Genomic DNA, 72,089 nt, shown 5'->3' on the forward strand with positions numbered 1-72,089 from the left:
GAGATTGTAAAAAGAGCTTCTAAATATATTATTCCCTCTTCCTTGCGTAGAAGAGTACCAAATAATAAATTATATGAGAATTAAAAATGTTTTTGAAAAAAAGGCCACTGGCCATTGTATGCATTAGCATAATTATGTTAATTTAGTAGGGCAGTGACTTATCTCTTCAACAGGACCTCTTGTAGGCTGACCTTGGTAAAGATGTTAAACAAGCAATAGAGTTTTTAAAAGCAATCACCCTTCAAATCACACAAACCAAAAGACTGAATTTTATCCTCTTTGAAGATTAATTTTTTATGCAACACAAAATCAGCAACACAGTAGTCAGCTTTCTATTTTAAAATGTCATGGTAGGAGGATGCTTTCAGGTGTTTTTTTTCCAAAGAGTACATATTATTTAGTACAGAGACTGCCTCATTAGGAAGCTGGGTTGACAAAAACTTCAAAGAATCTATGCAAATCTATACATTAATGCACCTGATGATTAATAGCATGTGAATTTCTCACAACTCAGATCCACTTATAACTAATAAGAGGCCAGAACTCTGGTAAAACTTCTAGTCAGAAAGAGACCTAGAATCTCTTTCTAGATAAAGTTTGTTTTATCTCATTTGCACTAGTCTGTCCGATGGAGAAATAGAGAAAGATATAATTTCCCTACTCTTGTTTCTCATATAGATGCTGACAGAACTTCTAACTTGCTTTTGAAATTTTCACTCTTCTCAGAGTTAAAGGAAGTGTAAGAGGATGATAAAATCTGGCAGATGAGATCTGGCACAAAATAATTCAAAATCAAAAGCATATATGACTGATGAAGACATGGCACCCTTAGATGCATCAGAAATGTGAAGAGAAGACGAACTGCATACAACAATTCACAGTCCTGTAGTTTTTTCCCATGATTTAGAAACCAGTCATCAGAGCTGAAAAATATCCCAGGCACCAGAAATCCAGGACAAATCCAGATTGGATTTTAATGATTGGAATTCATTAATAATGGTTGGCTGTTTGGTAGAAAATTATCTGTGATCCAGCTGCAAGTCCCTGTGAGTTTATTCTTGCATGGAAAAGCCAGCACAATGTTTGACCATGTAGTAAACGCTGTGAGGTGGTGGCTCTTCAGAAGCTAAGGACCACACAGCTACAAAGCTGAAACATTTTCTTACTCAAAATATTACTAGAATATTGCTAGGGCACCTGTCATGGTGACACATGGTAACTTGCAATTTTGAAACTTTCATTGTATTTGTTCTGGCAATCATCACAGGATTTCACTCTTCAACTTTCTTATGCTGGCACCTTTAACTAGCATCTAAATGACTAAACTATGTACATGATCATTTTATAAATGAGAAGAAATAAGCCTAGGGAGAACAAATGTAACTCAGGATTTGGGGATTTACATTTCATTTATTTTAAAACTGCTAGAATTCTATTTAAGTCTAAACATACATGTTAAAAAAAAAATAGGATATACTTATTTTTAACAACATAATTTTTGTGGGACCTACAAATTTGTACTTCATGCTTATAATTTCTTTCACATTACTAACCCTTTCTTCAAACTGACTTGACCTGGCTGGGGTTAGGAGCTGTCTCAGGGAGATTTCAGCCTGTAAGGTGGCACTGGAGCTCCCCTTCTTCCTCCTGTCCCCCTTCACCTGAGTACTGGAGACACTATCCCTGTGCACTTCTCTCCAGAGCCTCACTGAGGGAGGAGAAGGCAAGGGTAGGCTGAGAACCCCAGATAGACAGGCAGACAGATACTGCAATACTCCTAGCAGGCCTTGAGGACAGGAGGAAGGACTAAGTAGAGCAGTGCAGAGCTGGTCAAAACACCAGGAGTGAGGATACTGTATGGGTACTGGCATCTAATGGTCCTGATGCTGTTGCTTACTGGATAAATTCAGAATCACTCATACCACTGTACATTGTTTTGTTGCCTATCACAACCGAAACGCTTGTGTCAATTTAGTTACGCTAACAGAAGCCTCTAGTGGGAGGGCAGCAAATGCCAAACACCTTCTGAAAGGATAGTTATAACGGCTCCACACATACTCTCCTTCAGAGTTGTGACAGCTCAGTGGACCCAGGTGGCTAGTGGTCTGGCTTTTTTTATCGCCCATCCCTAGCTGGTACAGGACATCATACACAGAAATGCTATGTACTAGCCAAGCTTGGGATCTGGAGGTTCATGAAGCTGAAGTTCATCACAGAGAATGACTGCACTTGGCTATCAGCATCAGAGAGCTGAGATCAAGGTCATTTGTTCCAAAGAAGAGACAGGGTAGAGCTAGTAGTGTGAAATCTGCACAGCACTAGTGCAAGCACAGACTATTATGACAAGAGACGGGCGAGCGTTGCTGAGCTTTCAGCAGCAGAGTGAGTTGTCACGTGAAGATACTGGGTGGATGAAGACAATCTCACCAGGATGCTGTACAGCCACCCACTGACCAAAAAAAGTTTTAAAAACAACCTTGTCCTAGTATGCAAAGATTTAGAGCATAAACTCTGACATTAATCTCTAACATTATCATAATCTTCAACATTAAATAGTTGCTATTTTAATTCAACTCTACAAGGATCCCCTAGAACATCTTTCATAAGGAATAGCTAAAACATTCCTGAGACCCCTGGCACCAGTCTGGCATATGTAATTTATACTGGGCCTGCTTCTTTACTCCACTGCATCAGCTTTATTCCAGTGTAAAATTGATCTAATAGAGAACCAAGCCTCCAGCCTCTGTGTTTGAATTGCCAGACGTTAGCTTTAGTAAAGAAGAAAATAAATCAGTGTATCTGTTACATATTTCTTGTCTTTCTTACCTCCAGAGGCAAAATCATTTTGGATAGGTGCCCTAGAGAGAAGAAAAGACCATGTGTTTTCAGTTTTTGTGATATTTGTTGCTTCTTTGATCAGAAGATTACACAGTAATAATCTCAACAATAAAATAGGCTCCAAACAATAATAATCCTCCGATGTTTTAGCTGTGTGAAGAAAAGCCTCCTCTGTGAAGACTTTGAAAGAAAATAGGAGGTGATGGAGAGGTTAATTTGGATGCAATTTTATTCTTAAAGTGATTTGACTCGTGACTGGGAGCAGCACTACTGAAGAAAATGCATTGACTCTCTGACGGGATTTGAACTCAATCACTCACAAAGGTCCTGTCAACAAGCCAACAGCAGTGGCCCACGATTCCCAGGAATCATGGCCAGTGAGCAGGTGATATGAGCATTGCACACATGCAGTCTTCATGGTCCAGAAGGGTACTAAATGTTGCTCTGTCCTCTTCTCTCCCATCATCACTTCTCTTTCCCCAAAAGAGGCCTTTAAAACTGCCTTCATGACTCCCTCCAGCCCCAGACTTCACAGTTTTCTCCTGGTTTCTCAAAGAATATGCAAATATAGCCTTAGATATGAACCTGTTTCCCAAACGTAAGTTCTATGAAAAACAGGTAGATGTTTAGTGAAAACATTATTTCTCTTCATTCTTGTTCATGCTGCAAAATAATAGCCTATTTTATACACACACCCCTATAAGGGCCTCTCTCTCTACCTCTGAACAAACAAATGCTGATATTTGAATGGTTGTGGTTAAACTGATGAGTGAGCTGGAAGTACAAACATGAAGAGGATTTTGGAGCCAGGTATGCATTTCTCGCAGCTACTATCCATAGCAGGCATGAAATTTACTCTTTGAAAAGACATTTCCTTTTTTGAAATTGCTACTGGCTTTGAGAAAAATAACATATTTCAAGCTTTCTTTGCACATTGTAAAGAAACACAAACAGGTTACAAACAACATTTTAAAAATTCTCTACTAGTCATTTTTAAAAACCTGCGATTTTCTGTAAAAGGACTCTGCTGCATTTTCTTCCATTAAATCCCTTATGTCTTCTCAGTGCTTTATTTCTGCTATATGTGAAAAGGTATCTTAGCAATATAATGTCATGTCAGGGGCAAAATTCTTCTATGATGTGACATACTAACACAGTACAGTTTTAGGAATCTAAGCTCGAGTCAGATATTAGTTTATTTTCAATTATGAACTTAAAAGGTGTGCTACACTGTTCTAGGAAGATGAGGAAAGAAAAGCTTAAGATACAAAAAAATGCCACAGGAAACAAACTGTAGAGATATACTTTTTCATAAAGGTACACTTAAAAAATATGTTAGAGCACCCAAAATAATGAAGTTCTCTTCTGTACTCACATGTCTTTTCTGGTAGATGTTCAAATCAGGATCTAGCTGAAGAAAATAAAGCTGCTATAAGAAAAGACCCTTTCTGTCTTGGACTAACTTCCTCAGCTACAACATTTTGACTGCCTGCCAAGCAGATCTCTTCCTAAAATGTAAGTCTGCACCCAGTGATATCAGTGGTAATGTCTCCCTAAATATTCCAAAGGGACCTTTAGGTGGTCCATGGTGCATTTATCTTTGCATTTGTTATCTAAAAGTTGGCCATCTAGTTCAAAACAGTTGTCCAGGGAACCTCTCCAGTCAGTGGAGGGAGACAAGCATCTTCACCAGGCAAAGATACACATCTCAAGATGTATGTTTGGCACCAACAAGAGGAACTGCCCTCTGGATGTACCTGTGTCATCCCACTAAACATGAAGACAGCTTAGACAAACTCAACCTTTACATAACTGAACATTGGCGAGGTAAAGCTCACCATAAATGTACTGTTGCACTGGGGCTGCTGCAAGGCTCAGATTCACGCCACCTCTGTTTAGGTCACACTTCCAAGGTACCTATTGGAGGAGTCATTTGCCTGAGGGACCTTCTGTAGAGACTGGAGAATGATGGACACAACCTGAGAGTGAGCCATACCACCATGGGGCTGCAGAGATGAACATGAGAAAGGCACTCTCAAAGTCTCTTCAGGCCACCTAAGGGCTGCTGAGAGATTGCAGCAGGAGCCAAGCAGGTGACCTGGACAAGCGGTTAACATTATGTGGGATGAAACAATACTCAGTGATAAGGCAAATCCATAGTTGTCTGAAACTGTAGCTCTCAGAGAGTTTTTTATAGCAGAGCAAACCAGATGTTAACTTTATGGATGTGATAAATTGTTTTAAAAACCGTAATACAATAGGATTTCAGCTGTTAGCACAGATTCTGCTAAGTCATCTGTATATGTCCAGGGAGAGAATTTGTCCTTAATGACTACACTTCTGCTTATTTGTAAGTGGCAGCTTAAAAACATCAGTCAGCATGAAGTATTGGAGCCAAGTTGTCTCCTGCTATGTTTATTAATTTCAGTGCAGAGACATTTTAGCTTTGTTTTTTTTTTTTTTTTTCCATTCAGATGTCTGTGCACCGTATTTCCCAGTATTTCTGCCTGCAGTAGTGTGGTGCATGGAGACATGTGCAGAGCTTGTGTGTCAGAAAAAAGTTGCTGAAGTGTTTCTGGCCCCAGGCTTGTCCTGGGAAGTATCAAAGTCAAGTATCCAAATGAAGTATCCAAACAAGCACACCAGGAGCCTGGACAACCCCATAACTTCAAGATGTTATGGTTTAGCATTCTTGTCCACCCCACAAGCTCTGCTTACCTGTAACACCACTCTCAGGGGTAAGCAAACTCAGATGAATGCAGAAATACTTTTCTTTCACCAATCCCCCCTAGTCCAAGTCCTATTAGAAGTGCAGCTCCTTAGCTATTTCTGTTATTGCTAGTTTAACTGCTGTTATCTCAGTCCTGTTGGATCATGGCACAGTACAATGCTATTGCTAAAACTAGGCTGGCCTCCACCGTGCAAAGACCCAAGGCAAGATTAGTCCAGTCCTTAAACTTAACTCTACAAATCTCATTAGTTAAAATCAGATATCCCTGCTCCTTCTCCTTCTCCTCCCTTAAGTGCATCTCCTTATCAAACTGTCTATACAGTCATACAGGAGGTGCCCACAGCAAGGCATCTCCTGTTCATTTGTTCCCTTTCATCACTACAGTAAAAACAGGATTCTACTGACATCTAAGGAAACTATAAGCAAATAATACATAAAATTATGAAATAACGTAATTCATACAAATGAATCAGACTAAATGATACTTTTCTCTTTATACACAGAACAGAGATATCTATGCTCCTAAATAATACTCTTGCAATGTTTACATTTCATATAAATTGACTTCAGGGCTCTCCCTGGGTCACTATGGACATTTTCCCATCATCAGTGATTTTCAAGCGCTTTCTTACAGTTTAATATTTTTCTGTGCTAAGGTAACAATATCAAGGTAAACTCACCTTACTTTGATGGAACGTTAAACCCAAGTTTATAACAGCATGTGGTGTTTAACTGCTGGGAGTTGAGGATATTTACATACAGAAAGTTTACTGGAAAGCTCAAAGCTAAGGGATTTCTACATATTAGTTATGATACCTCTGGGAATATTTAGATTTTGAATCAGAACTCAGGCGAGTTTCAGTGGCATCAATTTTATCCCAAAAGGAGTATTATCACACTACAGGCAAACAGTACTAGTTTGTTCCTATATAAGAAAAACTTATTTTTTATAAAAAATGATGTGCTGACTAGGTGAACTTCTCTGCTGTGCTGAAAGATTGTATAAGGTTTATGCAAAACCTTATTCTGAGGATACAAAAAGACCTCAGAATAGGAAGTGAGGGGGTGTGTATACATATATGGCTTTCATCCTCAAACCACTATACTGATAAAGGCAAGAAAAAACCCTGGGATTGTTGTGTCCTGGTTAGCCTGTTAAATGTTCACACTAATATGTACAGTTACTAACTGAAAAAACAGCTCTTGCTGATGAGATTGCTATATATTGGAGTTAGAGATAAGCAGGGTTTGTTAGAGTGAAACTAGAACATAAGTAGGTAAGTAGATAGCTGATTATATACTAGTATTGTTTCCAAATTTCAACCAAAGGTAATTAATCTCTTTATTGGAATAGAGGGAGCCACAAGATAAGAAAACCAGTTATTTATTCCATGTTAAACCATTTAGATGGATTTAGCAGCTTTAGTTTTCCAATGTCTTGAAGCAGGAATTTGGACCCTGGCATAAGAGAAGCATGGTCATACTGATCTGTGTTTGGCTTTCTCTGTGAAATGCTGCCTACAGCAGAGCAAGCTGTTAGCCTGAATTTGAAAGGAAATGAGGCTTATTCAATTAAGGTATCTGTCATTCCTTCCCTAATAACTTTTGAACCAGATGGCCAGTTTTAAAAAAAAAAAAAAAACACAAGGGGATTGAAGTCTCTGCAATCAGAAGTTCCTAAAAGCTTTCAGAAAATAAGCAAATACAAAAAGAAGGAAGAATTAAGTATTGCATACCCAGTGGAGAAGACAAGTGAGCTCAAGTTACCTATTGTGTTTGGCCTGCCAGGCAGCCTCTCAGCAGCGGTACCTCCAGGGAATTAGCATCCTGGTACATCCAGCAAATTAGCATCCCTGCAGCTCAGGATCTGCCACAGTACACCTTACCCTTGCCTTGCCCATGGGAGGAAACTGAGGCCAAAGTGAGGAAAAAAAAAATAAAAAAAAGGATTAAGGGAAATGCAGAGTGACTATTTTAAGAAAAGGCAAAGCGCTAGGGGCTGTGAGGGAGGCCAGTGCTCTCCCAGGTGAGGGCAGAGGGAATATGTAGTAACAGAGACACAAATTGATAGGAAATGAGATTTAAGTAGTTCTGCAGCTCATGTGGCTTCCTGCTTATTAAACATAATCGTTGTGGTATCTATCATACATAAGCGTTTTCACTGAACTGAGCTTTTGCAAAAAGATCACAAAAAAATCATGATAAGTATATACATATACATATATACATATACGTATTTAGATCTGATTAATTCCGCTTTATCTGAATGTCAGGTACAAAAGATATTTCTAGTGGCAACAAGAAAGGCACTTTAGGCAAAGGGAAGAACAACAGTAAAAAGTGAAAATTCTCTTTTTCTTTCCCAACTGTAAGATGAAATTTGGGCTCACAGTATTTAGATTCGAAATTACTACTTGCAGCTTTTTTGTTATAACTATTACAGTGAGCATGAAAGCTCTTCCAGCAAATTCAGACTGATTCTAAAGTACCTACAGTATCACCAATCTTCTGTATCACCTCAACAGAAGGTGAGCTTGAAAAATGTTCTGCAACATAACAGATGAGGTTGCAGACCTACAAAGGGAGATCGGTACAGCAATACCAATTTATTTTACAGCATCCTTTATTATTGTGCACTAGATCTTAATTCTTCTACTGCTTTCATGCTGCTGCTATTTCTATTAGACAATGTATATTCTATATTAAAATGTGTTATCACAGTATCACAGAATAAAACACTGACTAGTAATAGATGTCAAAAGAAAATGCTGGAAGCCCTGTAATGAAGAATTACTGGGCAGACAATTTGGACACAACCTGCATATAGCAGAAAATGTTCCCTTGTTTTCATAACATGGTAGTAGTGGCTTTATGCAATGACATACAGGGTTTGTATTACTGAAGAAAATTCTGTCCAAATGCGGAGGTATTATCTACATAAATATCAAGTTTTTTACATACCTTACTTAGCCCTTTACCTGAGTCTGATCATGAGTGTCATGGTTCAGTCTTGTATTAGATGCTTCATGTTTTCTTGTATTAATTTTATAAATATTGCCTTCTAATCGTATTGGAGGTTCCACTGTAAGCCTTTGTTAGTAGCTAAACTTCACAGCCTGTTACAAACTAGGGGCAGGCTATGTTCTCATCTCCTTCTCAGTCTTGCCCATTTATTGACCTTCTTTAAGGCTAGAAGGCCTAATCTACTAACTTAGACTAGGACAACTTAAGTAAGATAAACTCCACTGGAAACTTCAAATCCCAAAGATGTAAATAAGACTTTTTCCATTGATATTTCTGGATAGTGGCTGGAGGCATTAAAACCTTACTGTTTCCTAGCACCATGGGTCTCTGGTAAGCTAATGGTGTGTATTTTCTTCTTTTATCACTTGTCGTACAGTATGCCTTGCCTAACTCCCACTCACACCCAGCCCCTCCTGTCTTTTGATCTCAGTTTGATTGCTTTGCTCCTTTGCTGACTAGATTCTCACAGCTTACAGGGAGCTGTGACTGAGAAAGCAGTTCAGAACTAGGTCCATCATAGTATAATTTAGGAACAAATACAATCATCCCCACCACAGTATATGAGTTTAGAAAAGGTTACAACTCAGAAAAATTACTAATGCTTTTTTTGTACCGAGAAGATAACAAAATAGCTTAAACACATTTCAGCTATCTGTATTTGAAATAGAAATGCTCTTGAATAGAGATTATCTGTAAAGATTTAGGAAACAAAATCACAGGTTTTAGGAATGTGGAATAGGAAACAAACTGCCAATCATGTGGTATTACTCCCTTCACAAACTAACCAAGCTTTATACTAAAAACAGTTGGGGAGTTCTTTTGCCTCTTGCAAGTTCCTATCCTAGAGTCATAGTTTTCCGATGTTTGGAAATTTTAATTTCTAGCCTCAATTTTCCCGTGGAAAGGTTATATATATTGTCCTTGAGCCATTACTGCCAGCCAGATCAACTGAATCTTCACCTTCTCTGGCATTTAACTCTCTTGCCAAAAAAACCCCATCATATCTCTCTCTGCTTTTGTTTTGTTAACTTAAATACAACAATCTCTTTTATTCTCTTGACATAAACAGGTTCATTGTTCTCCCGTTCCCAGGACTCCCACTTCCCAGTACTGCAAGTTAAGTTGTTTCTAGGAATGGAAAACTGTAAAGATGATATTTATACCAATAAAAAAAAATTGTAGTACCAGGGTATGAGGGCACAAGTACAGGATCACCCACGCTATCAATACACTAGCCTGTTCCCTGACACAACTTTAGTCCACCATCCCTCCAGACAACTCACTGTTTGGGGGACAGAGCAAGTCATGGCCATTCCCAGTAGATGCTTTGAGATGAATCCTGGACTTCTCTTTTAGGTGTGGCAGTTGGGAAAGGGGAAAGCAATTTAAGCTTATGAGCCACTTATTTACTAATATATATAGCCACAGAATTTCAGACATCAATAAGACTTTATTTACATGCTGTCAGTACCTCCACTGGAGATACTTTGATAGAGTTGATGATTGCATTTTCTGTTTTCATGGGCACATTACATGGATGACATCACATCAACACACCTTTTGCAGCTAAGGCCCTTAGAATCTGCTTTTGTTTACACTGCCATTTAATTATAGCTGAACTAATTTCTTATCGCTCATTTCAAAGCATTTTTCAACGACCACCTTTTCCATAACTGTATCACAAAGCAAGTCTAATATGGTACCATTTCCGATTGGTTCTGTGGCTGTTTGGTACATGTTATTGTCACATACCAGGCTCAGAAATATCTAAATCTTATCATTTATTCTCTAGTTTATACCAGAATGACAGACTAATGCTTAGGTGAATTGCATCTATGTCTAAATTGAAACCTGAGGGGAGATCTCTGGCAAACTTTGTTCACTCCCTTCAGGAAATTTTCCTTCTTTTAACAATCAATCATCAAAAGGGATAGTAAACCTATTTTTTTTCTCTTTGTATTCCCTTTTATAAGCAATACCCATTTATAGGCTCTAGCATTTAGCAATCTGTTCCACTCCAAGCTGCCTTTAACATTTTTTTCTGAAGATGTGAATTCTAGTTGCTTATTTCTGAACATTTTATGTTTTATAAAGATGATTGCTATTCACTGTGTCCCTGTTGTTCCTATAACATCTAGTTTCATATTCTGCGTTGGTTGTTCTAATTTCTTTCCTTTCTTTTGTGTAAACCCCTCATAATTACTGTATAGATACTTAAACTGTTTTTTACTGTTTCTATCCAATTTCACAGACAGATGAGACACAGTCCTTTTTATAACTTTTTTTCATTAATATAAGTAATTTCTTCTAGCTAGCAATGTTTTCCTACTCTTTAACCTATTCCTTTTTTCTTTGTGTACTTTTTAGTCAAATTTTGTTTTCTTTGTGCTAAAACCAGATGTCTTTTCCACTCATCACTTCTTCACTTGCAAAACAGACTTCCAAGAGGCCAGTATCCCTGGTGCTCAGAACTGTTATCATAAACATTTCCTAGGAGGTGGATATCCTAAAATCTCTTTTTCACAGAGACAAACCTCGGCTGCACTACATTATTGTGTCTTCATCACAGAATTATGAAAAAGGGAAACTGCAGAAGCCACTGCAGATCATCAAGTCCAACCTTGCTGCTCAAGGCAGGGCTAGCTTCAGGGATAGATCATGGGGTGTGGAAGCAGCAGCAGGAAGGATCAAAGTCAGAAGAGCAATAGAAATGACCTTGTACTGAAAGCACATAGAGATTAGCAGTTCATCACGATCCTAGCACACAGATATCAGCTTCTCAGGACACCCAGATCAGAGACAAAGAACAGTGAGTAAATGCTGACAACTCATGGAGGTAAGAGATGGGATAGGATGGAGAAACTCATGAGGTGCCCTAAAGGGTACAAAAAGGCACACGCAAAAATCTGTACATAGCCCCAAACCTAGGAAGACACCAGGAGACAAGATGAGGCCTCAATAGCCGGTGTCCTTGTCCTTCAACAGGAACCCTGGACAGACAACCTGGATTCAAGCATCCTGATGCCTGCAGGCAGGACAGACTACCTGGGTATACATGTCCTGGTGCTTGCCTTCAGGACTGTGAGAGAACATGAGTGAAATCAGTATTATTTTAAAGTAAATCACCTTCCAGTCCCATTTTCAAGGGGCAGAGAGAACATGGCTGCTCCATGAGGGGAGACGAGCCAGGAGCTGAGGGCAACCATGCAGAGGCAGCGCCCTCACCGACCAGGCACCCTCCCACCACCTCTGAGCAAAGTGAGCAGGGATAAGTTCACAGGAACAAAGTCCAGTGACAGCCCGGTGACCAGATGAATGCAAAACGGTGGGTCAAGTCCAAGAACAGCCCAGAAGTCCCATTAGCAAGTCAACAAGGACTAGGGCTGAGCAAAGACTTACCCACAGCACAGCTCAGGCAGGACTGAGCAGAAATGGGACTCCGGGCCCCTCAGAAGAGGGTGGGGTCCCAAGCAAGGGTTATCAGGGCAATTAAGTCTTATTGGCCACTCAGGGCCCTGACATCCACAGGATCTTTCACATGGATTTGTTCAATGGTGCAACATTATTTCTTACTCATCCAGTTGATTTGTAAAAATTTTCAAAGCGAAGGATTCACAGACCCTTGGGCAACTCATTCCAGAGTTAAACCATGATCACGGTAATGTTTTTTTTCTTATGTTTAAATCAAAAGTTCCCTCACTGCAGCCTGCAATTGCTGCTTCTTGCTCTTTCACTAGGACAGCTCTGTCTTTTCTAAAGCCACCTTTAAATAGTGGAAGACTGCTCTTGGAGCCTTCTCTTCTCTATTCTGGAGCCCACTTTGCTTTGCCTATCCTTATACTCCAACTCCCCCAAGAATCCTCTACAGTCTGCTGACAACACCCTCATACGGGGCAGGGCTCAGCCTTTATAAAGTGTTTGAGATGTGACCTCACCTGGGTTAAGCAGGTGGTAAATGGAAAAGGTAAATGAAGGTTGTCATGGTTTAACACCAGCTGGCAATTAAGCACCACACAGCTGCTCGCTCACTCTCCCCATCCCAGTGGGATGGGGGCAAGAATCAGAGAAAAAAAAAAAAAAACAAAAAACAAAACAACTCGTAGGTTGAGATAAAGACAGTTTAATAGGACAGAAAAGGAAGGGAAAATACTACTACTACCAGAATACACTAAACAAATGATGCACAATACAGTTGTTCACCACCCACTGACTGATCCCCAGCCAATCCCTGAGCCATGGTGCCACCCCGCTAATTTCCCCCCATTCATATGCTGGACACGATGTCACAGGGTATGGAATATCCCTTTGGTCAGCTGGGATCAGCTGTCCCAGCTGTGTCCTCTGCCAGCTCCTTGTGCACCCCCAGCCTCCACTGGCAGGGCAGCGTGAGAAGCTGAAAAGTCCTTGACATAGCATAAACACTGCTTAGCAACAACTGAAACATCAGTGTGTTATCAACATTATTCTCATCCTAAATCCAAAACACAGCACTATACCAGCTGCTAGGAAGAAAATTAAATTTATTCCAGCTGAAACCAGGACAGAAGACTAAATGAGTAGAGGGCAAATGAGGGGAAAAGATGTTCTATTTCCTGAGCATCTCTCCCTAGCGTGCCATACTCATCCCTGATCTGTTCTAGGTCACAGAAGAGTGACAACCAGAGGTGACTCTTCTGGTTCATCAGTCTACAAATGTACATCAAACTCCATCAAGACCACCGTAACAGCCAACATACCCATCGCTTGCTTATGACCTTGGTATATGAAAATCTCTACCATCTTCCACTTACATGTTTCCAGGCACTTTCAGCTTATTCTATATGTAGCTGTAACCTACTTACAACATTTATTGATCATCTATTAATTTCATGTGAAGTATTTATAAATGTACCCTTCATATAAAGTATGGTTCATTCATCTACAGAAATTTATTGTTTGGGGATTTATACTATATAAAACAGATCTTTATTATTAGCAGAATTAAATTACAGTATCTTGTAAAAATCATTCATGATAATAAAGACAGAGAAACTATGCTGACATGTTTAATAGTACTAGAAATTGGATAGTATAGCTTTTATACTCCATATATAATGTATAGGTTTTTTATGGCTGAACAGTATTTGGCTTCATTCTTTACTGAATAGCTATTTTGATCCATCATGTTGCCCTAACTTCTACCATAATTCTCTATAAATCATGTAGCACACTTAAATGGTTTAATTAATTGTTCTACTTGATCAAAGAAACAAATACAGCCATACCTATATATAACAATAAAATACCCAGGAGAAAATTTCAATGGATAGATAGCCCCAATCTGTAGTAAAAAATATTTAAATGACTATTTTGAAGTGTAAAGCAACCGCAAACAGGAATTGTAAAATGTAAGAGCTCACAAATGAAAAGTGCATAGCTAAAGAAAAAGATCATTCAGTGAGAAAACTGCCTTTTCATTCCTAAAAGATTTTAAGACCTGATACTTATCTGATATGAAATACTGTATTTCTACTAACTTCCAGGACTTGATTTAATGGCAGGCTGATTTATGCCACTGGGCAACCTTGCTCAACATCCATTAATGTTATGTATTTTGACTCAGAATCTCTATTCCACATTTTTTTGCCACAACTTCAGCCTTGCCTGCAAGAAGGTTACCTTGCAGTAAGAATATTCATTATAGAAATGTCACACTAATGAGGTTGCTTCATCCATGTTAGGTGAGCTGACTTTTACTTTACCATGACACATTGTTTCTATACACAGAATGGAATTTATTTTGAATGACATGCTCAACTTGGGAAGAGGTATGCTGCTCTCTTCGTCCTCTTTTCAAACACCATGCTCGGTGGATAGCTTCTATGAAGGCTTGGAAGACACTTAGCAGAAGCCAGTTAGGTTGGAAGTAAGTCAATATAATTCTGAGTATGGAATCAAATTTTTAAAGTGTCAGGATTTGTTTCCAGATATCACTTATAATTGTATCAAAGTATAATCCTGGTATAATTTTCCATATTCTTTAAAAAGAGTCTTCTGTGCTGCAACAACAGTGTTTGGGAACAAGGTACAACTTGTACCTTCTGTCTTTGATATGTCACCACTGGATGACTGCACCTTTGGGGGCCAGACACAGCTGCTGATTGCGGTTTTCAAAACATCAGCTACATATTGCCACTGTAGTGTCAGAGACGGACAACAACACAGGGAACGGCTGTCGGAGCAGCTTCATTCTGTGCAAAGCTGCTTCCAGACTTGTGAAAAACATTGATAGGTACATTCGGTACAGTTAGCCCCGCAGCTGCAATGTAGCCAGAAGGAAGATGGGTACTTTCCTGGTGATCTGTGCAGAGCCTGCCTCAGAAGCCCAGCGGCGTAAAAGCTTCTTTGTCTCTGCTGAAACATGCAGTTATTTTCCTCTGAAAGCTCAGCACTCCGCATTGCTACTGGGAAGTTATGAGGTAGAGACAGCAAGAAATCTTGCGATGAAGACAGGTGCCATTATTTAATAGATATCCACATGTTTTAGGGCTTACCAAGAGACTATTAATAGTTCTGCTGTATGGCAAAACTTGTAGGAAAGCCTACAAGTATATGCTTGCCAAAGAATCAGATTTGTTTTCTTTGACAACTTTAACTCAAAAGAGTTATGCCTACCAACATAACTATGCTATGAGTAGATAAGTAAAACAATAGTTTTGATGTAAATACACCTTTTATGTCAACACATGGAAAATAATGATGATATTAATTGACATCACAGGAGTCTGAGAAGTTGGATGAAAGGGAGGGAGGTAAAATCAAATTGTCTAGTGAACAACTGGACCAACAATATATACTTACCACTCTCATGAATTCTACAATTTTTTAATCCATCTAATTACTACAGTGTGCCAAAATCTAGTTAAATTGTATATTATCTTCCAGAGATGTACTAACTTCAGAGCCACAGTTAAAGGTTTAATGATTCCTTGATGATTTTAATTATGTACTCTTTTTAAAAAGTTCTCTATTTAGAGAAATGCTTGGTGGGTTATGATGGGTAAGAAATGGTAAAACTCCTTGTGCACTGTATTTTGGGGACACTTTCAGACATTATCAATAACAGATAATTTTCATATACATCAGCATTGCATACTTTTCTGGTTCTATGAATCAAATAAAACTATCCTAACAGCATTTTAGTACTGAACTACTCCCAGGGCAAGTATTACATGAGTATCACCATACTGATACAGATCTGATGTATACTTTCATTTTTACAAAGTTTACATTAATGTAAGACTGTTCTCAATTAAAATGCTGTAGAGCATCAGCACTCAAGGTTTGTATAAAGTTGCTGGATTTGACTGAAAATCCATTCAAAAATCCACATTTCTTTTGTATTTCTGATGCTTGTCTTCAGACTCTCCCTTCCCTGCAGAGCTTCCCCTGTGCCCTGGACCATCTACTACCAGCCAGTTTCACCATTCTGATCAACCTTAGAAGTTAAAAATGACCACAAATTGTGGCTAGCAGGTTGGGAGGAGACAGGCAGAAATGTGTGGGAAGAGAGTAACTGAATACAGGAGAGAAGGAAAACTGCAATTGAGAAACAAGATGAAACTTTGAGGTCCCAAAAAGCATTACTGGTGTTTACTGGTTAAATCTAAAACTTATTAAGCTCCAGTATGCAATAAAAACTTCATCTGATAAGCTGCAATTAAAAAAAAATAAATTTAAAAGCCTTTCCAGAAATTAATATTACAAATGGTTAAACACGTATTTCAGTTTACTGGAAATAAAATGTGTTAGGAAGAGAAAGGGATGATGCTTTCTAAGTTTTCTTCTCAAATAACAACAATCTTAAATCTTTTAAAAACTGTTCAGTGGAAATGGGCTGATATGTAATTGAGTCAAAAAGGCCAGTACAAGAATGCTGCCTATAGATAATTTAAAATTCCTATACCATTTCTCCTGAGCTGTGAGAAAATCCTTTTCATTCTAAGAAACAAAATTACAGAGACCTTGAAAACCCCAATACAAACAAGTTTATTTGTACCGATTATGTGGTGCGTGATTTGCTGTGTCAGATCCTAACAACATTCCATCTATCCAGTATTAGTAAACATCAAAAGCTGAATTTCCATTGCAATTTCAGAAATCTAAACTTTTTTTTTGCCTCAGTTATATCTCTTTGTGTTCGTCAAATGAAATAGAGTGGTAGGAAACATCTTTGACTTGCCATATAAAGAATTCCCAGCAAATATAAAACCTTTCTGCCTGAAGCTGCTGGCAAAAGGATGTATTGTGAACAAAAAAGCTGAAGTAGCAAGCATGAAATGTTTTTAGTTATTCTCATCTTTCATGTACCTCACACAGGATCCGTGCCAGGTGGCCCATACTGAAAATAGGACATCTAAAGTACCAGCTAGAGTGCAAACATTTGTCCTCTGATGTTCAGAACTGAGTACCATGCTGATTTTGCAGTGGTAGCTGAATGCCAGTTTCAGAAACCTATGGATCACCTAAAGGCAGTCACGGATTACATTTGAAAACTTCTGTCCATGTGCACTTGCAGTAGAAGATCCCTTTCTAGGACTCTCGCTCTTCCATATAGCAGAGCTGCCTAGCTGTAGAGGCTTGCTGTAAATTGTTCCTCAGAGAAGGTCCAACATATTGGACAAACTGGATTATCTGCCCTGAAATGTTGAAGTTCTTAGAGTACAGAAGTTCTAATCAAATTCCAAATGATAGTATTTTTTCTTCTATTTCACATGACTATGACTGACCTGAATTCCTTCTTTTCTGGCTCAGAAAAGCAATTTATCTGGCAACCATGTTGCTAGTACTTTGAGGTAATTGGGCAAAATAGCTTAGGTTGGAAGGAACTTGAAGATGGGTGTGAGACTTAAGACAGGGTTTGGATCTCAAATTTCAAGGGAAAATGTTTATCAGGGAAAAAAAAATACTTCAGTTATTCAAAAGAAAATACAACATGTTGTCCCTTCTCCTAAGACAAAGTTATTTATATAGGAACTAAGCTGTTCTGCACTTGAAAATCATGGTTATGTTGCCTGATAGATACACTTGACCGATGCTGGAAATGAAAATAGGCTTTTTGCCTCAGTTTCTTTCTAAATGTCACTGCATAATGTGATCTGCTACATGCTAGCAAGAGTATACATAACAGTCACAAACTTGCTTTTTAAAGTACCATCTGGAATGCATGTGTCTGAGCAGAGCCAGAGGAGAAATTCAGAAAAGTACCAAGTGCCGCATACAAATCAAACAGTGTGCTTCTTTTCTTGTAGTTCTGTAGAGAAAAAAAAAAAAAAAATGGGGCAGAAAGATGAGTTACACTGTTTGCCTCAGTCCAGGACATTCAGGGTACTTTCCAATCTGAGGGAAAAGAAAACTGTAAACAAACATTAGTAATGAAGAATTATTTTTTTTTAAAAATTGATCTTCACAGGAACCAAAGCACAAAAGGCTACTATTGAAAAATACTAGACTTAATTATAAACATTAGAAGGAGTCATGCAATAATTTAATATATGATTAATAATAAAGAGAGCTCATTTATGCTTTTTAAAACTGATAGGTCAGTGGATGGAATTCAATGGACATGAGTTCCAATACACTGTATTTTGGTCTTCCTTGTTTACTGTACTATAACTGTTTTCATTTTTTAGTGGTGTCTGAAAAGTATGCTGAAGTGTAAGTATCAACTTGCTCATGAAGTGCATTCATCTCCACAGTAAAAATGAAACATTTTTATATCTGGGAATTAACCTTAGTTTTGGACCATGAAAACAAACTGTCTTGATTTCAGTTTTGACTAAAGGAAGCATTCTTGTTAGATGAAGCAGGAGAGTATAAAACTAAAAGGCCTTGGTAAAAATAAACCATATTAAATTAGACTGGCATCATGTTAGAATACATTCAAGAATAAATTAGAGGACAAGATTACAGACTGATCTTCACAGTAGTTACATACTGCCATGAGAAACAGATGTGATAACAATTCAAATCCTTTAGACTTAAACTGAGCCAAATTTAATCTATAAACTCTTTGGGATTTGCATATACTTGCTTCTTTGAAGTATGTACTTATATAGCTCTATAATAACCAAGTATGGAAAGACTGGAAACTAAACTTTGGAAGACTCACAAAATCTGACTACAGAGTGTCATTTGGAAAAGACTGGACCTATGTTTTATGCTTTTAATTAGATGGTAGGTATTACCAAAAACTTAACTTCAAGCATTCTAGTTTTTGTTTCAAAAAGGGTGCCTTTTATAGACAGAATTGCTTGCTCAAATGGTATAAAACATGAGAAAAAAAAAAAAAAGAAGACACATTTTTTATAATTTTATTTTTAAAATGGGCAATGATTAAGCAAATGGTAGTGACAATTAAAAGAAATTGATCATAATTCTCTCCCATCGTTAATTTAAGCTATCAAAAGCAAGTTGATGCAGGGCTTCTAGAGTGGCACCCAGCACACTCTGGCCAATACTAGCTAGAAAAGCAATTTTGGCCAAAAGCCACTAATACTCAGTGCCTGCTGAGATTAAGAGAGAGGGATTTATTAAAATGCATGCAACTGAGATAAGTACTCAGAAGGGCAAGAGTCAAAGCAAGGCTATGCTACAAACTTCCCAGTGATAATGTGGGTCGAGGTACGAAAGGTTTAGATTTCTCACTGACAGATACGCTATTACTTTACTAGTGCGGCTTTTTTTTGTCCCCTGTGACTGGTTGTTTTCCTGTAGCAGCAAGCAAGGTATCTTTGCTGGTCAACACTTCTTGTGGATTTGATACAATCCAGTATATCAGTACTGTTAAAATTAACTTAAGTTTCTAATCAGTGGTCCAACAGCCTATAGCCTAGACACTGCCTGGACCACTAACTCATTTCATATGGGGATAGAGGAAGGCATAAATAGTGGTGATAGAGAAGATGCTTTCTTTCAGAAAAAAAAAAAAAAAAAAAAAAAGCACCTTGAAACATTATTATACCTAGCAGAACTCCATGTGGGGCATACAGAGAATCAGTGTTTGTTCTGAATACAGGTTCCAGTGAGACGTTATAAACAAAAATGAATGCTGAAATCTGCAAAACTGAATCAGATGAAAGAGAAGCAGGAGACTGAGCCTGCATGCTTTTACATATTATCTGGTGATGTTATCATCCACTAAGATATATTAATCGAGTGTCACAAATAGCAGCAATATTTCTTAAACCCTTGTTAGGCAGATTTTCTTGGTATACTAACATTATTTTTGTAAACTGATGCCCCATTACACACACAAAAATAGTATTTCTGAGAGATTATTTTAATAAAATTTTTCTATTTTAGACCTATTTCGGCTAAAGACTGTTTGTCATTTATCCAGTGTTATTTTACATACTCATAGCTTCAGACTTCCTCGTGCCTCAGAGAGAACACCAGAAAAATCCTAATCCCAAAACCAGCCTCCTTCATTGCCATTTCCATTTTTACCTAGTCACTGACCCCTGATTAAATCCAGTTGTAGCCACAGTTCCCTGTTAGATCACAGGTGGCATTCATGGATTAGCAAATTAGACCCGAAAAAACCTTTCTATGTCCTGTTCAAATCAGGTCAGCCCAAAGATGTGTGTTGCGTACACCTGCAGTGTCCCACGGGTGAGCTGCAAAGCTCAGAAAGACGAGCTGGTGTGTCAACCCTCTAGAGGAAGCAGGCTGTAAAAAAGTTTGTTTTAAATGAGGGTCGCTTGTCTTGTCTTAAAACAACTAAAAACTCAAGTCACCTCCCAGGCAGTGCTGTTTGTCTAAGGGGTAAGGGGAGCACTGAGCACCACGGACAGACCAAGCTGGTCCCCAGCTGCGACCAGGCGGGACTCGCAGGTTATGCCACGCACCCCTGACCGAGAGGCGTCCCCTGTGGGGCTGACCACGGAGCACCCGTGGGCACACAGCTGCCCGGCCCCAGCCAAAAGGCGCCATGACAGACAGTACCGACCCACCTGACGCCTCATCCGCCGCCACAGGCGCCGCGGCACGGCTGCGGCAGCTGCGCATGCGCACTTACCCGCCCGCGGCCTTAGCCCCACCCCTCCAAGGGACATGCGGCCCGCTGTCACTCATCCCACCTCTCGTCCCGCCCTTCTGCCGGGCGGCCGGCCGGGGCCGGGCGCATGCGCAGCTGGCCGCGCCCATTGCGCACCGCCTCCTCGCTGCCCGTGGCGCAGGCGCAGTGGCGGCTTCGGGGGGGTGGGGGCGGAGGGGAGCAGTTTAACCGTAAACATCCTGCCGATTTGAACGGCGGGTTTGGGCGGCAGGAAGGGCGGCGGCCGCCATCTTGTTTGTTTGAGTGAGCGGCTCGGCTCGGCTCGGTGCGGGGAGGAGGAGCGGAGCGGTTACCGGGCCCGGCCTCGCCAGCCGCTGCACCAGCCTCCCCCAGCACCGGACCAGGGTAAGGAGCAGCTCTGGCCGTGCTTGCTGCCGCCGTCCGCAGGGGCATGGCGGGGCCCGGCCGCAGCCTGGCTGCCGGCCTGCTCGGGCTCGGCTGCGGTGGGGCACGGCCGCGCCGGCTCCTGGGCCGAGCCCTCCCGGCGGCGGCGGGAGGGGACGGCCCGCCTGGGGGCTCCTCGGGAAGGGCAGGGTGGCGGGGCCGTGCCCGGTGTCCCGGAGCGCGGGGCCGTGTGTTTGGGGTGACCCCTCTGCGGGCCCCAGCGAGGGGGCAGAGCGGGGGGGTGCGCTCCGGCGTGGGGCCGGTCTGTAAGCCTGGAGCAGCCCCACGCGTGGAGGCGCGGTGACCGTCCGGCTTTCACGGGAGAGCCCGGCGAGCAAGGTATTGGGGGCTGGTGGCCGGAATAATGTAACAGATCCCCAGTTGTGGGTTGGCGGAAGGGACGGCGGAGCTGTGGGGCTGCTGCAGCCTGGGGAGGGGGAGAGGAGTAAAGTTTCGCCTGCCTGTCTCTTTATTTTCTAATGTGATTTAGCTTGTCGCTTGGATAAAGCAGACTATTGAATGTTCTCACAATCCTCACTAGTAATATAAGAGCTACCTTCTGGGCTCTGTGACTGTTGATCTGCAAATAAAAGGCCCCTTTAAAAAGGCCTTCCTCTTGAAGAATTAAGACCTTACTCTAGCAGCTCCTATGGACACTCTGATATCAATTTTACTATAGTTTTTAAGATTTCTCTCTGATCCTAAATGAAAGGCTTCTTTTAAATATCAAATAAGGTGTTGTAGCTTTGTCAATAACAAAGGAAGTCTAGTGCCACTGCGACTTACTGGCATGGCACTGTTTCAGTGAAAATGGCTCTTTAAATTCAGACACATGGAGGAAAATGGCGTAAATCTGGAGAAGTTATTACTTTGGCCCACGATGTGCGAATATGTGCAATAAGCATGTGCTTTCATTAATCTCTTCCTCATTAAAACATCAAAAATGGAGACATGTCAAAGCGTTAGTAGGGCCAGGCTTGCATTTTATTTTGTGAAGGCTTATTTGTAAATATTTTACATTTTGTGGAACTTTGAAACACAAAGCCCACTGATGTAAAGTTTTAACTAGAGAGGGAGTGGTGGTGGGGAATAAAAGGAGGAGCAAAAAGTTAGTAAGACCTACAATAAACTTAAATTACCACCCGATTAAATTAGTCTTGTCTTGTCACTAGGGTTGCTGATACAGGATTTCCCACAGAAATGAGAATAGTTGCCTTAGTTAATATGTGAGTTTAACTCCTTTGAGGCAGAATGTTAGAAAGTGAGTGTTTTACATTTGGGCCCTTTGGAGGAGCAGTGTAGAGGAATAACTGCTGCAGAAGACAGAGTAATATAAGGAATTCTATTCTTTTACTCAACTTATGTACATTTAAGGAGTGTGTTAATACATGGTTTCTGCAAGTACGTTAGTTTGACTTAGAACTGAAATTGCGCAGAACAGCTTGAGATAATTGAGATATGGCCTAAAATTAAAAATACTATTTTCCACTGTATGAGTGAACATACTGAATGTAGGGGCAAGGGCAGGATACCTGCTGAGGTTTAGATATGAGAATGGAGTTGAGGGCAGGGGGTGAACAGTGTTCATAGGGTTCAGTATACTCAAACTCTGTATAATTCTGAGTGATCTGCCTTTTGAATTAGTAACTTTTATGGGGTGCTGGTTCTAGCAGTTTGATTATGTAGGTATGTAGTATATTGTAATTGGAGAACAGTGTGAATGTGTTTCCTCTAAAGGAGTGGTGTGTTTTGAGCAATTCTAGATCTAGTAGTGCAACCTCAGCTGTATGTTTTCACAAAAAATGTTGGTGGAAAAAAACAAGACTTGGAGACAAATGGAGAATGCTGTATGCATTTATCAAAGGTATGTCAAGTTGGACTAGTTCAATTTAATCTTTTCAATAATTGATTTTGTGGACATAAGAAATTGAGGTGACTTGTCACTGAACTTGAGTAAAGCTGCAGATACCACAAAAAATATATTAGGATTCAGAAAAATGCAGTGTTGATTAACCAGAGAATTATAAAGGTGGTTGAAGGAAGGAGGTGAAATAAGGTAGTGCTGAAAAGAGGCACTGAGCTGTAAGGAGTTATTAGTGGAGTTTATGAAGACTGGTCCTGTGATTAATTGTTTTTTTTTTTTCAGTGGCACCAGGTATTCAGTGTTCTGATGAAACCTGCTTGAGACAACATTAGTAAATTCCTGCACCAGGGAAGTTTTAAACATGTAAGGAGGACTGTGTAGTGAGGGAATATGAGTTAAAATTGAAGAACTACAATTGCAGGGTTAGGGTAATCCTTCAGGACTTCTAAAGTCTAGCAGGGCCAACTCAGACTGTTGCAGGTGCACAGGGTGAGCTCACTCTTGCCCAGTTCGCCCAATGCTGGCTTGGCTTAGCAAAACAGAAACAGGGACAGCATAGGAAGAAAATGTGTGTAGGGAGGGAACCAGCAGAGAAGAAAGATTGAAGGATAGCATAAGAATGAATGAATTAAAATGACTGATTTTTAAACTGTAGTATGGAAATTGTCTGCTGATCAGTGGATGAATGTGATTCTGGAGTAGCCTTACAACTGGAACAAAAGTAGGTGACAATAAAACAAATTGAAGACTGAATTTAACCTATGAACTGGTATGTGTATATGTAATCTGGCTTAAAGTAACAGGCAAGTGGATTTAATGGGCTAGAGTGAATTATGGTCAAATTAAAATATCGTGAATATTGTAACTGTTGTCTGCAATATTATTGTCAAGTGTTAGTTCATTAAGCTTCTTTCTGAATGTCTTGAAGGATGAGACTCAAGCTACACAAGAGTGCTTTTCAGAGTTTAGATAGTTAGCCATTCTAATATACAGAGGGATTTTAAGACTTAGTACTTGTGAATTGATGGTTAAGATGGAGTTCATAGGTAGCATCTACCCAGTTTTCTTGTTGCTTCTTCAGGAGGATCAATTACCAGATACTTAGATAAGAGAATGAAACAGGGAGATTCTGGATCAGACCCTGCGTACTATCTGTATTGTATTAGTTTCTTTTAATGTGCTCAGTTACTTTGTAGAATTATAGCCTTTTTTTACACTTCTATAAGAAGAAAAATATTAAAAATAAGATTATGCAATTGTTGAGGATCAATTTAGTCAGAGGAACCTGAGGATAACTGTGGCACATTGAAGCAAATTTGAAGTTAATTAAAATCAAGTTTAAAGTATTTTAAAAGCACAATTTGGCAAGATCAGGATTTGTTCCCACCTGGTCCTGTGTGAGCACAAGTTATTTTTGCCTCAGAGCAGTACAAGCAAGACAGAAAAACTAGTAAGTTCTTAGAACAAGTTTCAAGGTCCTGGTTCATATCCAGCCAGTTTCAAAAATTAAGTTATATTTTACCTTACAAGCTTTATAAGAGTCATCAGCTACCCTTTTTCTTTTGAGGATTCTTTTGAGTTGCTTTTACAGCCAATGACATATGTTTTACATGTCTGCTTGAGCACTCTGCCACTCCAAGGAACTCTTAGTTCCTTTAACATGCATCCCAGTCTCAAATTATGCCAGAAAAATCTATTTCTTCTCCTTTCATGCCACTGCATCAGCATACTGCCCTATGAATTAAAGATCAGACAAAAAGCCTGAAATAAAGAAAAGGATTATCTGAAAAGAAAGAAAAAAATCTGGAGAAAATGAGGACAACAATTGGAGCCTGCTTTAAGCAATTGTGCTGATGCTCTGAACAGCAGCAGCTGAACTGCTGCAGCTCAGAACTGTAAAAGTGGGATTTGTGCAGTTGTTGTAACCCAGGTATTACCATATAGAGCAGAGCATCTGCTGGAATTTGGAAGTCTCAGAGACTGACATTGTGGCAGGAAATTAGTGCTTCAGGGAATAGAAGTATTACTTGTTAATAACAGTTCAGATTAATACACACTTTACCTGTAGTCTGATTGTCACTGTTTCTCTTCATGTATTTCACTGTTGCAAGGCTTCATTAATTGATGAGGAGAAACACGTGACCTCTGTCAGAAGCTAGTTATTTTTTTATTCTTATTCACTCCAGAAGTTAAGTACCCTGCACATGTAGTATAAACTTCTCATTTGTCTTACAAGCAAATTTTAGGTTTGATCCATGACTCCAGTACGGAGTGGTAGTCAAACGTAGGAAATGCCACGAACACAGGTGACCATCTACTGTTTCTGTGCCTTCCCTTGGTGCAGTGGTTTTCAGCCTTTATTCTTTGATTCAACTGCAGATGAAGCATATGTTTTGAAACCCTTTGAAACCCATTCGGGTATGTTAAGCCCCCTTATGGGGAGTACTTTGACTTGGATTGTTAGTTCTTTAAAAGACAGAAGTTACCAATGTGTCTGTGTTTTTTTTTTTTTTTTTTTTAAAAAAAGGTTGTGAAGTCATTAGTCTTGATGTGATCTGGACACCTCAGGTTTTTTGGGGAACCTTGCTTCCTCTTGGATAGTTGTTTGTCTTACCCTTGTTTTGCATTACCCTTTCTATCAGGGATTCAAAGTAATAAGTTATTTTTGTCTGAGTTGTCCAAGTAGTGCATTTCACATTTAACAGGAAATCTTCAGTGTATTTTCAGGGTTACTGTTAACTGTATGTTTAAGTTTTGTGAAGCCCATGCTACAGATTTTAATGATTGTAAAACATTCGTAAATAATTGTGCCAAACTCAGTGAATCAAAGTACATTATTTTGCAACTGTTGTTGGAAGTTTATAGTGTAGTAATACAAGTGGTTTTGTTAACTGTATGTTTGTGTTTTCCCATTCTTCACATTTAGGGGTAATTTAAAGGCCTGCTGTTACCAGAACAGTGCATGGCTGTGTTAGAAACTCAAGATATCAAAATGCTGTGCTGCAAAGTTGTCTCTGCATATACAAAAATATCATGAGACCTTTGAAAATGCACAAGGGGTTGAATTGTCTGCTGGTCTTTGAGACAGTGTGATGTCTTTCAAAAAACACTGGAGGATGGGAGTAGAATACCTTCCCTTTAGATAGCTTTTATTTATCAAGGAGACTTTCAAAATTGTTTTATTGTGCTTCCAAGAAAAGCTTGTTTGTGTCCATCTTTTTGCAGTGCTGTCCTTAGCCCCCACACAGTTTCAACAAATAAAAATGGCAATTTAACTTTTTGTTAATCTGTAGCTTTGTTGTTACTCAAAGCTATCAACTTCACACCTAAGATTAGTTTTAATCCTTTCTATCAACTGTTAACTCAAGCTGAAGCTCAACATGGCCTTTATTTCCTTTAAATCTTTGCCTCTGTGTCCATTCTTGGCTATGAACACAATCAGTGGCTAGTCTGTTATTAAGACAGATAAGCTTGGTAATCATTTCTGTTGCTCAAACAACTCTGTTCTCTCTTTAATGCAGCTGAAATTCAAAGCTTTCATCGTTGCATGTTGAATGATACATGAGTGGGTACAAGTATGGAGTATGATACCACTACAAAGATAATTCTCCCTGTCCTTTATATTCCTTCAAATTCCATTAGGAAAAAAAAAAAATCACACACAAAAAAATTATTGGACTTTCAGAGAGCTACCGCTAGATCTACAGTTTTCATTTGTTTTCTAGAGTTTGGCTTTGCTTCCACTGAACCATTAATGCCAGTGCTTCTCTTGCCCCTGTGTTTATTTTGCTAGCAGTCACAACTGTGCTTATCTTTTTTTTTTTTTTTTTTTTGTGAAGCGTACCCTGTAAATATCAACAGCTCTACCCTAGCTGCTTTGAAACTTATTTCTTTGACCTACAAGTAAATTGGTATGGTCTAGGAATTGACTTCCTGACACTCTCTCTGGCTGTCATGTTTACCAATGCTTTGTGTTTCCCTGTTTTCCCTGTTTGCTTATAAATTGTATTGGCATTCATTTGGGAAACACTGGGGTTTTTTTTTATGGCGAGAAACTGATGTTCCTCACATGTTAAACTCCCAGATTAAACTGCCTTGCTTTTACTGTTAGGTTGCTGTGTTTTCTCTGACAGTTTTTCTGTAGGCATGGAGGGGATAGAAACTGAAATGCACTTGTTGCACCTTTCCTGTCCTACTTGTTTGTTTCTTTTTCCCTAGTTACAGATATTGCTGGAGAAAAAAAATGCTGGAGAATCTTTCACCTCTTTAAATCAAACTTGTTTTCTCAACTTGTAGTTGAACTGACTTATGCTTACCTCATGCATGAAATTGGCATGTTTAAATCATAAGACAACATGCTGTTCTGCTTCCCCATGGTTTGATATGTTGGCATCTTATCTGTAAGAAGGTGGATACCAGATAAGCAGATAAAAGAAAGTGTGCTTTTTGGTGAAGGAGAAAGAAGAAAATTAAATCTTCAGAAAGTTTGGAATAATGCAGTCAATTTTCTTACTGGTTTTACTAACACTTGAATAAAAAATACAAAACGTTACTAAGAGGATTATGAAATGGAGAGCAATCTGTTCAGAAATGAAGACATAATTGTACTTTCTGTTTAAGAAACTATGGTGAAGTCCAAAAAGTTTAGGACTGTCTATTTTATAATGTTGAATGTTTTACTGAAACAATGTAGATTACATACTGGTATAGTACTAGCTACTGATTTAAGAGTAGAAAGAAATGGAAGTGGTAGAAAACTACTGTGGACTGAAAACTGAGACATGTTTGTTTGCATTATATGAGTTTGGTATCATTACCATAAAGTTAACATAGTCAAGACTTTTTTTTCTTGCAGGATGGTAAACATTTTTAAATTATGTAAATGGTCATTGGTTGCTGTTCTTCATGCTTTAGATTTCCTCTGCAGTAAATACATATGCTATTACATAACCACCACTTGTAAGTGTTGGCTTCTTACATATTTTATAGAAATAGTCTGACCTTAATGACTGAAAAGCAAACATGTGCTTTGCTTACTGCAGGTAAGGGGGTGTGTTTGCAAGGATGTTCCTCATAAAAATTTATAGGGAAAAAAACCAACCAAACAAACAAATTTCCCTTTCTCTTTACAGGTTTGCACTTTGTTTTAGACATCTGGGACCATGTTCTATGCCCACTTTGTCCTGAGCAAGCGTGGGCCGCTGGCCAAAATCTGGCTGGCGGCCCACTGGGATAAGAAGCTAACCAAAGCCCATGTTTTTGAATGTAATCTGGAGAGCAGCGTGGAGAGTATCATTTCACCAAAGGTATCTATCTGACACTGATGTAATGTTATCTTGTAGTGAAAAGAAACTGTGTACAGGTGGTAGTTGCTATTTAGGTCACTGAAACAAATAAAATTCTTAATGTTGCTGTTCTGAAGAGTAGAAAGGTCTGTTCAGATGTGAAGTACCCTATTGACTGATTCTGAAGAATATTTTCTTCTAATTTTTCTAATGCTAAAGTATCATGCAATTTTGTTACAGAATGTTTTGCTTTGTATGAATGGATGACTCCTATCTCAGTGTACCATACATCATTTAAAAGCAAATGTTTGGAAGAGAGGAAAGCCCAGGCTTTCCAAGAAGTAACTTTTAAAGGCCTTATGATGACAGTCTTTCAGTACTGTTGTTACTGGGAGCTGTAGAAATAATACTTAAGATATTCTTGTTTATACTTGTGACCGAAGTTCAAAGCATGCTTCTGCTTAGCTACAGCAAAAAGATCTGAAGTATCAAGGTAGCTTCTAATGTTACTGGCTGCATGAGGATAGTTTTCTGTATAATAAAAATACTACACTCTAGTGTAAAAACATTACATTTGAAGCTTTTAGTCTCTGCTTTTCTGGGAAGTAAATAGAGAGAAACAAAACTGAAAGAACATAACACTTCTGGATGGCTGTTGTGAAACTAAAGGAAATTTTGAGGAACTCGGGTTTTTAGATGTTTTTTTTCCTTCTACTACTTGTGAAAATGAAATTTTTCATTTAAGAACTAGCGTACTAATATGGTTGTGACTTGTCATTTAACAGATGTCAGTGTCTTAGAAGAAAAGGAACTATTTGAAAAAGAAAGATATTTTTATCTCTTCTTTTGGTTGATACAAATATAACAGTGTTTCTATAATGCTAGTCTGGATTTTGGAAGAGCTGCCTAAGTATAAGCAAAAAATGTATAGTACAATCACAGAGAAACTTACTGTTCCAAATCAGTGATTTGCTTCAGTGTCAGCTCTGGAGTGATTTATAAAGAAGATAATATTCATGGACTCACTAGTGACCTGCAACGTTCTTTTCGAAAAAGGAGAAATTTGTAGGCACTCTTTCCTATATTTAAATTTGTGTAACACTTTCGTCAGCTGGAATATTAGGAAGACATTGTATGCAATAAAATTTGAATTCTTAGAGTTTGAGGTTAAACTGTGCATGGCTTAGTCTCTCTGGGAGACAATTATTCCATGTACCCTTCAACACAAGTCTCATGCTCTTTCAGACTAAAGTACTTAAGAAGAGTCCTTCCCTCTGATATTTTTTTATCAGTTTTCTGTTCCAACAGCAGATACTTGATTACATAGTAAAGCAGCGAGGTTAGAGAGAAGAGGAACTTAAACTTGTCTTAATGTGGTAGTGCTTGTTTATGGACATTCCACATTTCAGTATTATTCTCTGATTTTCTCCTTAACTGGAGGACAGAAAATGAAGAGGTAACAAGTAACATTTTTAAACCAAATTTTACTTAACCAAATCGTAATTTATGGTTGTCCAAATTTTTGTATTTTTAACTTTCTTTCTACAATTAAAGTAACAAATATGTCAGAAAAAGATATGGTAAAATGGGCTTTGTCTTGTCATCTTTTTTTTTTTCACTAGACACAGCAGTGTTTGGGAATTCCTGGAGTGAGCTGCTGTTAATTTACTGATATTTGCCAGGTCATTCACAAATTATATGTAGAGTATAATCTTGAACTGTAGACTTTGCATTCTTTCTTCAGTTTTTCTGTACTTGTTTTGGTTATTTGATGTTATGCAAAACTCATGCAAAGCTGACAAATTTCATTAAAGGAAAAAAGAAAAATAAGGCTACATCTGATTCACTGATTGTGCAATATGTTTTTAGGTGAAGATGGCACTTCGAACCTCAGGACATCTTTTACTAGGTGTTGTTAGAATCTACCACAGGAAAGCAAAATATCTTCTTGCAGACTGTAACGAGGCTTTCATTAAGATTAAGATGGCTTTTCGTCCAGGTATCTGTTTTTAAGCACCCTCTGAAAAGTTACATTGTTATATAATGATGTTTATTAAGAAGGTATACAGTTCTACCTTCCTATATGTGTAGAAGAATTGCATAAAGTTATAAAGGTTTATAAGAGAAGTTATTTTCTTTAGTGCAGCTTCAGGCTGCCTCTGTGACTGTGTTGTATGCTGAAAAACATATTTGAATTGATATCTGAACAGAAACTTTTCCTATGAGTGCTGATTCGGTAAAATCTCAATTAAGCTTTTCACTGCTGTTGGTGTATGCTTAATGGAAATGTGTTACATGGTTTTTTACCTTCTGTCACAAGTCTGAAAAAGGCCGGTTTCATGTTCTGAATAGAAGCACAGAAGGGAGCTTGTTTCCATCAGGGGTAAAGATTGCCTTGCCCCGAGTTACAAAGGAAACATAGAAGTAGGCTGTTTTTTTACTACTTTCACATTTTTGTGTCTGGAAATAATATGAACTGTAATGTGTGCAACAAAGATATTTTCCCTTTAGTATGTGTGACACATACCTTCCCCCTCTATTGTTGCTTACTCTTAAGACTTTTCCATGAAGATTGGTAACCATGTTAATATCTGAAATTACTTTCCATCCAGCAATTAATTACTTGGTTTATGCACTGTTGGTACTTTTCTTTAATTCTGACCTGGTAAACTTTTTTCCATCTGGAGTGTAGCTGTGGCAGTGATGCTACTGGATACTCATAGCTGCTGAGTCATATTCCAGCTTTTTAAGTTTGTGTGTGTAATAGATTTAAAAGCTGAACTTAAGACTTTTTATTTTTTTAAAAAGGCAACTCTTGAAAGTCAGCACAACAGTAAGTCTGAGAAAAGTTAAGGTATATAATGCCCTTATCTTAATTTCCTGGTCTACATACTGTGATTCAGGCATTGAACTTCATGTAGCTTTCAGTAGCAATTTGTTGACTGTTGCGAATCTTTAGTTTATTGTTGTGTTTAACTTCCCTGGGTGATGAGAACACATAAATTTATCTTAATTTCACACGGCAATCTATTTTCCCAATTTTCCCACTCCTAACAGAGTGCATATAGAAGGTGAAGTGCCTTAAAATAAGATTTATAAGAAGTGGCACTCTGTCCTGAAGCAAGTTGAGACACTTGTCTTTGTTCTCAGTTTATCAGCTTTGTGGTTTAGGCATCGGCTTGATCTTCTCTGCTCTGAGAATCATTTACATGTGTTAAGCAGCCAACAGGTAAAAATATTGGGTAGCCCTGAATGGATGAGCTAGGTTTCTTCATTCCTAGCCAAGTACCAAGATGAGTAAAGTACAGGCTCATGTTTTTTCCTGGTCTCTGGACAGTGGTTCTTTGATTATCCATTGCAAAGGGGAACACAGTGGGCAGAGTGTTTCTGAACCTGAGAATTGCCAGTGTTGTGTGGGTTAGAAGGCAGAACACAGAGCTCAGATCTTCTGCAAGTTACAGAAGGAATTGAACCTGCAGTTCCCTTGGACTTTCAAGTGTCCTGACCTCTAAGCCTTTGAAGAAAAGAGAGGCACCAACCACTGGCACTGTTTTTGTGGGATGCCTAATCTGATAGTCATGCTCTGAAAATGCCCACTGAATAGCAGATTAAGCATTTTGGGAGGCTAAGAAGAGGTATGTATGTGGTTTAGGTAATCCAGCTCTTTTAAATGCAGAAGCCTAAGAGTTTGTGTGGCCCAAGTACAGTCAGTACTGTGCTGGGACTTACAGAGCTAATTGAACTGACTAAATGACCAGTAGCAAAGTAGTCATAGTGTGTTGCCACTGCTTTACCCAAACCAGGCTGCTGTGTTGCTGCTGCTTTATCCAAACAAAAATATCAGACTAACTAGCTCATCTGGAGCATCATGGTAAAAGGATTTTGTAGCATGTACCTGCATAAGTGTTGTAATGCCGTACAGTACCTGTGTTAGCTGCACAGCTCTGCATTGTGCTGCACAAACGTTATCAAGTGATTTGATGCTTCCAGGGTTATACAAAATAGTACAAGGGTTTGAGGGGCATATATTTTGAATTTAGACTGAATCTCAATGCTAACGTGATCTGAGGTTTCTTCATAGGTGTCTAGCATCTGTTCAATTCAACGATTTAAAGACAAGAAGCTCATGCAGACAGAACAACGCTGAAGGCACAGGGGAAAAATGTTGTCCTTGTAAGGAATGGGAACTCATATCTGAGTGTTCTTCTCTGCAGGGGTTGTCGATTTGCCTGAGGAAAACAGAGAGGCTGCTTACAATGCTATTACCTTACCTGAGGAATTCCATGATTTTGACCAACCACTTCCTGATCTAGAGTAAGCTTGGCTTGTTTTTTTATTGCTGTGCAAATGATATTTGGTTTTAGTTGAGGAGAGCATGGTTTTAAACAGCAAACTTACTGATGAATTAAAAAAAAAAAGTCTGGAGGTAACTTAAGTCTTTTAATATTCCAACCATCTTTTGTATTGATTTTAAGTTCATAGTAGCATGTAATTTTAACTGGTTAAAGCTGTCCTTACAGAAGCTTTTGAAAAACTCAGATATGTATTATCATTTTCTTTCTTCTTCTGTGCAAGGCACTGTACATCATATATGTTCTCAAGATTAGTTTTATGGAAATGTCCTTGTTAAGCTTCCATAGTAGCACTTTTAATTCTTAAAACCTTATAATACTAATGGGTTACTTGTAAACATAATAAGTATACAGCCTGAATAGTTCTTAGTCTTTAAAAAAATTGATGTTACCCTTTAGGATTATTCATAATGGAATTTCTGGGATACAGTTTGCTTTACTCTGTTCTATTTGGTTTATATTTGAATTAGAATATATATTAATTTGAAGCTGCATAAAATTCTGTATTCCTCTAAGAAACGTATCTTAACAACCCACAAAGAGTGTTAACTTGGTACTCTTACTAGATATGCTTTTTGATAAATTATATTAATAACCTTTAAAGTTGAAGAGGGGGAAGTTTTTTCTTGCTTATTTATTTGGCCTTTAAAATTAGTGACCCCAACATTGCAAGGAGTAAGAGAGGTTACTGATATATTTCCCAGAAGCTAACAGAATTTAAATGATAGGTTTTAACAGTAAATGGTCTTACTGTTTTAAGTAGTGTTTTCTATTCTGTATTCACCATCAGCTTTTTCATTAATTAAGTGTATAGTGTACTTTCTATGAACTAATTTCACATTTATCTAAGTAGGCTTTATCAGTTGTTAATAATTTTTTTTTAAAAGGAGATTTTTAATAATTGCCTTCTGTTTGTTTAAGTGATATTGATGTGGCCCAGCAGTTCAGTTTGAACCAGAGTAGAGTGGAAGAAATTACAATGAGAGAAGAAGTAGGCAACATCAGTATCCTCCAGGATAATGACTTTGGTAAAAATCTTGTGTATTATTATGTGTTACTTAAGCTAGTTTAGTAACTGTAAAATTATGGTTTTGGAATTACTACGGATTTCCCACTAAGTACAAAACAAATTAGATCAAACATGCTATGTTCCTGTATATTTGATTTTTAATTTGTACACATCAGTTTTTCCAAAAAAAACCTGTCCTCTAATATTCAACAAGCTTCAAGCTGCCTATGTAAAGCTGAAGAATATTCAGTCAGGTTAATTAGTGAAGTACTATGTCAATTGTAATTTTCAAAATGTGATGTCAATATGAAATCAGCTGTTGTGTTAGTCATAGGCATGTTTTCAGTCAGAAATGGTTATGAGATTTCTAAAGCTGAAGCAGACAGTGGTGACTAGTTTACTTTCAGTACCTTTTCAAGGACAGCGTTCTTAGGTATGAATCAAAGCCTGAAGACAGTTGTATTTCAGTATTTTATTTCCAAACTACAATAATATAATCCATAATTTAGTAATCTTATTGAAAGTATAATCTAGGTATTGATGGTGGTGGTGATTTGGTATTGGTTTGCTCTCTGTACATGAAGCCCAACCTTGAGGCATAAGGTACAACTCTTTTGAATTCTTTGGAATTCTTCGGTTTCAATGCAACTAAAATTTAGTGGGATCTTGCTAAAATCAATTGAAGTAACTATAATGAAATGCTTTGAAGAAGATATGGTTATTTCCATAATTGTTTGCACAGTATTTTTGCTATCATATTGCTGGACATAATTCCTTACATCTTGTCATTAACTCTAATTAAGATAACTTGAAACAAAGTTAGGTCTTACATTTGGGCCTTTGATTGATTAATTAGATCTCATGCATCTTGGTTCTTGCAGGTGACTTTGGAATGGATGATCGTGAAATGATGAGAGAAGGTAGTGCATTTGAGGATGACATGCTAGTGAGTACCAGTGCTTCCAATCTCTTACTGGAGCCTGAACAGAGCACCAGTCATCTCAATGAGAAATCTAATCACCTGGAATATGAAGACCAGTACAAAGATGATAATTTTGGAGAAGGAAATGATGGTGGGATATTGGGTACGTTTGAGAAATTTGTTTTTCCTCTGTCCTACCTAGCTTCTTCAATAATTAGTTCTTGGGGGGGTGTGTGTGTATGTGGAGAGGAGATTGTTTCCTTTGTGGCCAAGGTCCCTCTCTGAATTATGCCTTCAACAGTGGAATTCTGGTTTGTGAGTGCTACAGCAATATAGATGATGAGTAGTATGTTAATTGTTGGCGTATTGGAGATGAAGTAAAATTAAATCAGAGTTTTTCTGTTCTATACATAATGTTCTTTAGAGAAAAATCAATATGCATCTCTTGTTCTTTGACTCCTTCCAAGGGTTTGTTAATATATTGAGAATTGTATTGAGTGCTTCTCTGTGAAGCACTAAGAAACGTAGTAAGATGCAAATATGTGGCAAGCGTATTGTAATAAAGGTTATCTGTAAGCTCAAGATTTGAGCTGAAACGCACATTGAAAAAGCACTCCCAACTGCTTTTGTGTCAGCATTGGAAGTATAGGTTTCTCTAACCTTTGCACTATCTTTGTGTTGTCATAAATTTGTTTGTACTTGTTTCATGAATTTGTGGATGCAAAAATGATTCTTTCAAATGGTTGTTTCAGATGACAAACTTCTTAGTAATAATGATGGTGGTATTTTTGATGACCCACCTGCACTCTCAGAAAGTGGAGTAATGATGCCAGAGCAGCCTCCCCATGATGATATGGATGATGATGATAATGTATCAAGTGAGTATTATCTAGGGCTAGATATAGAATTACTTGTTTTCAACTAGTTTTAATTGGGATGCTAGTTCCTTAAAAGCATCTTGAACTCAGAAATATGAAATGTGCTAAATGATTTTAAGGTGTGGAAGAGGGGATGGGGAAGGGTTAGCACAGTTTCTTAATGTTTTGACATTATGCAAGATACTCGTTGTAATTGGCAGTGGGTGGACCAGACAGCCCGGACTCGGTAGATCCAGTTGAACCGTTACCAACTATGACTGATCAGACAACGCTTGTTCCCAATGAAGAGGAAGCTTTTGCTTTGGAGCCTATTGACATAACTGGTGAGTAAGCTATTTGGAACTGTTTTAGTTGGCTCATCAGAGACCACTTTAGCTCAATGGAGTAGAAATGTATGTTTAGCACTGCTGCTTGACTACTTCTTAGCTGGAAGAGAAACCAGGGACTAAGTGCTAAATTCCTTTTATTCTAACAGTAGCCTTCCAGTATTTTCCAGGTAGATAGCTTACATGGATGGTCTTGGAGGATACTAGTTTTTAGTTTCTGCAGTCAGTATGTATAGCGGCATGATGCTCTAGCTTTTGATAAACATGCTAGTTAAAATACAGTGAGTTGAAAGAGAACTCATCATGTCTTTAATACGGTATCTGTAGTGCAGCACAGCTCTTGATATGCTATGTTTGATGACCAGGAGTGAGTGTTTACACTGAGAATGAGTGCTCTTCTAGTGATTCATAGCTTTAATGAATTGCTGAATTCAGGAGATGCATCTTTGTATTCTATTAAATAGTGAAATTCCTTGTCTTTTTCTCTAATGAAAGACACTTTCTTATTCTAACTGGTACTGTGTTTGGCTCGTTATAAACAGATCCCTGCTTTATTTAAAAAAATAAGATCTGGAAAAAATGTAGTTTGTCCTGTGTTTTCAGACTGAACTCCAGGCCCTGATTTACTGCTTGGCCCATTAAAAAGCCCTAGCGCTGCCCTCTGGTGGCAAGCTAGCAACAGAGGTCCCAGCTGGTCAGCTGGGACCAGCAAAGCCAGCGTTTGCCAGAGCTTCAGGGTCTGCTGCAGAGTGCCAGCCTGTAAGCAATTTACAGTAAAGTCATTCTAGAGCAGGATGAGAGGTACAGGTAAGATAACCACCCACATTAACACTACCAAAGCTCGATAGAGCTTAGGGGAAAAACTTGGTGTGGTATTTTGACTCTTTGGTCAGAGGGACCTTACCTTTCAGGGGTTTGCTTCTGAAGAACACCAGCCTGACAAGAAAGCCATGAGGGAGGGGCGGCATGTGCAGCTGAGGACATTGAGACGTAGGTAGATTCAGTAGAACTACAAGTATACACAGAAGAATTTGTAGGTTATGGGACAGCATTCACAGTGTTTGACTTTTCGTAGTGTTTATAGCTTTTCATTCCTTCACCCAAAGCTAACATTGCCTTAGATTATCAAGGCAGCTTTACACGTGGGCAAATCAGGCCTATAGAGAACCTGCAAGATTCTTCTACAGTGTGGTATCTGTTTGAGCTAACCTTTGTTACTTGCTAAAAATCTCAACAGTCAAGGAAACCAAAGCAAAGAGGAAGAGAAAGCTGATTGTGGACAGTGTGAAAGAACTGGATAGCAAGACTATTCGAGCCCAATTAAGTGACTACTCTGATATTGTTACTACTTTGGACTTGGCACCTCCTACTAAGAAACTGATGATGTGGAAAGAAACTGGTGGAGTTGAAAAGCTTTTCTCTCTGCCTGCACAGCCTTTGTGGAATAACAGGCTACTGAAGGTAATGTTTTTGTGCAGGTTCCTTTCTAAACGGACTATATTCAGGATTGTGCCTCATATAGTAAATATCGGCATATGAATAGTGATACAGTGATAGCAGTATTCAGCATTTTTAAATAAAAAACTAATTAAAGCAAGATCATGCCAATGCTTAAAATATTTATCAGTTACAGAAATAAATGATTTTTTTTAAATGTTACTACTGTTGGAGGGGAGCTTAAAAGACAGGAAAGGAAGATGGCCCATAATTACTTGATCTGAAATGAAATTAAGGACACTGAGAACTACAATAGTGACTAATGTAACCTTTCTCCTGTAGCTCTTCACTCGTTGTCTTACACCCCTGGTACCAGAAGACCTAAGAAAGAGGAGGAAAGGTGGAGAAGCTGACAACCTTGATGAGTTCCTTAAAGACTTCGAAAACCCAGAGGTTCCCAGAGAGGAGCAGCAGCAACAACAGCAACAGCAGCAACGAGATGTCATTGGTTTGTGTCTTGGCGATAATGTTCTGCTTTCCCTCAGAGCTTATCTTTCTCTTTTGTGCTTTATATTAAGTCACCAAAGTTATGAATGAATCAAAGAGCTTTGCAGTGGTTGTTTAGCTTGATATGCAATCTGTGCTTTTTTCTTCTAGAAGAAGATGACACTTAGAGATTCAGTTTGATCCAGTGGATTAAATGGGTATTAAATGAGGTTGTACCAATTCTATTTAAGTCACTGCAAAAGCTATGCAGCCTGTTAAGAGTGCTCATTCTAAAAGCAGATCAGACTTAATAATGTAATTTGAAACTGTACCAAACTATCTAAAACTGAGTTTGTTGTGAAATCTAGATGAACCTATTCTGGAAGAACCAAGTCGTTTACAAGAATCAATGATGGAAGGCAGCAGAACCAACCTGGATGAATCTGTTATGCCACCCCCTCCACCTCAGACAGGTGTTAAACGTAAACTGCAGCAAGTAGAACCAGAGCCAGTGTTACCTGTGAGTAAGATAATTACTTTTTTTTTTTTGAGAATGGGAAGTGTGTAGTGTCTTTGAGCAGGAAGTGACACAGATTTGAGGCACTAACTTTCTGTAGTGTTCTGAGATATGGTGGAGTAGTATCAGAATCTCTGTCCCTGGGCAGTCTTTATGGTGTTTTTCTTAAGTGGAAAGCTTACTGAAACATTTAAAATGCAGGTAAGATAAAGAAATGGCACTGTTTTATCTAGAAAAAGCATTCAAAGAGTAAAGTTTATTGCTTACAAAGTTCTTGAGTTGCAAGTTCTTCTGCTTGGCAAGTGTATATGAACAGCTTTCACTGATGAAGAAAGGACTATTCTAGCAGCACAAACTTCCTTTTTTAAGATAGTCCAAGTGTTCCAGGATTAGGGGTTCAAAGAAAAACTTTGATCTTCAGGAGAGATTTCCTAGTTGGTTTATGAGTAGACTTGGAAACTAGCTCATATCTACTTCTTCTGCAAAAGATGCAGTGTGAAAGGAAACCGTGTTTGTGTGGGGGGAGAGAAAATGGGCAAAATAAAAGGTGTATTCTTTTCCTGAACACTTACCTGCTGAGAACAGTCCTGGTTTATGCTATCTTTCTCATATTTGTGCAGTTCTTTAACCCCACTTTTCACGTGTTTCTTGGCTAACATTGTTCACTGTAGAATGACTGTTAGATGTTACATTATCTTATTAAAAAGGATGGCTGCTGCTGCTCCTCTTGGCCATGTCATCAATGACATGGTGAAGTTGGCATTGACTGTACTTTGTGCTGAAGTCAATGCTGTTGGCGTGTGCTGGGAATTCTTTGATCATACCCACCAGATCAGGACTCTAGCAACATACCTGTAGTGATACCTGCTGTATGACTCTCAAACAGAAATTGTTTTGAGCTATTTTAGGTTATGTGTGGAAGCAGTTTCAGGTGTCAAGGTAACTTTACTGGCAAACACTTAACTGTGTATATATTCGGGGGAGAGTACTGTATATTCTATTAAAAACTGACTACATAAATCCTGTTAAACTGCTTTTCTGGATTTTCCTCTTGATATAAATATCTCATGAGAATGATACTTGAGCACCAAAGTCATTCCTGCATTTTTGGAAACTTTACAAAGTGCCTACATCTTAATGCCTTCGTCCCTGCATTGCAAACAACATTTTGATATTTCGAAGATGTTTTGTTCCAGTGGGTTAAAGTGTGTTTATGTAGCACTATGTCTGATTGTGTGGGATTTTAAAGTTGCATGTTGTGATCCAAGAAATAAGATCAGTAGTTTGAATGGTAGACTAAGTGAAGTTATTGGAAAGCCTTTTTCCTTATAGTGGTATCATAATTTCTGGTTTGAGCACTATCTAAAGGATTAAAAATACATGTATGGACAGCAAAACAAAACAAATTGCTTTTCATTTTTGAAAAATGAAAAGTTCTGACAGATGGCTAAGACTTAGAGACTTGGATTTTGTGAAACTGGTTTGTAGCATCATTGTTCTGTTGTAAGACCACTGATTAAAACAATGCTGTGCGTTTAACTGTATCGTGTACTCTCAAAGCATCCACCATCACAACAGCTGGAAATACCACCTGTAGAAATGCCTCCAGAGGAGCCCCAAAACATCTGCCAGCTAATACCAGAGCTAGAACTTCTACCAGAAAAAGAGAAGGAGAAGGAAAAGGAGAAAGAGGAGGAGGAAGAAGAGGAGGTAAGAACTCTATAGAAAGGTTTTGTGTGTTCCCCAGCACTGTTTGACTTCGGATTCATTAAATGGCTTAAGAAATAAATCTTCAGTCCTTGCTTGGGAAATGATAACCCTTGGAAACATAGATTTTAAAATTATTCCATGACCATTTTCCATTATTTATATTATTCCATTTTATAGATTGTGTATACATTCTGCATTGATTTAGAGGGTTCTGTTCTCACACGTGGTTGGATTAAACCACTGTATTTATGATGCCTTATGTAAGAAGTTTTGAACTTGATTTTATGGTTCTATTTTTAAGTAGTTCATGACACTTCATAAAAATAGGTTTTTGTAAGAAAATGGTCCACATCCTAAAATGTGATCTGAAGTAGTTTCTTTGCTAAGATATTTAATATTTTGAGGATATCAAAACAAACTTAATTGTTTCTTCTTATTTTACACCCAGGTGCATAATATTAAATTAGTTTTATAAAATCGGTTTTATTGTTGGAAAAAGAATGTATCTGGACATGTGAAGTTTCTTTCTGTAACAAGTCACATGTACAAAGAAATGTGATTTACTTTAGTAATGTAAAAAACTGTTAGAATAGAATGTTTTCAGTTGGAAGGTAACTACAACAATTATCTATTCCAGCTGCCTGACCACTTCAGGATGTTGCTCGATGCAGATAAATGTTACTTTAAAAGTAGTACAATGAAGAGGAAAGAAATACATGCTGATTTAATTTTGAGAAATAAAAAAAATGGCCAAGCAGTTTTTGTGCACAGCTTGAGGTTCTTGAGTTAAGACTGGAAACAAAGCAGATACTACTTGCATGTATCACTTCCATGGTGATTTTCTTAATTCCTGATTTGAAATAAAGTCCTTATTTTAAAAGCCATATATAACGCACCTTCTATAAACAAGTACTGTTCTGTGTAGGTGAATGCTTCATAGGACATGGGGAGCTGAGTGGTTACAGCTGGCCTTCACAGCTTTTAGCAGCAGCCTGTTCTTCTTTTCAATAGTTCTGTTGCCACAGTCAAATGAGAACGTCTGAATTTATTAATGTTTGCAAAATAAAAACATTGTTGATACCGTGTTCAGTACTAGCAATCTTAGATTAGGCTGAAGTGTCTCATTCAGCTGTCATGACTGAACTTCTTTGTTTGACTAATTGTCAGCATAACATTTTGAGATATAATCATAGTGGCAAACAACCTTACTGTGGTACCTCAGCTTACATGTGTGTCTTTCTCTGTCCCGCTTCCTGCTTCTCCTAGAGGTATCCTGTGACTCAAGTTGTTTAAACCTTCTGGCTTGATCAAAAGAAAAAGCTGCAGTGATGCCTAGAAATACCTCTTTCATTTCATAACTCAGTGGATGAAAAAAATTATTATTTTGTAAGTGTGAATTTTGTATGCTTGCAGGAAGAAGATGGCACAGGGGGTGATCAGGATCAAGAAGAAAGGAGATGGAACAAGAGGACTCAACAAATGCTTCATGGACTTCAGGTACACATGATAATTTGCTTTCTCTTAAAGTAAATTTTGCGTGAGTCCACCTATACTTTTGACCTGAGTTAAAAGGTTAAGAGCGAGCTTTCTTTGCAGTAGATGTTACAAACTTAAAATATCAGTTCAGTCTTGGGGAGGGTGAGGGGAAATGCTTGCAGCTGATTAAATCATAATATTATTGTTACTTTTTTCCAAAGAACATTTGAAGTAAAATTTTTTGCTTAAGTGTTTTTCAGACTTTATGTCCATACTTGGTGTGTAAGACTTCCAGAAATTAAAATTTTAAAATAATTGGGTTTGTGACTTTAATGAAACCTTAGCACCTCTGACTTTGTGCTATGTGACCCTAGGCAAACCTCATGAAAGTCTAGGGATAAAACCATTTTATTTGATGTTTACTCCTGGCTAGGCTAGTTTGAAAACTTCCACGCTATGATAAGCTGAATCTATAACAACTGTGGGAATCTGACCTTGGCTGAGTTGCAGCATTAATTTCAGCATGTGACTTCAGTTTGTACAGACAGATAATCTTTATAGGGTGGATTCTTGGTTGCTAGAACTAAAGAGCTTTTTTTCTGATAACTGAACACCCCTAGTATACACTTGACCTTAGGTGCAAACTGCTGTCTGTTTGCCTGTAAGTCTCTATGTGTACTTCATATGTTCTTGGACTACCTTTACCTTTCAGCCTAGTTTGCAATTCCTACCCCTTTGTTCCACTAAACATTTTGGCAACTCCTGAGATTCTAATGTCACTGAAGTGTTTCAGTTCCATCTCTCTAAGCTGTTTCTGTTCTCCAAAGTAATCCTCACTTTTTTTGTAAAATTGATAAGCTCCATCTCTGCTGTTGAAAGCTCATTGTCATTATTGTATCTCTGAACTTGCAGTGAAGTGGATGGGGGGGCTGGAATGCTGCTGACTTTTTAGTAGACTGAAATGTAGTAGTACTTCATATCCTATTGACTTTCTTGAAAGTATAATAAAATCAAGCAAAAATTTTACATTTTTAGAAAATGTTAATAGAGTTATATTGTAAGAATTACTTGCTTACATCTCTAAACAATGAAATCTTAATTTTAAACTCCTAAATAAGCCTTTATGGCACTTAAATACACTTCAGTTTAGTTCAGATTACATTGTAAACTAATGTGGCTTAAGTTATTTTTTTTTTCCACACCTGCAAGAATTCCACTAGTTTAAGAAAGATTGTTTTAAACTGTTGTTGTGCCCCAAACAGCTGCTTGTTCACTAACGCCTGGTGGGATGAGAGTGAGAATTGGAAGGGTAAAATCAAGAAAACATGTGGGTTGAGATTGCTTTGAACAGCTTAATATCAAAAGCTCTGTGTGTGCAAGCAAAACAAAATAAGGAATTCATTCACTGCTTCCCAACACCAGGCAGACATTTAGCTGTTTCCAGGAAAGTAGGGCTCCTTTACATGTCATGTAGTGGTTACTTGGAAAGACAAATGCCATAACCCTGAGTGTGCACACACACACCCTCTTCTTTCCCTCAGCTTTTATTGCTGAGCATAACATCATATGGTATGGAATATCTTTTTGGTCGTCTGGGGTCAGTTGTCCCAGCTGTGTCCCCTCCCAACTTCTTGTGCACCCCCAGCCTGCTTGCTCCAAAAGAAAAATATTTCCTTCCATCCAAAGCGTAGCACCCTATGGCCACTGTAAAGAAAGTTAACTCTGTCCCAGCCCAAACCAGTACAACTGTTGCTTAAAAGTGATTTTTAAAATATACAGATGTTTAGTCAGTAATGTTGTGTAATGTTTTCCTCTCTGAATGTTTCATCACAGTTTCTGAAAAGAGCTTCAGAATTCTCTTTGGACCATGTCTAGCTTTTTTTTCATTTCTTTCTTCCATGTGCTTAAGAGCATCATACTGGATGGCTGAAACGTTAAGTCTGTAATGAGATTTGAAGTTAAGATCTGTTTAATATAAAGTAATTTAGTTTGGCCAGTCTAATATCTTTTCATCTAGTAGATATTCCAGAGCAAACGGTTCTGTTTTAAATTGAAGACGTCAGTTGTTGTTCTAGCCAGCAAACAGATGTATTTTCCTGAATTTTTTATATTCTGGCCAAGACTTTGAAAAAAAAATGTAAGTGACTTTGGGTACTTAGTTTCAGACAAACAGAGGAGTTTTAGAAATAAACGGGCTTTCAACTTGGGAAAATGATACATTTTTTAAAAGAGCCTTAGAGCTTGAAATTTTGTTTTAAACAATAGATCAAGATTATTTTTGGAGTTATTTTTACTTTGAGAAATAAACCAGGATTTTTTATTCCTATTTAAAATAATTTCTTCTCTAGTCAAAAAAGACTGGGTAGCTATTGGTGCCAAAAGAAAATCTTGTGCTGTACTACAGTGTTTCTGGCATAAGTTGCACAGATTCAAGACTGATTTTTCACATATCGCTGGGAAGCCTACTTGGTTTCATTTAGATAAAGATCCATATAGAAATATTCATGTACATGTTGCAATGTCCCCATTCAATGTCGAGTCCTTCCTAATCCCTCACAGTGTCCTGGGGGTGACAACAAACAGAACTTTGTCAATGGACCTTTTTGTGTGTGTACTTATTTAATTTGTGGTATCAATGTTTGTTTTTCAGAGAGCTCTTGCTAAGACTGGAGCAGAATCTATCAGTTTGCTTGAGCTGTGCAGAAATACAAACAGAAAACAAGCAGCTGCAAAATTCTACAGTTTCCTGGTACTTAAAAAACAGCAAGCTATAGAGCTGACACAGGAGGAGCCTTACAGTGACATCATTGCAACACCTGGTCCCAGATTTCATATTATTTGAATGGTTAGATGCAGCAGAGCTAGTGTTTGTTTCACTAGTTGCGTACATGTATTGCCCCGTCTGTAGGGCCCACAAGACCATTGCAGAAAATTTAGATTTTATTGTCTGTATAAAGTCCTTGGTTTTCTTTTTGGGTTATTTTGTTTTTTTGTATTTTAAATTTACCACTTAAATTTTTAGTGAAACTGCTGGGGTGGGTGGCTTGAGTTCTAACTGCAGAAACCAGACAGCTCAAGGACCCAGATGGAGATTGTTTTTAACAACTCAGAGCAGATGTGTGCAATATTGGTGCATGTAATGTTGAGTATCAATGAAGATGTCTTACGATAATTTGACTAGTTGATTCAATAGTGATATTTTTAACCTATACAAGTAAACCTGAATGGCCAACCTATTGTCTGATTAAAAACTTTGCCAAACTCGTCTAAAATGTTCGGTCTGCTTCTCATAGTAGTGGGTTTTTTTCCCCTTCCCTAGATCTTTGTGCATATCGTGGGTCTCTTAAAGCTGCCAATATGAAAGGTAGTGCCTGATATGTCAGCTTGCTTTGTCACTGCATTTTTGCAGTCAGAATTCTGTAGCCCTTGATGCTAAGGGGAAACGGGTGTCTGTGGAAAGCACTTCCTCTACGTGATACTGTTGCATACATGAAAGGACAGAACATGTGTTAAGCATTTTAGACGAAACATTCCTTTTCACTCATCACCTCATTATGGTCCACTACTGATAATGGCTAATCACTGTTAATAAGGGTCAAATAAAAACTCTAGTCATTTCATTTAAACCTTTAAGGTATCGAAATGCTTTAGGTTTGTTAGAGCTGTATATAAACTCCAGACTTTTTAAAACAGACTTCTAGATTGTAAATTATCTGATTTTTATTAAGTAGGCATATGAGGATAAGAATTAAGATAAGTTGAACAGATTGCCTTTGTAAAAATGCTAAATTCCGATACCACCTGTACTGAAAAGGGTAACAAATTTGAATATACAGTACAGACGGGCACAGTTCCACTTAATTGTGTAGTGTATTAAATGGCTCTTTGGATATATTTATGGTTTTAGTATCAATTTTTCCAATAATACACACTCCTATGTTCAAAATATTTTATCACTTTTGCAAAAGAAGTCCCATTTGATTTTACTTGTTAAGAATTAAGCTTTACTGTTAGACCAGGTAGCACCAGAAATTATGTGAATATGTTGATTATGGAAACCTGTCTTAACTTTTCTTAGGGCAAAATTATTCACACTGAAGGTTCTGGTTTTAATGTTGGCACTTTTGTGAAATAATTTTGGGACTCTGAATTTTCAGTGTATACTCAACTGTAAAATTATGTGAATGTTTTAAAAAAAATCTGAGACTACATGATGACCATGTTTTAATAATCCTTGAAAAAGTTAATTGTATAAAGTTACTGCAGCTTTATTTTCAACATGATGTGCCTGTAAAACCATGATTTTTTTCCCCTTTGTAAAAAGAGACATTGTAGATAACTTGAATGTTTAATTATAGAAAAGGTCATTAGTTTCTTGTTACACATTTTTAGTCTGTTTTTGTTGCTTTTCAAGGTTAATATTCTTGAAAATAGTTGATGCTGTTATGTATAACTTTTCTAATAAAAGTTGTGTTATAAGCTGATTTGTATTAGCTCTGTATGTTGTTTGAACAGTTTTCATTTATGCAGTAGGGTTCCAGCATTTACAGGTTGCTTGTTTTGGTATTAGGAGTGGAAGTGTAACAATTCAGGTCTTTGAGAGATTTAAAGCTTGAATATGTTAAATAACCCTTCCTTCCTAATGGCAAGAAATCTATTTTACTGGCTGTACTGTGGTTTTGTTCAAGTGTTCTATGCTAGGAATGTCTGTGTGGAAAATTAGGGGAGACTGTCTATAAAATGTGATTCATCTCCATGCCAGTCCCTTCTGAATGCCAGAATGCATCCAGTTTGAATTCCTTTAGCTCTGCTGTTCCCTTACTTCTAGAATTGCCTCTGCATGTGGGTATGTCAGTGCTTCTGAAGTTATGTGCTCCTGGTAGGTCCAGACACTTGGATCCAAGCCTGTAGAAACAGTGAATCTCCCAGGGAGTCACTCGGGTTACCTGCAGAGCTCATACGCAGCCCAGGGTCATGAATTCTGTTCGACTTAAGCTGTCTCTGGAAGTTGAAGAACCAGCCTGGATCCAATAAACCGACTTAATCTGGGCTCCACACCAAAGGGACTATAGTGCTTTTGAGCTACCTGTGAGAGCGGTCGGGCTGATCTTTGTGCCGCAGGTCTCACGGGACGCGGCTGGCCTGCCCTGAGCTCGCCTGGGGGTGTGCGTATGTGCCTGCAGTGGAAAATAAGGACTTGACTTTTCATTCCTGTGGTTAAAGCTCTGTAAGGGAGAGAAGTATGGGAACTCAGGTACTCAGACTAGAATGAAAGGTAGCTTTTCTGCCTTTTTGTTGTATCAATCTAGGACATTTTTATCATCAGTTTTGCTCTTTGTTACACCACTGTGATCAGCACTCATGGCAGGCTGATTCTACACAAATATATAGTCCTGATGACACTAAATATAATCTGAGGCAGTGAATGCAAGATCTGCTTTATAATGTACCAGATTTGTTATTAGTTTTGAACATGGCCTGCCGGTAGTGCTGACAGGCTTGCATTCCTTGGAAATCAGGCTTTGCAGTGACATACTGATCAGCTGTTGAATAAGGTCTAAGGAATGGTGATGGACAAAGCATTTGCTCTCTCTATTTCTCCTGTATCTACAAGTACGTTTCCCTAATCTGTTTTTGTGCAGTGATGAGTTGCAGAAAGGCTATCTGTTGCACAGCATTTGTTCTGTTTTCCCTATGACTCCTGTTCTTTACAAAGATACAAAGAAGTACAGCATCTGCATTTTTTTTTTATAGTTCTTCAAATAAACGTCTAACCGGTTTTAAAGGAATTAACCGTAAGCATTCAGTTAGTTTTTACCAGATAAGCCATTTTCCTAGCAGTTCAGTAACACCATCAACTTTCCAGAAACCAGTCTTACGTGGGATTTAGATTTGATCAATAACGTTACCATGAAATGTATTCCTTGCTGCTTTGCCGTTCAGGCTGGAGTGTCTCTGGTGTGTTTGGCTATAGCGTTACACTGTGTCAGTGAGGGGAAGGAACGGCGTGAATGCCTCTCGACGCTCTGCCTTCCCCACTGCCAGCAGGTTTGTTCTGTCTGCAAATCTTAAGTATTTATATCAGTGACTACTATGCATGCCCTGCTTTCCAAATTACTCCTTTTTGGTGGGTGACAAGGAAAACAGTTCATGAATCTAAGGAAACATTCCTGCAAGGAGATTCAGTTGTTGAATGAATTCCTGCCCTGCGTGTCTGACCACCTTGAGGACATACTGCTCCGGTTCTCACTCGAGAGAGCTCTCTTCTCAGTTCCAGACAGCAGACGGGAGGAAGTCGGGCAGGTAACGTTACCTACATCTGTAGGTTAAATAGCTCCCAGCTTCTGGGAAGGGTAGGAGCAGAGGACTCTTCATAATTCACAAGACATTTTATAAGGCAAGTTCTAACATAGCTGAGAGTGTTGGCTGAAGGTATCACTGGAACTCTCACTTAGGGATTTTAAACCAACTTGGTTAGCAACCCAAGTGGCAGCTGCCATGTGCAACTTTGCTTCAGGGACTTTGTTGGAGGGTCAAGTATACGCGTTAAGGATGGTGAGCTGTGCCCATCTGTAGACACTAGATTGCCTTTTCTGCTTTGGTCTTTCCAGCTAACGTGCTCCTGCACCTGCAAATAAAGGAAGTCAAACTTCAGAGGCTTATTCTCCATTCCCTATTGTCATCCCACTGCCGTGTGTGTCTGTGGTGGTACGTAAAGTTACTTTTGATGGGGGGGAGTGGGGTTCTGGTAAGTTCTGTTTCCAAAGCCATCCAGTGACCTCTGCCTGTGGCACATATTTCCTCAAGTACTGATCACGTTCCTGCTTGTTGTTTTTCAAAGATTTTTCTTTTGTTATACCTAAAAGAATGGGCTAGGCTATATGCTGAAAAATTCTGAAAAATGAATATATAGAAAAGTTAGAGGACCAGGAAATAGCTTGTCCCAACACACAAGGAAGAAAGACAATTCTCTGCATTTCTTGTTAATCTCTGAATGTCTGATAAAGCCACTGGAGAAACAGGAACACAAGGTAGGAAAAGGAAATGTTTTCCCTTGTTATTCTCACAGGAGCTGTTTTTACATTTGTTTTAGTTCAAAACATTTTCATGCAGAGTCCAAAAAAGTAGAAAAACTCAGCTAGGAGAAAATATTCATATTAGCCAAACACTAAAGTTAATGTTGTGTTATAAGTGGAATAAAGTGCCAGAAACTTTCCGGGAGAACACACCCTCCAATTTCATTTGGCCCTAGCTATTCCCCAGCAGCCAGGAAGGATACAAGAAGTAGTCTGGCTGTCATGAGCTAGGTCTCTACATGTTCTCCCTTCCCCAGCCCCCCCTTCTTCTTTGCCCAACTTTTGTTTTCAATAAAAACATTAAGCATTATAGCATAGCTTGAAACTAGCACTAAATAATTGAGGACTGTGTGGTTGACCTTTAATCATGGATGTTTATAAATGTTGTTTGACAATGATCAAGAATACATGTGATGAGAAACACAGATTTGCTCGTGATACTTAGCAGAGCAGCCTTCTAGAGCAGATGGGGATTTAAAGCCAGTAGTCTTCTCCATGCAAGGACTCCTTTCTAAATTAAATTTTTCTATCTTAGAATGCTTTCCCCTTCCCTGTCTTACAGTGCCCAGGTAGTGCTGGCAGTTGTTTAATTTAGTTACCTAGGTTTGGTGATGGTGGGAACTGATTCAGGGTAAAACCCACCAAAAGAAACATGTTTTTTTTCCTCCAGCTGGATAAATTCCTACATCCTGCACGCTGGGCAGCCAGACAGAAATTTGTGCCAGCATAACACAAGAAGCACCAGGCAGGAGAATAGAGAAGGGAAGGGGTGAGGATTGCTTTTTCGGATGGCTGTGCCAACTTTGCATGTGTGTTAAATCAGTCTAAGAATATTATTCACAATAAAGCTGTTTGAATTCAAGGGTCCCAGTACTGGCTAAAACTGGTGGATTGGCATGTTTATCATCAACTTGCACACCAGTATTAATATTGTGCTTTTCCGAGGCAGAGGTTGAATGTTGTCCCTTGAATCAAGTATTCCTGTGACAGAGCTCAAGTCCAGCCTCTCCCAGAGGATGTGTCTGCACTAGCTTTCTGTTCATTTTGTAAAAGTTAATATATCCAGTCCTCGTGTTACTTGAGTAAGCCAGAATTAGAGTCAAAGTGTGCTTCACAGGCAGCGTGAACCACATATCGCAGTGGACTGTTAACTCTGAAACAAAGGGATTGAAATACCATAAACTGTTCCACCACTGAGCGTTTTTTCAGAAAAGTTCAGCTAAATTTGTTTTTGCACAAATTAAGCTGCTTCTCATATTCCCTGACTACGGGACTGCTCTCCAAAACAAGAGAAATGCTGATGTATAAGGAATAAGAAACCACAGTCAATGTTGTGAGAAAAAATAGAAGGAGAAGCAGCTTAGCGTTTGGATTCAGAAGCCAAATTTGATGCTTAACTTCAGAATGCTTCTCTGATTGGTTAAATAACTGATGAGAGACTCTCAAAAGAAACTAAATGTACCATTTTGGATTCTGTAATTACATGAATGCAAACTTGTAGTTAGTCTTGACGATGCTGAGGGAGGCAGCAATGAGCCAGAAAAGGCATAAAAAGGTTTGTTATGGTGGCAGCTACTTAGCAACACAGGCTGCAGATTTTCTTTGATCATTTCTCAAGACTGAAATAAGTGCAGAAGACACTGGGTGCTTCCAGTGCTAAGTTTCATCTTCACATCTGTCAGAAGCAGTTCCAGTTCGTTAATTATGACAGGCTGCTCCCCGCAGTGTGAATTGGGGCTGGGATATCTGTCGCCTTCGCCACCGAGCTTGTGGAACTACAGGGAGGCTCTGTTCAGAGCTGAGCAGGTAGCTCTAATACTAAAAAGGCTTAAACTCAAGATTTAAAACCAAATCCAAGAGCAGACCCCACCGCACGTGAGAGGAATGTATCAGGAATACTGAAGCCATCCTTCACGTCAGCAGCAAAGCTGCCCCATGCTGCAGCCACTGTGATTCCCCTGTCTCGCCTGTGCTGTTCCCTTGGCAGGGGTGTCAGGACCATCGGAGCATTGCAGATGTTCGACAGTTTATACCGATTACCAGCGAGCTGCTTTTGATGAGGCACAACTGAGCAAGCGCCTCGCAGTCTTTGGGGCACACAACTGCGGAGGAAGTTTTCGGTGCAGCTCATACTCCCTGTCCTGATCGCCAAGAGCTGGTCCCTGGAGGGCAGATGTAGATCACTCCCAACACACAGAGCCTGGGGAGAAGGAGGCTGAGCCTACCTCGGAGAGGAGCGTTAGTTCTAGCTAGATAGGTGCGCATATAACCTTACCTAAAATTATTTTACGTTTATGGCAGACTTTGTTCTTACAACTCAGTAAGTGCTGTTTCTCTTAGGAAAAGGCCCTTCTGGTTCAGTGTGATGTGCAGATCACTTACACCTGAGGAAAATACAGTGGGCACCAAATCCAGCCAGATGTGCTGCTCATATGTATAGCGGAGCCATAGGACTCTCAAGCCCCGAGGCTGGTCTGAAAGTGAGGGGACTGCAGGTTTTCATGGCGAACAAGGTGGAAGCATAAGGTCTGCCAGCTGTGGAGGTGGATTCAGCAAGGTGAGAGCCGGGGCCTGCAGTTCAGCTGCGGGGACAAGGGTATGACAAAGTTACCCACCTGATCAAAAGATCCACGGGTGCAAACATGAACGTGCTGCCTCTGCAGTCTTTCTTTAAAATCCCTCTCAATTTCCATGGTCCCTGAGGTTCAGTTTTTCAGCTGTAAGAGAGAGTCTTCTGTTTAATTTTAGGGCCAAGACATTTTCTGTCCTGACCAGATTTCTGGAACCTAGGCTACGTGTGCTTATTCTGTATTGTAAAGCAAAGAACACCTTTACCTCATGTGCAAATAAGGCATCATCAGTGGAAAAACACAACAAAAACATGCTTAACCTACTGAAAGGAAAGATGAGACTACTCTTACTCATTAGATTTTGGTGGTTACATGCTCCTACCTCCCAAGTGTGGCACTTTTGTTTTTGCACTAATGTGTGTGGGTTTAGCTAACAATTAAACAAAAGCAATTTTTTTAACCTAATGCTTTCTTCCTTACACTAAGAGCACCTGGGTTGCAAAATGCCTGGATACATGGTAATGCAGTATGTGTGATTTATAACTTCTCATCTGTGAAGAAAATGGGCACATGGTATCAATGTTTGTCTCTGGTTGAGGGAGACAGCACTATTTGAGAAGGGTACCACAGTTGTTGAATTCCTGTAGTGTAGTGACTGGCTTACACATAATTTCTGAGTAACTAGGTAAAAGGCTTGGCCTGAGTGTTCTTCTGCCCAAAGGGAAAATGGATGCTCTTATGCAGCGACCACAAGTCTGGTACGCAGCTGTGAGCTGCCGAGAGTTCCCGGACAGCCTTGGACTCAGGGTTTGGCTGCTCCATAGGAGCTGATGTTTTCCTTGGGGATGCACTGTGCAAGGACACGTGTGTAAACACTCCTCTGTGAATGGCATTTGTCAAGTCACCCGGACTACAAAGTGCCCACTCTCCTTCCCCTCCAGCAGAGGAGTTTCCCAGCCTGTCCTACTAGAAAGCCCGATTGTGGCTTACCAGGGCAAAGCCCATGTGAGAGAACCCCGTAAAGATGATTGAGCTGTGTGCCCAGACATCTCACTCCTACAGCTCATCATCTCAAGCACGTCACAGCTGCAGAGAAAAGCCAATACTCCATTTCCCATCATAGCAAGACCTGCCAGTGGCAGAGGCGAGGAGTAAGGTGGAGAGGGCATCTCTCACCAGGAGCCTCACAGTTAGGACAGAGTCCTTGCACCTAAGTCACTGATGCACAATTGGGTCTTCATCACTTCGGTAAGGCTTAGACTGGAGTATCAGGACAAAGCCCATGACAAAAAAAGATGCCTTTATGCTTTATAGTAGGAATGTCAAAGCAAGGCAACTTTTTAGCAGAAATCAAGCCAGTTTCACCTGATCGTTACACGGATGTGAGTAATAAATGCTCGTCCATGACTCTTTTCTGCCGACTTCAATGGAGAGGTACCAAGTTAGCACCAGGTTTTAAATCCAAAGAGGTAACTTAAAAGGTTGCAGTAAATTTGGGACTGATATTTAAAGCAAAAAAAAAAAAAAAATATTTTAAGGTCATTGAACTAGCCTGTTACAAAAAACTGTATATTTTATGAAAACTTCAGCTTCTAAGTAATACTATCCAAAATAATTCTGTTCTGAACACAGGATAGAGAAATTCAGTTTAACCTAAAGGTACAGGTAGCAATGAGGCACCAGGTCTATGAAGTTTGACTGCAGAACTAATTGGCTCATAATTTGACAAATCATCACCACAATACCTAGTCTGCAAGTGTTTAAAACACGTCCTCCTGTAACCAGCGTCTAGATCCAGTTAGATGTAATAGAATTAGCTAGCATCTAAAATAATCCCTTACGAACTGTAGTTTCTCCATATTTTTTCCTCCAATCAGCTAAATTGGATCTTCTTTTCCAGGCTTAGGGTTTAGAAGCACAATAAAGTCTGGTAGGTATGAGTTCTTGATGAAAGACATGTCGGCAAAAGGCCAAGAAAAGAAAATTTAAAGGAGTTAATTTCCTGCTGACTGAAGGATGTGTGTGAGGTCACATGTATTTATCTTCCATCATGACTCCATATTTCTTTCTGGAAGGGGGAAGGAAACTTGTCTTCATGGCATTTCTGTGCTGGTATTTTATTTTTAGAGTCTTTCACTGTAAAAGAAGGACCAAGAATCTAAGCAGTCCAGGGAAGAATCTTAAATTCTTGAAATGTTTAAAGTAGAAACAGTTCACAGAAAAATGTCATCAGGTCTCTGCTACCAACCTAAATATCTGTCTTCACTGCCACTGGAGACTGAACATACTCCCTCCATGCTTGGACTGGTCTCACAGAGCCAGGAACCTTTCTCAGAAACCACATTCCTGAATACTCTTTTCATGAGTCTGCAACTGTAGTCACTTGGATCTCAGCTATTTTTCTCCAGTGTTGGCAATTTGTTGTTTCTCTCAAATGTTCATCTGGCTCCGTTTTGCTTAATCGTGGTGTCTCCCAAAGGTCTGCACTAATGAGTTTCTGCATTCATACCATATGCTTTCTTTGCCATGAAGAAGTTTAGTTGTATAGAAAACAGATTTTGAGGATCTTTCTATTCCCTTCCTCTTCTATCCTCCGATCTCTGAGGTCTTCTAGGCAGAAGAGGCTTCTCGGGTCCCTTCACCCTGCTCATTAGAATCAGACCACAATGCTCCTGCGTAATTTAGATACGTGGCAAAACTTTGAAAGTATTTGTCCACTTCCTTCTTGGTTTGGGTTTAGGTTAACTAGCTTTTCTGGAGCCTTCAGTTGAAATCCCAGAGGCCAAGATCATCCACACGCTCAAAAGATGGTGGCAACTCTGGGCAACAAGAGACACCAGCTTCTTACTGAAGGAGCTGTTCTTCTCAGGATGGTGTTTACACCCAGGTGGGACAGGGAAGGACTGCTCCTGAGCAAGGGGAGGTTTCAGAAGGTTTTAGGAGGCTCAAGGGAGCTAGAAGATCAGAACTGGAGCACTAAGCTCCCAGGAAAGGCTAAGCCAGCTCCCCTGGGGGTAATCACAGCTAGCAAAGGGAATCACGCAAACTGCTCAACTGATAAAAACAACCCATAAGTGCTAAATATCCCATACAGAGAATATAAAATCTAATTTAAAATTATCCAGTTAGGAAACAACCCAGCAGGAAATGTTCTTTACAATAAAGTCCTTGGAGGACTATTATTCCCACCCTTTCTGGCAATTGCTATCTCTCCACTCCCATAAATTCCCATCCCAGGGCACTTCTGGCACAGACTTGCCATCAACTGCAACGCTTAGCTTAGTGAAGCAACACAAATCCAGCTCCAGTAACATAAAAAAGTTCCCTCCTGCCTTTTCCCCATATGAATCACTTTGTTCCTAGTTTTCTCTTGTAGATGCAATGGAAGCCATGTTCAAATGACATTCCAGTTTTTCAGACTGTCCATCAAGTTGAAAGCGTACATTATTATTTGTTAATCTAAGTCCATGCACAGCCTGTTCCCTGGTACAAAATACTGTCTGTTGGCTGGAACGCAGGGACATACAGAAGCACCTGGTGGTTTTGGTCCTGCGAGCAGCAGGAGGGAAGATGCCTCACTCCAATACAGCTGCGTCAGGACACCTTCTGGGCAGGGAGCCATTCATGCACTGTCCATGTGAGAAGTATGGGAAGATGTTGACTGACCTGAAGGATGGAGACAAAGTCAGTGGTGTTAACTTACACTGGGGCTGGAGAATTGTGCAGAGGAATTCATATTGGTGAGCATCGAGAACATGGGGTAGAACAGACTTGTTCAGAAGAATTTTTGGGAAGAACAATAGTTTTCCTATAGTGAAGGACTATTTAGGGTTGTTTGTTTGTTTTTTTTTTTTTTTTTTGTCCTGGATTAATAACAGCATAGTTCCCTGATAGCTTCCAGAAAGAACTTATTTTCTTTTTCTGAAGGCTGTTATTTCTCAACCTGTTTGTTACTGGAGGCTTGGGCAGGTCTGATGCACTTTGTCACCATCCCAGAGCAGCATCCAGGACAGCCAACCTCCTTAGCAGTGGTGCCAATTACAGGCCATCACAGGGCTGTGCTGGACCTACCTTTGCATCCCTTTGTGGCACTGACATGGGTAACTCAGACTCTCTTGGTGATAAGAGTCCCATCTAAGTAAGAGGCTCGCCACAGCTGAAGTTCATTGGTGATTTCCCGCCCTTTCTGCTTCACAAGTCTACTGGCAAGTAAGAAGAGTGTTAAAACCAGAGGATGACATTTTATTCTGAGACATTAACTAACATTCAGGCAGTGGTATCAAATCTTAGCTGATTACCTAGGCACTGCCAGAAGAGCAGAAGACAAAACCGTACTTATGTCTCCAAGACACGAGTTCCAGTTTGTCTGTTGAAGTTACTGCTGCTATACTAATTTACATTTGAGAGTTTTGCTCAGGTGTTTGTCATACGTAGTTTTTCAGTTACTACAGATTTTCTAATTGTCTAGTTTTGGGGTTTCTTGCCTGGTTTTACAGACACTTCCCAGTGTTCAGGATGCTGTAATGTAAACACTGGGCTTATCTGTAGGATGTGCCCTGATAAACTTGACTATCAGTTATACAAGCTCAGATTTTTCATAAGCTGGCCAGACTTCTTGAGGAAGACCAAAGTATGTTACATTAATGTATGAGAAGAGACTTAATCTACTTTTATATCAATTTTCAATAAACTACAATTTTCTCCAGAAGATCTGAGTAAAACCTTTGTCTCCCAACTTGAAATATATTTCTGAAAGTAATAAAATTTTCCATTACACCAGCGAAGTAGATATTAAATTTTATTTCTCCAAGTATCAGAACTTCCTATCCCTCAAGGGGTGTCTTCTGTGTGTCTTTGCAGACTTGATAAATGAAGTACAATGAATCCAACTGATGTCCCACCTTCAAAGCAGAATTATTATAAAACAGAGGAAGAAGAATGTTCCTACAGTAAGTGGAATCAGAAAAAAAATTTCCTTGTGTTCTTAGCATACTCAGAAATTTTTGGCAAGTTATTTTTATCTATCCTCAGAGTGGATGAGGAGCTGACTGGGAGTTTATGGGTCAGGATTAAAGGGAAGGCAGGGACAGGAGACATTATAGTGGGGGTCTGCTACAGGCCACACAAACAGGAAGACCGAGCGGATGAGGCCCTCTATAGACAGGTAGGAGCAGCCTCATGTTTACAAGCCCTGGTCCTCATGGGGGACTTCAACCACCCCAATATCTGTTGGAGGGACAACACATCAGTGCATAAACAATCCAAGGGGTTCCTAGAACACATTAATGATGACTTCCTTCTCCAAGTGATAGAGGAGCCAACAGGAAGAGGTGCTATGCTGGACCTTGTTCTCACCAATAAGGAGGGGCTGGTGGGGAGTGTGAAGCTCAAGGGAAGCCTTAGTTGCAGTGATCATGAAATGGTGGAGTTCTAGATCCTTAGGGCAGCAAGGAGGGTGCACAGCAAGCTTGCTACCCTGGACTTCAGGAGACCAGACTTTGGTCTCTTCAGGGATCTGCTTGGCAGAGTAGCAAGGGATAAAGCCCTGGAGGAAGACGGATCCAAGAAAGCTGGTTAATACAGTAGGATCACCTACTCCAAGCTTAGGATCAATGCATCCCAACAAAGAGAAAGTCAGTTAAGAACACCAGAAGGCCTGCATGGGTGAACAAGGAACTCCTGGACAAGCTCAAACACAAAAAGGAAACCTACAGAGAGTGGAAGAAAGGACAGATAGCCTGGGAGGAATACAGAGAAACTTCAAGCAGCCAGGGATCAGGTTAGGAAGGACAAAGCCTGATAGAATTAAATCTGGCCAGGGATGTCAAAGGCAACAAGAAAAGCTTCTATAGATACATCAGTGATAAAAGGAAGACTAGGGAAGACGGGTCCTCTCTGAGAGGAAAGAGGAGACGTGGTTACCCAGGATATGAAGAAGGCCGAGGTGCTTAATGACTTTTCTGCCTCAGTCTTTACTGGTAAGGGCTCCAGCCACACTGCCCAAGTCGCAGAAGACAAAGGTGGGGCCTGGGAGATTGAAGAACTGACCACTGTAGAAGACCAGGTTCAGGACCATCTAAGGAACCCGAAGGTGCACAGGTCCATAGGACCTGGTGAAATGCATCTGTGGGTCCTGAGGGAACTGGTGGATGAAGTGGATAAGCCACTATCCATCATATTTGAGAAGACATGGCAGTTTGGTGAAGTTCTGTAAGGGCAGCTTGCCATACACTTCACTCATTCAGAGAAAACATCACTGTAGTGGATGACGCAACTATGTAAAAAATAACAGAGCCTGGTGAGAAATTCAGTGTGCAGTTTTGACCTACTGTCTTTCTAATGCTCCATCTCCCTTGGGACTTTCTCATTTCAGGCATCCTAGCCTCCTCAGCTGTAGCTCTGTCTTCCTCTACTTTTTTTTCTTTTCCTTTATTAAATTAAAACTACAGGACAAATGTTTCTTTCTCTTCATCCAGAAAGGAGGCAGGACATCTCACCTGCTCTAAGCCAAAGGCAGATGATAGTCTATCCAATACTAGTGGAAACTTTGCTACACGGACAAAAAAAATCACTCTGGGAAAGTGTGGCACCTTGCCACATGAAGTAAAAATTGGCTGAAATACCAGTGCTGTTGAAGTGAGTGGAAATTTCCTGATGGATTGCAGTGAAGTTGGAGCTTCAGTCCTAGAGTTTAGGACCATGGAGCTGGGCTGTCTGGGGGAACAACCAATGGTCTTGGCCAGAAATGCCAGCAATGATGTCCCATGGGAGCTGGTGTTGTGTCACTGCTGTGTTATTGCTCACTCTTGCTTACCACCAGCACTGTAACAAACAGAAATGGTGTTGTGGAAAGACTGTGTTCATCACCTCATAGGAAGATGTGACCCTCTGCAACCAAGTGCTGTGGTCACCCCAGAGGACTTTGCTGGGCTGATGTCGGCTGTTCCTTCACTCTGTCCTTATTCTTTATGCTGAGGGAAAACAAATAACATTCAGACATTATAATTATGAGGTCACTGGCCAATTTGGTCAGTTAACTTACATGTTTCCCTTTTGCTTTAGCTGGCAGAGGAGGAGGAAGTCTGAGCAGAGCCCTCCTCATCTGATGCACCACCCACATCTTGACCACTACTGGAAAAAGGAGCACAGAGAAGTACCTCCTTCTCCTGAAATATAAACCTACCAAACACTACAAATAATTGGTGCAATTAAAAACACCATCCAGAGGATGAAGATATCCCCTTAATATTTTGCAGGTTGAATAAGATAGATGGAAGTGATGGTATCTTTTGGGGTTCAAGAGAGATGTGGGCAAACTGCCTGTCTTGGCACATGCCACTCACTGGCTGAAGAGAGTTAGGCAGAGGATTGGTTGTTGGGTGAATATAATGGTTCAATACTGATCACAAGTCTGTTATTCTATTTTCCTGTTCTGATGTCCTATTGTATCTGTTGTCTGCTAGCTGTTTCCATGCCCACTTAAAATCTTCATGGTCACTCTCCTCTCAAAGTGCTTGGGGTGGTGAAGGCAGGTGAGGCAGGCATGTGCTGTAGCAGAAGCCTGTTCTTGAATCCTGCAGTTTGGATCTCTTCTAATCAGGCATCCCTGCTCAACAGGTACCTTGAAAAAGCTCTTGTAGGAAGTGGATGTGGTTGCTGTCAAAGAGCAAGAATTCAGATGGGGTGTTCAATCCTTCCTTAAAATAACTTTAGACAAAATTACATCTTCCTTGGACAACACTTCCATCCAGATATGGCAGCAATGTAGGTATAGTGGGGCTCTCTGGTGCCCTCTGAGTGTATCTTGTTGTCCCCCCAACTTTGTCAGCAGCAGAAAGAAAATGCTCTTGGTGTTCAGTTAGTTACCCTGAAATACAGACACCTGACCTGTGTAGTGGTCAGTCTGGTGACCAGATCCATTCCTGGGAGGAGACTCCCCCATATCTGGGATATCTTTTCCTACCCAAACCTGCAGGCACCCAGCCCTGGCTGTTGTTGAAAGCAGGATATGAGACCAAATAGACCCTGGGTTTCACCTCCTGCTCTTAAAAACCCACTACCTTCTTGAAACCCATCCTACCCACCTCCACCTGCCAAGCTCCAACCTACACAATGGATCCTGTTTCCTAGCACCAAGCCAGGGCTGGCACAGCATTCATGTCTGATGGAAATGGCAGTTTCATTATTCCTAAAATTATTTGCTGCACTTGAAATAGCAGTGCTTGGCACAGAAAGATGCATAGCAGATACCACAGACCAAGCCAAGGAGTTTGGGATCTTCATACCTACTAAGAGGTACAGACAGAAAAAAAGCCACCCATTTCCCTCTAAAATGTCCCTCTGAGTGCAGGTAACAAGGAAATGTAGCCTGAATTGTGTTAGTAGTTGGAAATGTTTTAAAACCCATTTGCAGGTCACTTCTAGCAGACAGGCAGGCTGTCATCAGCTCTGATTTTGCCATTTCATTTCCACTCGCTCTCATTCATGTGGAAGGATCCTGGAGCGCTCTGGGTTGTGGTCTGCTCAGTTCTATATTTGGCTGTCTCCTTTCTGAAGGAAGGTGATTTCTCACATATGGTTGTTTTCCAATTATCACTTGTTGCGACATACCCCCTGGTTATATTACAAAGAGAATCAGGTGGCAAGTACATATTTACAAGCCTTTATTCTAAGGCACAGGAATACTTTATTGATCTGAGCTTTGAACTGAAACTGTGGGGACACTCAAAAATCACATTTCTTCTGGCTGAGTTGACCCAGTCTCTTACTCTTCTATGGAAGATACAAAAAATTAAGCCTCATCTAACTTGTTTGAGTGTGTGTGTGAATAGAGTGAGGGTGATCCACTGTACAAGATTCAAAATAAGCAAGTGTCTCATACAATATACTGTAAAGTTCCCATTGCATTTGATATTAAACAGGCTTTTTTCCAGTTACTATTCATCCACTGCACACCAAGATGTGACCCAGCTGCTTTTTTAATTTCAAAAGCTTAATCTTTTTGGTGTATAATACTAGTTTGTAAAGCACTTTATCAGGAAAGCATGGATTTGTGAAGGGATGAGTGGGTGAGTTAGCAGTGCTGTGGCCTTTCTCTTTGCTCTATCCCACTCACAAGATGCACATGATTACCTTTGAGCTCTCTCAGCAGCATTAGTTTGAAAACTGGAAAAAGTGTGACAATAAATGAAATATTTCCATTAGCAGGGAGCAGATGGACTAGTTCTGCATCAAAAATTAGCTCAAAATATCAACAGCATTACAATAACACATCAAATACAGGAAAATAAAAGCCTTGGGGCTGTTGTACCAGCTTCTGACAAACCGTGCCACTTTCCCTCCTCATCACCCACTGCCCCATGAAAGTCCCAGGGCAGGTCCCAGGAGTCCCCAGTGCATCCCAGCCACAACAGTGGGACCAGGAGGTGCTTGCTTGGAGCAGCCTTGTCATCAGTGGAGGCTCCCTTCTGTGTGAAAGTGCAGGACCAGCTCAGTGAAACCTCCAGCCACTGGTTTTCCTCCATTCTGTGAGCTCACAGAAGTGGCGAAAGTCCTGTGAGAGCTGCTGGGAAGAGAGGATCTGTTGTGTTGATGCTGTGGATTTTTCATGGCTCATAACCTTTGATTTTTTTTGGCAGCCACCTTTTCCTTTGCACCAGTGTGGTCAGCAGCTGTCTTTTCTCCTTGAAACTTGATTGAATTTGACATGTTTCCGCAGTTTCTGTTACTTTGGTGAGCAATTTATCCCAGGGTCTTTACACCAGCTGTTTTCCTCTTCCAGCTGTTTGCACACATCTGATGGAATGATTTCGTTAGAGCAGTTTCAAGCTCATTGTAGTCAATGCCCCAGATTTCTTTTACAAGTCATTGAGATGCAGTACATTTTCTTGCTTGTAGTTTTGGAGAGTGAAATAGAGCGGCATCAACATTCTGGTAATTTCTGGTTGTTTCTTACCCATCTTTTCACTTATAGACATCCTACTTTTTCTAGGCAAGCAAAACACCCATTATCCCCCTTCATTCTATGCATTATTTGATGCAGAAAATCAAATCTGAGAGCAAACTCACAGAGCTTTTAATCTATAAATGAATGTATCCAGCCTATGGTGAGTGGTTTTGGCTCTGGTTCGGATAAAGAGGAGCACTAGATGTAAATACGATACTTACAGAGCCAGGGAAACTGAAGGAGAAAACCAGCATCTTTCTGAGAGTGACAGAAGGATGCACGCAGCAAGTGTAGGAGCTCCCTGTTTAAGATATGAGGTCCACAGGCCTGGACCATGCAGCCTGACTTTGTACCTCAGCATCCAGTATTGGAGATTTCTGTGAGCAACAGCTAACAGAAAGGGTGCTGAGAAAGAAATAAAAGGTATGATCATGCTGCAAAAAGCATGGACAATGAGTTGAAACGTTCAATAATAGCACCAGATAGCTGGAATGGAAAATGCCCTAAAACTGTATGATTACAGAGGCTTGCAGTTGAAATTTCAACACAGTAAGTAGACCATTTCCTTATCAAATGTGACAGAAGGCAGAGCAGACTGTAAGGTACCATACAAATATGAACTATGACCATCACTTAAAGCTATCCTACTGAATAGTCTGACACCTGGAAATCCATCTACCAGTAAGAACTGTTATTTTGTCCATGTCTAAATCATATTTCTGAACTTTTTCTACTTGTCAGTAGTTAAGTTAGAAATAATTGCATGATTCAATAACATGTTTCTGGAAAAATTGGTAGTATGAGAAAACAGGTCTTTTTCCCCTGTTCAGCTTTGTTTTTCATGCTCCCTTCTGTGCCGCTCTTACTCTCCATGTATTATATGAGGGATTCACACTAATCTGAAGGAAAAATCAAGTGACCTGGAAATACCTTATTCTAAATTACATTTGCACTTGGTCTTCTGACCCATGGAGCAGTCTGATAGAATAAACTGGTGTGGATTTCATTGAAATGGGTTTTATTGAAAAGAATAAGCAAGGGAATTTACTCTTAAGGCAGCAAGGGTTAATCTGCTACAATCTTGCTAAATTAAGTAAAATGGAACAATCCCATGATTGCATCAGCGTTCCTATTAAGACAAAATCAATAAACCAATGGGTTCAAATCACAGAATCACTAAATTAATGCAGCAAGTAATCAAACTGGAGTCCAAGGTTGGCAATGGAATTAATTAATTTGTTAGTCCTGTTTCAAGGTCTTGTGAGATAAGGGACAGAATTTAAGGAAAAGCCAGCTTCCCTTCCATCTGAAGCTGCAGGCTGTAGTCTAAGCAGTGCATGAAATTATTTAGCCAGTAAAGAATCATTTTGGTTTTAGGCCCATGCCAAGGAGACGTTGTAATCCCATCCTGTTTTATTTTGAGGAAATGCAATTTAGAGAGTTCTCAGAGGTTCCTCTTTAACACGGTCTCTGTGCTCAGCTGCTGCCAGCGGTTATGGGTTAACTGTTCTTTCCGAATACTACAAAAGCTAGAAACTTCCCAGAGAAGAATAAAGACTCCTTCCATGAGGTACAAAAGAAGTGATACAAAGTGGAGCCTGCTGCCCCCAGACCAACTGCTCTTTCCCCTCCTGGAGCATTTGTTCCCATTTGCAAACTGCCAGGCAGTGCTCTTCTGACCTGTCTGACATGGGGAGAGGCTATTCCACAAGACACTTTCCTTTTTCATATATCCACAACTCTGAATTTGTTATTCCAGTATCAAATGTCCATCAAATTTCCTGTGGCACACAGAAAGTCCCTTGTGTGGATGTCACGGTGCATCCCCCCTACAGACCTGGACTTAGTGCCCCTACATGGACTGTCCTCCTGCCCTTCTTGCCCACTAATCAGCCAAATAAGTGTCAAGACTTCAGAACAGTCTGTAATTATTGTTTTATTTTATTGCTTGTTTTATTTAAAGTCCCTTTAAAATTCAAGCTGTTTTATTTTTCAGAAGAGAGACCTCAGCCTCCTGGCTATGCCTGTGGCTTTCTTGCTGCCCTGCCTTTATTCAGGCAATTTCAGGCGAACATACTCTGTAAAGCTAAATGCTATGCTATTTTCCAAACATTTCATGCATTTCCTTCTCAAGACAGAGTAGTGCAAGGAAAACAGTGAGCTTTTACCTGTGGAGATGAAGTTCAGGCTTCACTTGCAGAGTTTCAAGAGCCACATTTTTAAAGATGCTTGAAGATCATGACCGACAAGTGGTAGGACTTTTAGTACTGTCTTCACAGCTAATTTGTAAGCTTTTGAATTTCTAACTCTCACTCAGATCATTGTCTTTAGAAATCAGGTGTAATGCCTAATGAGTGGGTGTTTTGAGCAAGTGAAAAATTGTCTTATTCATTTCCCTATGTTTAAGTCCCCTCCCCTGGCACTAAGCACCGTGCTGTACAAAGTGTCCCTGTAGGTTATCTTTTCCTATGTTTATCCACTTTGGTGTATTGCTTCAGTGAAGAGGGTGACCATCAGATGAACACACTAAGAATTGATTAGAACATTAGGATAATCGCAAGACAAGGAAGCCAAAATGCTGTAATTGTTACCCCTCTCATAAAAACAGGAAAAGTTATTTCTACCTTTGTTTCCTTTTGTATAATACAGGGTAGGGAACTGTGCCTCTCCTTTGCTGAGGCCCATTGTCACAGGCATAGGTTATTACCAGAGAGAGAGAGTCAAATCCTCCTTAGTCAGGGTGGCTCCACACCTGATGTAGTACCATCAATAATCAATATAATTCCTGTCTGAGCACAGTGAAGTCCTGTGTGGTCACCGGATCACACCAAACAGTCAGAATAACCAAATGATTTCTTCCAGCTGAAATCACGTTTATGCTGTAATGACTGGAAATTCAGCCTGCTGGGCATAAATACAACACATCTGGCAGAGCTGTTGGGGTTGTGCCATCACAGGGTAACTCTAGAGGGCTGGGCAGGCAGTGATATCCCTTGCCAGAGACTTCTATGGGACAAGGGAAAAATATACAGGCAGACTAGCGTGCTTTACTGGATTTGACATATTTTTAATGAATTAGAAAAAATCCATGGTAAATTCATTAAGACTTTTCCATGGGGGTCTCTAACCAGAGTCCCACAGCTGGGATTTAAAGGTCCTGAGACAAGATGTAGAAGTTTTCCCCCTGGATGAGGCCCAGAGAACCTATTGGAAAGATAAATGCACACTTGTCTCCTCATCTTCTTTCTTTCTCTCTAAAACAACATTTAGGCTTAGATCTTCCCTGGAGATAAATTGGCACAGTTTCACTCATTGCAGTAGAGCTGCAATACTTTACAAAGTGTCTATGCATTTTAAAATACGTCAGTTATGGCAGAGACAGAGGGAATATTGCAAACCATGGTCCCTTCTGAATGATCACATCGCCTCTGGCTCTCGATCCTCACCTGACCACTCTCCCCATCTCCACTTTAAAGCCAGGCTTGGTGGAGTTCTTCTCATTCTCCAGCACCCTTCGTGGGGACACGAAGAGCCTGGAGGAGCAGAGCTGCAGCCCGGGGCAGCTCAGTGCCCGTGTGCCTGCCCCGGGCAAGCCGGCGTGATCCCACTCGCTGCGCTGAGCACGGGCAAAGTTACGGGCAAAGTTACAGCTTCCTGCAGAGCTGTGCCTTGGGGACCCCCCGCTGCCCCTGCAGCCATCCTTGGGGCTCCTGGGGGGAGCTCTGGCTGCCTCAAACCCCTTCCACTTCACAGCCAGAGCGCGGGGCTGTGCAGTCAGCCTGGCCTTGCAAACCGCCCAGCCTTCCCCCAGAGCCTTCGCAGGCTTTGGGGTTTCCATTTAGCAGCCCTCTGAAGTAATTAAGAGGGCCGTATGCTGATTCTGCAGGGCCCATTAATCACTTTTGCTGAGACAGAGGGACTGTTTGTACAGAGTTTGCAGAGATTATCGGCCTGGCTCCGGGATTTGTCACGTTGCATTACAAATGGTGTTTTAGTGAGCTCCTCGGTTCCCAGTGGGCCATAACCTGTCTGAGGCAAAGTCAAATATTGTCAAGCAGCAGAGGTTTCCCAAGAAGGGGCTTATCTGTTCCAGATTGCTTGATTATATAAATAGGATTTCGATATAAGATACAAATGAAATTAATTCCTCAAGGGTTACATTTGATAATGGCACAGAAATTAATCTTCAGTCACAGAAATAACATTGGCTGTTTCACAGAGTTTAAGTAAAAGCCTGCAGATATACCCACTATCCCATCAAAAATGTTGCTTTCTTTTCCCTTTAAAAATAATTATATTATTATTCTTGTAACCTACTGATATTTCTTATTTGAAAATGTTTTAACAGGGATTAATTCATTAGTAACAGAAGGGAAGGGCACAGCAGCTACAAAACTTTCAAGCCACAAGCACTGTCCTGCATGAGCAGGGAGTTGAGCTAGTGTTCCCAGATTTCAGATCCGCTCTCCCAGCCATAATCCTGTATAAGGATGAATCAAGACTGAATTTTACAAAGTCATTTAATGTGTCTAAGTACTCTAGTGTGAGTTAGCTGCCTAACATCATTGGGGAGCTTGTTCTAGATCACGTAACAGGTTGTTTCCATGGGGCAAATGGGAAATTCTCATATGATTCTACAAATTGATGCTGATCATAAATCAATTCCTGGAAAAGTTTACCAGCAAGACAGTCAGATGAGGACAGGCATAAATCCAAGGGCATTAGTGAAGAGTAAATGTTGTCAGGACTATGCTATACGTTTTTCAGCTGTTCCTTCTGTTCTCAACTGAAAAGCAGAACTTCCAGTCTTAAGCTTTTACTTAAGGTAAACTTCATAATTTACATATACTTAAACTTACTTAAACTTAGTAACTATTAGTGTCATTGATTCCTTTTTTAGGTTTCTGGACCCAATGTACCTATACATGTAAATGCACCCAGCACCTTCCCCAGACTCTTGTTCTCCATCTGTTAAGTGGCTCCTCATATGCCCACACAGAAGACTGGTGCATCTAAATGCCACAGGTTTTCTGTGGCTTTCAGAGAGGAGAGAACCTGGAAAGAGATGGAGGAGTGAGAGGAGAAGAGAGGAAAGGAGATGCAAAAGCTGGTGGGATCTGGCTTTGACACAGAGACGCTGGTGCAGAGGTACAGCCAAAGATAAGTGGTGTTCATGTCACTCTCAAATGTTCCAAACAAATGGTGCTTGCCACTAGGCAGGAGAGTAGGATATCAAAAGAAATGTGTCCATGGACTGGGACACACAGTTTTGGCCCAATTATGGAAAAAAATGCTGAGAAATCCTTCAGGGGGAAAAAAAATAATTAAAAAATAGTGCAAGCAGGGCATTAGTCTTCAGCTTAAAGGTACCAGATTTGTTTGTGGTGGACTTAAGCTTGTGTATAACAGCTAAGAAAGCCTTATCAAATGTAGTTTAAAAAAAGAATACACGAAGGAAAAGTTTTGTTATTTAGAAGTTTGGTGATTATGTATTTTGAGCAATCCTACCACCTGCAGCTTGAATCAGCTAGCTACTTCAGAGACTTTTGGAAAGCACAAGCGAACAGATGGTATGTTTGTGACACCATCAGGTAGTGGGCAGTGAATATTAGTAAACTGGCAAGTGTCCACCAAAAATTATTCTAAAGCAGATAATTAAATAAGTTATAAATAACAACAAAATTGTAAAAAAAAAAAAAAATCTCAATAGTGGAAAAGGAAGGAATGAGGGGAGGAAACAAGATTTTCTTCATATGAATTATACAGCCTCACTTCTTACCTTTCACTAGTCCATTACACACAGAGACCAATTAAAAATTTAATAAATCAAGTATCCCTCAGATACTCTACATAACTGAAGCTAAGTGTCTGCCAATTTGATATGGTTAAGCATATGTAATAACAATGTTCTAGTTTTCACTAGCATTAAGAAATAAATACAGACTTGAAATCAAGTCCCCCAGACATCACAAAAAGCCAGAATGATAGAAAAAAAGTCCACTGATTGGCACTGAGCAGTGATTTGTATGAATGTCATATCCCTGTTTTAATTTTACTGTCTTCAGCTCAGAAGCTTGGCAGGCCTGCCTGGGTTCTGATAGCACTGATCTTGGATTTTTGTGCAAATTTTTCAAGCTTGGCACCACTGGTACTGTTCATGTTTAGATCAACAATAAATCTGACTTCTTTTCTACACAGTACAAAAGGAAATACTACAATTCTGTAAGCATTCTGATGATGATTATGCAGAAACCTTATATAATTTTTTAATACCCGGGTTAAATAATTAAAAAAATCTAATGTAAACAATCAACTCTCATTCTGAAAACTCATTGTTGATACTGAGAGACGAGGTCTAAAAGTGGGATAGAAATACAGTCATGTGACTTGGGGGAAGATTCTGGCTATAGCAGTGTGGATGTATAGCCATTGAGGGCTACAAAAACCTTGCTAGGGCATGCGGAGAGGCACTCAGGAAGGCTACGGCTCAGCTAGAACTGAAATTGTCCAAAGATGGCAAGGTCAACAAGAAATGGTTCTTTGGATATGTGAGGACTAAGCAGAAAACAGGGAAGACATAGGACCATTGCTAAACAGGGCAGGGAAACTGGTTACTTCTCAGTGCAAAGCCACTCTTTATAAGATTTGAAAAGTTGTGGAGATCAAGGGATGTCCCTGATGACTGGAAGAGAGCAACTGTCATACTCATTTACAAGAAAGGCCCAAAAGAGAACCCAGGAAACTAAAGGCCCATTAGTCTTATTTCAGTCTCTGGGAAAGTAATGGAAGAGTCCTCCTAGAAAGTATCATTAATCAAATGAAGCAGATGATTGGGAAAAGCCAGCACAGATTTACCAATGGCAAATGATGCCAGGCCAGACTGATCACTTTCTACAACTAAATAACTTCTTCTCTTGACATGGGAAAGCAGATGTTATTCACCTGGAGTTCAGCAAAATGTTTAACACCGTTTCCCACAGTCTTCTCCTGGACAAACTGGCGAGAGATACAGATTGGGTGGGTGGTCTGTAAGATGGAATTGGCTAACAAGCTGCACTCAATGGGTGATCAGTGGTTTTCACTCAGGCCGGCATTCTGTCACAAATGGGGTTCCCCGGGGATTGATACTGGTTCCCATGCTGTTCAACATCTTCACAAATTATCTGGATGATGGGATTGAAAGCACATTTTTTTTAGTTTGCTGATGACACCAGAGTGAGTGGTGCAGTTAATATATCAGAAGGGAGAGCCGTCTTACAGAGAAACCTTGACAGGCCGGAAGAGCTGGCTAGCAAGAAGTGTATGAAGTTTAATGAAAACAAGTGCAGGGTTCTGCACATGGGATGACATAACCAGAGAGCCCAGTACAGTCTAAGACCTGTGTGGCTGGGGAGCAGCATCACTGAGAGGGACGTGGGGGTCCTGGAGGACAAGCAGCTGACCACAAGTCAGCAGTGCATTGCAGCAGCAGCAAAGGCAAATGGGGTCCTGGTCTGCATCTGCAGGGGCATTAATAGCAGTGGTGGAGTTGTGATCATCCCACGCTACTCAGTACTTTTCAGGTCACACCTGAAGTAGTGTGTCTAGTTTGGGCCCCCACAATTCAAGAAAGATGTGGGCAGACTGGAGAGGGTCCATAAGAGGGCCACAAGGATGATCAAAGGGCTGGAGAACCTGTCATATGAGGAAAGACTGTAGTTAGGTCTTTTCTCCCTGGAGAAGAGAAAGCTCAGGGGGACCTCATCACTGTATTCAGTATTTAAAGGGTGGCTAAAGAGCCGACAGGGACTTTCTTCACAAGGAGCCACATGGAGAAGACAAAGGGCAACAGGAACAAAATCGGGAGTGAAGTTGAACCTTTGAGAATGGAGGGATGGGGGGAAGGTGTTTTTAAGATGTAGTTGTATTTCTCACTGTCCTACTCTGTTTTGATTGGTAAATTAGTAGTGGTGGTGGTGTTAAAGTTAAATTGATGTGTTTTTTTCCCCAAATTGAGTCTGTCTTTTGTCTGTGACCATAATTGATGAGTGAGCCCTCCCTGTCCCTGTCTTGACCCCAGAGCCTTTTGTTATATTTTCTCCTCTCCATCCCAGCAGGGGGGAGGAGTGAGTGAGCAGCTGTGTAGTGCTTTGTTGCTCACTGGGCTTAAACCATGACAACCTTAAAGAACATCCAGCAGAAAGCAGAGACACTCTGGTCTTCTCAAGTGGACTTAAATAAATCGAAATCTGCTTTTCTGTTAGGTGTTGCTGTTTGTGATGCAGAAGACACTTCAACATGGAAAAGAGATGAATGAGGGGAAATATCATGGAGGTCTGTGCAGTCATGAGCAGCATGGTAAGGGTGACTAAGGAATGGCTGCTTAATGTTTCATCTATTACAAGAGCTAACTGGTAGGTAGCACATTCAAAACAGATATGTGAAAGTGTTTTTCATAATATCTGTTCAATTTCTGCAACTCCTTATCACAGAAAATTTGAGGCTTAAAGTTACATGGTCTCAAGGAGAGGCTGGAAAAATCAGTGGAAAAGAAATCCATTGTGTGCTGTTAAAAACAAAGTATCTTTCCTGGGTCAGGAACTCCCTAACAAAATGTCAGAAAGTTGGAAAGTCTTCTGGGGAAGTAGCAAAAAAATGTTTTGTCTATTTTCATCCTATTCCTGAGGAACAGCTTTTGGCCACTACTGGAAGTGTGATGCTGGGCTAGACAGATTTTTGGACCATCCAGGAACATCCATGCTTGTAATCTTGGGACCTGAAAGAGAGGTCAGGGGTGGAAAGAGGGAGCCAGGAATTCTAGAAAACTGCTCTCTTCATTTTTTCTGAAAACCTGCCTGTCGAAATGGGTGCCAAATCACAAAGTGAAAAATACAGTCAGAAAGAATAACCACTCCAAGGAGTCAAAATCAGTAGCATCTTTGTCCCCAGAGGAATGAATATGGCAAAAAGATCATTCTGGATCAACTAGAAGTCAAGACTGCAACATGAAACTTTTGAAGTCTCCTACTGAGTTCCTGGAAGGACATGAGACTTAAAAAAACCCCATACCATGCTTTGGGTCACGATTTCCACAGCCAGAAGAGCCTCAGCCTATTCCAGGCTATTGCAGTGAGTACCCTCAGGAGCAATTAACTACATTAATTCACCCTATCAATAATGGCATGAGTAAGGTTGCTCCTGGATGCAGTATCTGCGTGCCGGGCAGTGAGCCACATGTAATGTCAGGCGAGCCCTACAGAAAAAGGATTTGGCTGCAAACCTGCCAGTGCTGCAAAGTGTGTAATATTGAAAAACCATAAAGACAAGGAGTGTTTGGCATCATGAGACCTACATTCTGTGGGAACTCTCAGGCTATTAACTCAGGATCCATGAGCGTGTTAGTCAGTCCAGCTCCCTGTTTTGAAAAGGCAGAAACTGAGTCTGAAAGGGTAATGAAGTTTTCTTAATGGAATTAGAAAGATTCTTTTAAAATTTGTTTGTGGTTTATTATTCTGTTCCCTACTCTCCCTGACCGCTAAGCCATTTCTGGTTCACCTTTCACTACTGACCAGTTCTTTCCTCCAGTTAACACCCAGAAATTCTCATATATATTTTTCTCTTCCTTGGTTTCTTTTAAATCCCAGTGGCTAATCTATTGTCTCTTTTCTTCCTCCCAGTTCTTGGCTCTGGGTTGTTTCTAATTGGACCCTTGTTAACAGCTTCGTTGTTTCCCTGTATTCATACACAGGGAGCAGCTGTGTGCTCTCCCTCTCAACCGCAGGAGAAGAAATCAGAAAATAAAGTCCCCCCTGAGAGAGCCCAGCCTGTCTCTTCCGTAACAAGCCATAGCAACTTTTGCAAAATGACTGCCTCCGTGGGCAGACAGCTGAGCTCGCTGAGACAGATCTGGGGCTCGGAGTGCACAGACATAATAATTACCAGAAACACATCACAAGCCCTTCTCCCAGCATTAGTTAGACCATTCCTAAATCACAAGGTGCAGTCTCTCTCTCACTCCTGACTCTCTAGGTATGAAAACTTTTGCTTTCTGTCATTCTCTTTCGGTACACTGCAATCTTTCTCCCTGAAACTATAAATGATAACACCTGCTGGGGCTCTTATTTGTTCATTCCCCGTATCTCTGTCTGCTCCCTGTGTGAGATATTACGCCCACACAGAGGTATGAAATATACAGTAGCTGCTTGTGAAACTTCTATATGAAAGATGCAACAAGTATAAATAATGGCATTGTTCCGAGGTTCTTCATCTTGTATCTGACAGAACATGTTGAAGAAACTCCAGGAACACTCTAAAGCTGATGGAGAAGTCATTCACACCATATGAGTGTAGCTGGAAACAAATGAGCGGAACTGCTCTGGACATCCTATTTTCCTTTCACCACCAGAATGTATTTATTCTTCAACACATACCATATTCATATTTACTTTAATGATTCATAAACATCCTATGTTCCAGAAGCTTCTAATTAACTCATCTATTTGGTGTCATTAACAGATGCTCAGGGAGTGATTTACTATAAAATACCGAATCACAGTAACATATAAATCCAGCGAATTGAATTGGCAGGCAGTCTGGGTAAGTATCTTCTGCTGCTGGTAGATGAGACTGTCCTAAATTCAGCATTAATGCCCTGCAGACTGCTGCTGAAGCATTATTGTTTTTTTTCTTCTATTACTCTGCACATGTAGCATACACTGTACTCTGCAACACTGGTTATTTCCCTCTTTTAGAAAAAAAAGAAAGATTTAGTGAGGTACTGCATAGGATTCGGGGTATGTATTTATCCTGTCTGAGAAAAGAGGAGATCAATAGCATCAGGTAAGTTTTTGCTCAAGATCCTTTTAACTTACCTCTGGCTTTCTGTAGTTTCAAAACCAAAACCAGTCCCTCCAACACGCTACAGCAAAATGATCATAAACTTAATCAGAAAAGTCACATCAGGAACCCTCTCTATACTAGGGATGTGGCCAGATTTCCAGCCCATTTATTGATAAATAAGGGAGTGGGACTGGCCACCATGGCTTTGGGTAGAACATGGAGCTGAGCACGGAGCTGAACACCTACAACAGCAAAGTTAGATCTACAGCTGCTTCCCCAGTGGTGTCTTACACAGTGCCTAAGGATACTCTCAGTGACTCACATTGCTGAATTATCAGGGACA

The 72,089-nt window shown here is 39.9% G+C and overlaps 1 protein-coding gene across 1 annotated transcript; it reads left to right on the top strand.

Moving 5' to 3' along the window:
• Positions 1-20,872: 20,872 nt before the first annotated feature.
• On the top strand, positions 20,873-45,325 carry RAD21 (RAD21 cohesin complex component). The gene is made up of 14 exons (XM_042785938.1): positions 20,873-21,035; positions 28,071-28,244; positions 30,093-30,222; positions 32,438-32,537; positions 33,497-33,603; positions 34,466-34,669; positions 35,259-35,384; positions 35,585-35,707; positions 36,948-37,171; positions 37,490-37,655; positions 38,002-38,153; positions 39,711-39,860; positions 41,274-41,357; positions 43,987-45,325. Exons 2-14 carry the CDS (start codon positions 28,101-28,103, stop codon positions 44,176-44,178), a joined length of 1,902 nt encoding a protein of 633 aa, XP_042641872.1. The 5' UTR covers positions 20,873-21,035; positions 28,071-28,100; the 3' UTR covers positions 44,179-45,325.
• The last annotated feature ends 26,764 nt before the right edge of the window (positions 45,326-72,089 follow it).

The sequence above is a fragment of the Tyto alba genome, unplaced genomic scaffold, assembly GCF_018691265.1.
Source record: "Tyto alba isolate M040663 unplaced genomic scaffold, T.alba_DEE_v4.0 Super-Scaffold_9, whole genome shotgun sequence".
NCBI lineage: Eukaryota > Metazoa > Chordata > Aves > Strigiformes > Tytonidae > Tyto > Tyto alba.

Excerpts from the sequence above, each read along its gene's own strand:
- RAD21 (XM_042785938.1), top strand. The coding sequence starts at position 28,101 with ATGTTCTATGCCCACTTTGTCCTGAGCAAGCGTGGGCCGCTGGCCAAA. Across the intron at positions 30,223-32,437 it reads TAAGATGGCTTTTCGTCCAG|GGGTTGTCGATTTGCCTGAG; the intron begins GTATCTGTTTTT and ends TCTTCTCTGCAG. Across the intron at positions 35,385-35,584 it reads TGATGATGATAATGTATCAA|TGGGTGGACCAGACAGCCCG; the intron begins GTGAGTATTATC and ends TGTAATTGGCAG.